The sequence below is a fragment of the Bidens hawaiensis genome, unplaced genomic scaffold (genome assembly GCF_021521415.1).
Source record: "Bidens hawaiensis isolate Kalapana, Puna unplaced genomic scaffold, B.hawaiensis_p1.1 tig00013567_1, whole genome shotgun sequence".
Classification (NCBI taxonomy): domain Eukaryota; kingdom Viridiplantae; phylum Streptophyta; class Magnoliopsida; order Asterales; family Asteraceae; genus Bidens; species Bidens hawaiensis.
The window spans coordinates 243,234-313,329 of record NW_027492151.1 but is presented as its reverse complement, the minus strand read 5'-3'; the positions used below and the strand labels follow the sequence as shown (position 1 = coordinate 313,329).

At 37.2% G+C, this 70,096-nt stretch overlaps 8 protein-coding genes and 1 pseudogene across 9 annotated transcripts; 4 read left to right on the top strand and 5 right to left on the bottom strand.

Annotated features, from left to right (window-relative positions):
• Positions 1-14,079: 14,079 nt before the first annotated feature.
• Positions 14,080-18,533, bottom strand: LOC143544469 (mitochondrial thiamine diphosphate carrier 2-like). Its single transcript, XM_077036573.1, has 7 exons — positions 18,411-18,533; positions 17,407-17,523; positions 16,442-16,553; positions 16,222-16,349; positions 14,612-14,764; positions 14,398-14,541; positions 14,080-14,307 (listed from the first exon to the last, which is right to left on the bottom strand). Exons 1-7 carry the CDS (start codon positions 18,525-18,527, stop codon positions 14,089-14,091), a joined length of 990 nt encoding a protein of 329 aa, XP_076892688.1. The 5' UTR covers positions 18,528-18,533; the 3' UTR covers positions 14,080-14,088.
• Positions 18,534-20,850: 2,317 nt separating this feature from the next.
• Positions 20,851-24,173, top strand: LOC143544442 (uncharacterized). The gene is made up of 5 exons (XM_077036554.1): positions 20,851-21,093; positions 22,465-22,828; positions 23,596-23,666; positions 23,785-23,883; positions 23,958-24,173. The coding sequence occupies exons 1-5, from the start codon at positions 20,851-20,853 to the stop codon at positions 24,051-24,053; spliced, it is 873 nt and encodes a 290-aa protein (XP_076892669.1). The 3' UTR covers positions 24,054-24,173.
• Positions 24,174-25,274: 1,101 nt separating this feature from the next.
• On the bottom strand, positions 25,275-27,723 carry LOC143544441 (E3 ubiquitin-protein ligase ORTHRUS 2-like). Its single transcript, XM_077036553.1, has 8 exons — positions 27,686-27,723; positions 27,466-27,591; positions 27,160-27,259; positions 27,016-27,077; positions 26,812-26,914; positions 26,578-26,722; positions 26,283-26,500; positions 25,275-25,931 (listed from the first exon to the last, which is right to left on the bottom strand). The coding sequence occupies exons 1-8, from the start codon at positions 27,721-27,723 to the stop codon at positions 25,275-25,277; spliced, it is 1,449 nt and encodes a 482-aa protein (XP_076892668.1).
• A 2,883-nt stretch (positions 27,724-30,606) lies between these two features.
• Positions 30,607-32,762, top strand: LOC143544466 (cytochrome b-c1 complex subunit Rieske-4, mitochondrial-like). Its single transcript, XM_077036571.1, has 2 exons — positions 30,607-30,853; positions 31,970-32,762. The coding sequence occupies exons 1-2, from the start codon at positions 30,673-30,675 to the stop codon at positions 32,605-32,607; spliced, it is 819 nt and encodes a 272-aa protein (XP_076892686.1). The 5' UTR covers positions 30,607-30,672; the 3' UTR covers positions 32,608-32,762.
• Positions 32,763-34,064: 1,302 nt separating this feature from the next.
• On the top strand, positions 34,065-37,732 carry LOC143544440 (uncharacterized). Its single transcript, XM_077036551.1, has 6 exons — positions 34,065-34,186; positions 35,421-35,592; positions 35,660-35,709; positions 35,822-36,122; positions 36,210-36,398; positions 37,281-37,732. Exons 1-6 carry the CDS (start codon positions 34,065-34,067, stop codon positions 37,470-37,472), a joined length of 1,026 nt encoding a protein of 341 aa, XP_076892666.1. The 3' UTR covers positions 37,473-37,732.
• Positions 37,552-52,411, top strand: LOC143544439 (peptidyl-prolyl cis-trans isomerase FKBP19, chloroplastic-like). Its single transcript, XM_077036550.1, has 9 exons — positions 37,552-37,756; positions 40,565-40,708; positions 51,211-51,296; positions 51,403-51,453; positions 51,596-51,676; positions 51,758-51,802; positions 52,013-52,068; positions 52,162-52,237; positions 52,304-52,411. Exons 1-9 carry the CDS (start codon positions 37,552-37,554, stop codon positions 52,400-52,402), a joined length of 843 nt encoding a protein of 280 aa, XP_076892665.1. The 3' UTR covers positions 52,403-52,411.
• Positions 52,412-52,511: 100 nt separating this feature from the next.
• LOC143544465 (obtusifoliol 14-alpha demethylase-like) lies at positions 52,512-55,317 on the bottom strand (annotated as a pseudogene). The gene is made up of 2 exons (XR_013137256.1): positions 54,841-55,317; positions 52,512-53,639 (listed from the first exon to the last, which is right to left on the bottom strand). The product of XR_013137256.1 is annotated as an obtusifoliol 14-alpha demethylase-like (transcript).
• A 2,769-nt stretch (positions 55,318-58,086) lies between these two features.
• LOC143544455 (E3 ubiquitin-protein ligase At3g02290-like) lies at positions 58,087-59,852 on the bottom strand. Its single transcript, XM_077036562.1, has 4 exons — positions 59,593-59,852; positions 58,429-58,825; positions 58,230-58,339; positions 58,087-58,145 (listed from the first exon to the last, which is right to left on the bottom strand). The coding sequence occupies exons 1-4, from the start codon at positions 59,704-59,706 to the stop codon at positions 58,119-58,121; spliced, it is 648 nt and encodes a 215-aa protein (XP_076892677.1). The 5' UTR covers positions 59,707-59,852; the 3' UTR covers positions 58,087-58,118.
• Positions 59,853-61,747: 1,895 nt separating this feature from the next.
• LOC143544463 (uncharacterized) lies at positions 61,748-68,712 on the bottom strand. Its single transcript, XM_077036569.1, has 4 exons — positions 67,415-68,712; positions 64,251-64,822; positions 63,951-64,170; positions 61,748-63,287 (listed from the first exon to the last, which is right to left on the bottom strand). Exons 1-4 carry the CDS (start codon positions 68,609-68,611, stop codon positions 61,926-61,928), a joined length of 3,351 nt encoding a protein of 1,116 aa, XP_076892684.1. The 5' UTR covers positions 68,612-68,712; the 3' UTR covers positions 61,748-61,925.
• Between the last annotated feature and the right edge of the window lie 1,384 nt (positions 68,713-70,096).

The window sequence follows — 70,096 nt, the reverse complement described above, 5'->3', positions numbered from 1 at the left end:
TGTATTTGGAATTATGAATCAATAGAGTATGTATATGTTTTGGGGTTGATTGATCACATAAATATGAGATTTTGGGGTGCATATATTATTTAAGCTAGCAAAGCTCCGTCAAGACCATGAAGAATATTCAAGATATAAGTGAAGATATTAATTTCATTGTTTTATATGCAACACTTGTTAGGATCGTTATGAATTTGGTATTTTGTAATTGTTTGGTTATGTTAGTTATGTTTGATTATGCACAAATCTTATAATTTGTTATTTGCATGTACACATATATATAGTTGCTATATATACCATAAGACTATCTCCAACAAGGTTGTTCGTTAAAGCCTTTTGTCCGATGTGAAAGAACGAGAAATGATTAAGGAGGACGTGGAAGAGAGAGAGATTGAGAGAGAGAGAGAGAGAGACTAGCTCAGTAATCTTTATGTAAGAGTGTGCCCGTAAGGAGGACATGAGAAGGGGCTAGCCCAGGTGAGAAGAGGGAGGAGAGAGAGCGGTTAGTCGATGTGGAGGCGGACAGCCTGCCCATGAGGATGATAGCTCTTGGATGCATGGACTAGTTCAAATTGTAAATGACACTGGATATTATCATTTCTATGTTTATAACGTACCTTTGCTATATTATCTAAAACTTTTTATTCTTTTTTGGGAGTATCCTCCTAATTATGCATGTATCACAAGGACTTAAAATCTTGATCGTGTTTTAGGATGAAGTCATCATTGGCAATTGCCAATGACGATCTCTTGAAAACACAAGAGGATTTGGAGAGACTACCATTTTTGCTTGGTATCGATTAGGACGAGGTGGTGTTCCCCTTTGGAGCTTCTATTTTCCTGATCTCCCTTTTCCATCAACATCTATTTTTTTTTCATTGATCGAATTCTTTGTTCTTTGGGATCATCGGCTTCAACAACCCAATCGGGTAAGAACAATGGCGGTACCAGGACATCCTAAGTGGTGTTCTTAGCAATGACGGATCTAGAAGAAAATTTAAAGGATAGCACGGGATAAAAAGCTTGTGTTCAGTAGTAGCTGATACATAAAAAGAAAAATATATTTTTGCACTAAAGATGCGGCACACCAAGAAAGTTAATAGGTAATGCAGGCTAACCCTCAATCAATGCTTGATCCGAGCCCCTAAATTAGAGTAACTAGCGTCATCTTAACTCACAATTTTTTTTAAATAGGTTCACAAGTTCCCAAAATTTGTTGTATCAAAATGGAAGTTTTAAATTTCCATAACTTGCTTAAGTTCAGAATACATTAACTTAAAAGGTTTTATAAAAGAAAATTTTGGCAATTGTTCATACTTGATAGGGGTTTCTTACAATCACCCCCCCCCCCCCCTTTTGCTAAAAGAAACCAACCAATACGTCACGTATAATAATAAAAATAAATAATAATAACAACAATAATAATAATAATAATAATAATATATAGCAGTAATAATAATAATAACAAATAATAAATTAAAAAAAATATTAGAGGCAGCGTATAGGGCTATACGCCCCCTCTGATCTTCAAACAAAAAACATAATAAGACAAATTTAGTAGGTTTTTCTAGAAAAACCCACTAATACGCCGCGTATAGCGTCTCGTATAATGCTATATGCGACGTATTAGTGGGGTGTGAGGGTGTCCCTAACAAGACCCTTGATAGAAATCTTAATTTCCCTCAAAAAGTAATTAATAATTATTGACCAAGATGGGTTGACAGTGATAGCAAGTACACATAATTAGAGAATGGCTTTTGTTACATCAAACTAAAGATATACACACATTAGCCTCCCCACGTGCTTTTCTAAAGTAGTCACTCACTCTAGGGTTTCATATCACTTATTATTGGAGAAAATGGTTAACTAAAATCACTTCTATCAAATCTCAAGTGGTCCATATAGTATCATTCTAACACACTATGGGTTGAGGTTAACTTATACTCAACTTCTTAAGTTTCAGAAACAATAAGGGTTAGGTTCATTATTTGAAAACCGTTTTTTATTAAATAGTTTTAATAATTTTGATACCGATCCAGAAACTTCTGATCACTTTATAGCTAAATGCAACGTTGCCAAGCAGATATGGACTTTCATTTGTTCATGGTGTTGCACGTTGTTACCCGGATTGCTTGTTGGTTTATATGCGCGAGGATTAACGGGGAGGATACTTTAATTGCAAGAACATGTGGGTAAAGAATAGGGCAAATGTTCCCACATCAGACTGGAACAAATAGTGTAAATTCTTTTTTGTTCACTTTCATCATGAAAGTCTCTGCAATCCTTAATTTTAGTTGGTCATATGTTTCGGAGGGACGCCAACAAACGCGCCAAGAAACAAGGACTCAATCGGGTCATTTTGCATTTAAGGGGCTCAAAGTGCGTTCACCTAGAAACCACATGAACATAAACAGGAATTCTCTCTAAAGATTCACAGTCATCGTGCCAAAAAACGTTATTACTTTCTGAAGAGGTAGGTCCCAGCAGAGCCCAGTTGGACCCGCAAGACTCACCTTGAAGAGGGACGTCTGCGCAAAGACCAACTGGTTCCGCAGGACCCACCATGCTCAGAGAGATGAAGACCTTACGCGCATACGCCAGCTGTTCCCGCAGGAAAAGCCTCCCAATGGTGAAGTACCCCCGCCTGTTCCCGCAGCTGCGGATACAAGCCATCAGCGGAGGCTACCCGCACTAATAGTAAGGCTACACGCACAAGGCACTAACTCTCAATAATTCAGTAATGTCACCTGAAGAAGGAATGAGCAAGGCGGGAATACTCCCGCCCAAATGAGCCAGTCCGTACGCTTCTGGAGGATCTTTTGTACTATACCTGCCAAGGTATGGACAAAATAGACAATATCTGACCAAAGCAGCCCATGAACCAATCACAGGGTGACAGCTCACTGACAACAGTACGACGAGCAGCACGCTCTAGTACTTAATGTCACTATCAGCCGCTGCCTACTCACCAACCCTCATCGTGGCACGTACATAGCCTGCAGTTGGTAGAAAAGGAATAGTACACAGCCGGCCATGTCACTATCAGCCGCTGCCTACCCACCAACCACCAGCATGGCACGTGCGTAGCCCACAGTTGGTAGAAAAGGAATATTATACAGCTGGTTGTACCTGCTTGGAAACCTACCTTCGGCTATAAATACTCCAACACCTTGGAACGGTATGATTATCTGATCACATCTTATGACATACTATCTTATACCATCACATATCTTATCTGCTCTAGCTATTTCTCTTAATATACATTTATATTCAGAGCAATCTAGTCTGATTCTCACGCCGGAGGGTGGTCACAAAGAGGTACCCCCCCTTCTCAGTGACGAGCTCACGGTGTCTGTTTTGCAGGTCATCAGAAGAATAAACATCTTTGCCGGACCTAACCCTCGTGGGAAACATCTACTTGACCCTAAGATTATCCGTAATCTGCCGGGGTCACTTAGTGTTTCTTCACTTTCTAAATTTAGATCTCAAAAACAGAACATCTAGATATAGTTTTTAATTTATTAATATTATTTAATAACTATCTAAGTAAGCTTGTTATATTTTAATAAAATCATCAATATCCAATAAAACCGTGATTGAGCTTTAGCTCAACTGGAATTAAAGAGAAAGTGGCTGTAAGTCTCAAGTTCGAAACCAATCTCAAGCGTGTTTTACCTAAGTGGGCTTTCGGGCGACAGATTTTCCTCTACAATTGCAAGTGTATAGATACGCTTTTTTATTATTGGGTTATCCTGTTCATTTGTTAGTTATTAAAAAAAACAAATATTCCACAAAAACGCCATTGGGAAGTGTAGCCCATTGACGTTTTGTACTCAGAAAATCATGATCAGGATCTCGCTTTAGATTCAAACATTGCGGCTGTTGTCCTTTTAGATCCCTTTTGTCTTTCTTTCACTTTCACACTAGTTACCACTCACTCATTCTTGGCATGCTACTTCAACAATGTTTTCAGTTTCTGTAGGGCCTGAATTTATAGTATGAATTAGGGTTTGGATTTAAATTTAAAAAAAAAAGTCGGTTTCAGGTAGGGGCGGGCATGTAGCCATAGCAAGGGTAGTCTATTTTTGTATTTCGCTACTTCTGAAAGAAAATGCTACACTCAATTGTTTAAAGTTCAACCAAATTAAAGTTTCACACCAATTAAAGCCTCAACCAAAGTTTAAAACCCAAACAAATTAAAACCTAATGACCTGTTAACCATATTTGTTTTATGTTTGTTTGTTTAGCTTAAAGTTCAAAATGTATTTATTTTTATTTTATCGTATTTCATACGATAACAAAAATAAAAACACGATACTAATTAAATTTAGGGATTTTTACATATTTCCCCTTCTTAAACCTTTGAAATTACATATTTCCCCAAAATACAAGTTCTTAATGCAAAATGTACGATGCTATTTAAGCATGGTTTGGGGATATATGTAATTTCAAAGTTTAGAAAGAGGAAATATGTAAAAGCCCCTTAAATTTAAACACATAGGATGCAGATTTCTCCTATTCGGTTTTGAAAGCTTGAAATTGAGCCATCACAACCTTCTTTTTTGTTTTTTACTTTATCAAACATTTCTCTTTCACACGTACAAACTAAAGCATTGTCCAAATACTCACCAATTCAATTGCGCAAAACCGTCTTGATAAGCTTCAATTTAGGAAAAACGTCTTTCTAAATTGAATATTCAATAAACCAAAAGAAATGGCGTGCTTTCCGGTTTACCGAATATTGAAGCTAGCGTTAGTTTTACCGGTTGCAACCGCAATTGTTGAAATGTGTTTTTTAAAATGAAGCTTACCAAGACGAAATTGCGCAATCGAATGGATGATGAGTATTTGAACAGTGTTTTAATTTGTGTAGTCGAAAGAGAAACATATAATAATGTAAAAGAAGATTGTATAATAGCTCGATTCCAAGCTTTTAAAAACCGAGGAGGAGAAATATGTAACAAATGTGTTTAAGTATATTATCGTGTTCCTATTTTTGTTTCGTTTACATTATATGAAACACGATAAAAAAAAAATTTTGAACGTTATTCCTGAGATTTTTACAGGCCAAACATGCGAACACATTTTGCTGAATGGTTGTTTGCATTTAACTGGTTTGTTTATTTTTTTAATATTATAAAAAGAATTTACTAACAGGGTCGGTAATTGGTATGACCCTATGACTTGCAGGAGCCGCCCTAGGTGGTTCATATAAGGGTCGCCCGCACCAAATAAATTTTTTGTAATATATATGTGATTTAATCCTAAGCAACTCCAAGAAACTTTCAAACATCACTTTATGAATTTAAAGTGAATGAGAAAAATAGAGATGAAGGAAGTCGTTCTATTAAGAAATCCTAAAATTCCTTAAATGTGCATACTTGTTTAGAGAAACCGATCTCATCAGGAAGGAGAAATCGATCGTCTTGTGTCGTTCCTACAAAACAAAACACTATTAGTCTTGTTGGAAATTTTATGACAAATAATGTTTCTTAGTAATAGATAAATTATTAACGTGTTTAAAGAGTAAAGATAAATGCGATATCGATACTCTAAAGCGTGTCATGCTGAGTTATCGTTACACTACTATATATAGTAAGTGTTGTCACACCAAAAATTCGGATCAGTCACATCACGTATACACACTCGACACGACCACACAACGCCAAACCAGTTCGTATTCTCAATTCCAACCCTCTCTCGATCCTGATCTCTCGTTACAAATAAAGTTCGGGTGCTAGGGTAATCCCGAAAGTACATACTGCTTCGGCTGTTGTACCCTGGGAATCAGACGGGCTCACGGACGTTGCCCGAAATCTGTTTTAACGGACCTCTGTTTAACAGAAATCCTCAGCCACAACAGGGAACCACAGTTTGTTCAGTCTTGCAGCTAGGAAGGTACAGATGGCTTCATGTGATCAAGATGGGTTCACCGAATGAAAAAAGACACGACTCGAAGGTGATGCTCGGGTCTCGGTCAACACAAGCTAGATGATGTAAGAGTTGTTTCAGTCCAATGCAACTCCGGTTTGAGTCTAACTTGCTTGAAGAATTCACTATAGGAGCACAAGTTAATGTCCTCGGTATGAATCAAGTTATGTATATATGTGTCACACCCCGACTAGGGCCTAGGCGTATAACCAATAGTTGGTACCTGTTTTGTAAATATATCAGAGTTACATTCTTTTACCGAAAGTCTTTTAAATAAAAATATCATTATATTGAAATTTCGGGAATTTAATACCCGTTTCGATATTTCAAATACATGTCATTTAAAATATGATTCTTCACAATATTTTAAATAAAATATCTGAGCCATCAGATCACCTCTAATGACTATGTCCCCAATCTTCTAATCTGTCTTGCTTGCCTGTTCTAACATTTACTGTTTCCCTGAAACGTGGGGAAAATACGTCAGCTATGTGCTGGTGAATAACGCTGACTCAATAAAATGTTTTCAAAATTTGTCATAACATAAATCATATACAATATCACCTTCGTTATGATACAACACCAATAGTGTTCAACGACTCAGTGGGCCTCATCCCATCTCATCGGAACTAAAAATACCAATAGACCACATAATCGGACTTCACTCGCCCTAGAGACAGTCACTTGCCTCATGGTCAGTATGTTTGTAGTGTGCCCACTACAAATCATATATGTATAGATCCAGACACATGTGTATTTAGCCTGAGTGTTTAGTACTACCTTGTATCAAAACGTTTTAGAGGATTTGAACCAACCCTCATGCAAATATTTCCATAACTCTTTTACATATGGATAACAGTCCATAGTTTTAAAGAGTAAATATCTTTTCAAAATATACAGCACATAGACGTATTCACGTCATAAAACATTTCACACTATAAAAAGGTTTGGACGTATTCACCTTTTGTGATATCAATGTATCTCACTGACAAATGCCTGTTCTTTATCTCGGACCTATAGTACGAGAATAATATTTCATAAATAACTAGATCTATAATCTTACTTTAGACCCTTAGTCTACTTGCATAATCTTTACCTTGACATTCATTTCTTTTATAAAACATATATATACTACGTTTCTTTATCATGAAGAAACGTATATGTATATCCCATTTCTTTATTTATAAGAAATATCTTTATAATAAAGAATAATACTTCATTCATAACCTTATCTTATGAAAGTTACATTTCACTTATTATCTTATCAAGGTTTAGACTATACAACCGACTAGGGTCTAAGCCATATACAATATAATAAAATAATCGGGCAGAACCCCCTACCTCGTATGGCTTGCTTATATGAAACTCTAAAACTTCACGTGGGCAGTACTCTTACTTGCACGTACTTCTAGACAATTAATGCGTCGGAATTGTCAGGGCTATGGCACGGTTTTCGAGGTAAAGTGTGTGTTTTGGAGGTGTGAGGGATGAATGAGCAACACCCATGGCCGATCTATTTATAGAAAAATTTCTACAACTTCGTGTATCGCGAAGCAGCTTCGCGTATCGCGAAGATGCACTAGCTTCGCTGAGTCACCGCGTAGGCTTGCCACGTGTCACCTAGGCCTGCCACGTGTCACGCATGGTGACACGTGTCCCGTGATGTGTCCTGCAACTTCGCGTATCGCGAAGATGCAGCTTGGATTCTTCGCGTATCGCGAAGATGCAAAACTTCGAATCTGTTCATTTTTAGTCCCTGAACTTTTGGTAACTTGCCATATTTTGATTTCGTCTCAACATCCAAAAATACAAAGGCGGCTCGCGGCGATGCGAAGTGCAAAGTGCGCCATCAAAGCGCCACATTGCGCCCATCGCCCTCCACCCGAGCCCGTGCCCGTCGGGTGCTTCGCACCCTCCGCTAGGACTAGTGAGAGTGGTTAGCCACACAAGAACATAACCATGAAAAATTCCTTCCTTATAAAGTACTTTCATTTTTTTCCTACTTTTCATGTGGGATGGAGTTTCCATACTTATTTTCTTAACATAAACATGCCTTTATTTCTTTACTTTTCCCATTACCTATCTCATAAGCATTTTTAGTCCTTTTACTTTATAAACTTGTCAAATTTGAACCAAAATTTTGTGGGTGTTACATCCTCCCCACCTTGAAATGAATCTCGTCCTCGAGATTCGCTAGAACAAATGTGGATACTTCTTTCTCATTTCCGATTCTAACTCCCAAGTAAACTCTGGTTTTCTTCGGGAGTTCCACCTTATTTTGACTAATTTTAGCTTTCGACGTTTAAGTTTCTTAACTTGGAAATCTTCAACTTGTAGAGGTTGTTCTACAAATTTTAGATTTTTGTTAATTTCAACATCCTTGAAAGGCATAGCTAAAGTTTCATCGGCCAAACACTTGCGTAGATTAGAAACATGAAATACATCATGTATGCCTTTCATTTCTTCAGGCAATCGTAAGCGATAAGCTACAGTACCGATTCGTTCTAATACTTCAAATGGTCCAATAAAACGAGGACTTAACTTTCATTTCTTACTAAATCATACAATACTTTTTCAAAGTGGAATCTTTTAATAAGACTTTATCGTCTACTTGAAATTCTAACGATTTACGGCGAATATCAGCATAATTCTTTTGTCGATCTCTTGCTGTCTCAAGTCGTTCACGGATTCAAAGTATCTTATCCGTGGTTTCTTGGACTATCTTAGGTCCAGGCATTTGATTGTCTCCATTTTCAGACCAATATAAAGATGTTCTACATTTTTGTCCATACAATGTTTCAAATGGTGCGGCCTGAATACTTGTGTGATTAGTATATGAGAATTCCATTAAGAAAATGATTATTCCAACTTACTCCTAGATCAATCACACAAGCTCGGAGCATATCTTCAAACGTTTCATTTTATAAAATGTTTTTGTTCCTTTCCCACTTCCCATGTGGGATGGAGTTTTCCTTATCTCCATAATATGCTTTTGTTTTCTTTATCTCATTTCTTCCTATTACTTATCTCGAAAATATTTCAGGCCAAATAAATAGGGGATCTTTCCGAAATGTTACATTCTCCCCAACTTGAAATAAATCTTAGTCATCGTTGTCTTAGGTGTGGATGTTCTTACGATTAGATTCTTTCTAATCCGATTCTCAAATTTAACTACATAATGATTGAATTGTTTAGGTCTGTTGCTAACTTTACATCTCATATGATGTAATCAGTCAATAGTTCAGAACATCATAAGTGATTTGTAAATTGCTAAACACAGTGATCAGTTGTTTAATCATTTACCTCACATTTTGTATTCTAAACATTTACTGATGTTAGTTGCATTACCTCTTGGATTCAGTTTTCCATTTATGATCCCGATCATTGATTTTTCCTTATATTCCGATAGTACCTTTATACCTTTACTTAATCATATTTGATATACTATCCATCATATATTTTTGAGTTTATTTTTCTTTTGATCGACCATAGCTGATGTCCTATCAGCTGTATTTTCTTACATATCTTATAGTTTGGTAGAAATTTCTTTCAATACTATCCTTGTATATCTTCATATTTCATGACATGAAATTTATCTTTTCCTTTCTCGTTTCCTTCAATATGATAAATTATACTAACATGATATCTACTCTCTTAGTGTCGGAAAATCTTGTCAGATTTAAATACTCAATTATCTTTCTTTTAAAGATATGAGCATTCTCGTTTATTAACATAATCCGTTTGCTAAAATTTTCTTGTTTAACCACGAGTTACAATTATGCACAAGAGTTAACTAATCTATCTAACTTTCCATGTTTATTCTTTTTCCTTGGTTGCTGTTAGATATCTCTAGTTTCTTATGTCACTAATGTCTTGTCATATTTCATTCTTAATTATCCTTTCTTTTCGGGTAATCTTTAAATGACCCGTTTTCTCCATATATGAAACATACTCTTAATTTCTTTCTACATTCTTCTATTTAGTGACCTTCTCTATTGCAATATGTGCATTTATCTATTAGTCAGCATTTTCCGACATGTTTCCTTTCACAAGTTTTGCAAACAATCCTGGAAGTATCTTTTCTATCTTTCTCATCATCTTTCTAAATTTTTAAATTTCTTACCATACTGTTAATTAAATATCTGGCTATTTCCATAGCCGATTCAATAGTTTGTGACATATTGGATCTTTCCAAGTTTCCTATTTCTCTTTTTGTATCCCATACATATATCTAGTTACTTTATCATATTCCGGAGTAACTAGATGTGAAACCAATTAACAATATTCAAGGAAATTAATTCCTTGAAATTTGTACTATAAATTTTGTGATTTTGTAATTGGTTTAAATCCCTTGTATATTTTTCAGGGACGAAAAAGAGATAAGTGTGGGGATATTTGATATAATGCTTAATATATATAAATCCCTTGTATATTTTATTTAATATTTTATTAGTTTATGTTCGGTTTTTATTAAGATTTGTATACTACTAACTTGTTTGAATAATGTAGGTCCCGGGATTTATTCGTGGTTAAAGAGGGCGAAAAACTATCAAAAACAAGCTAAACCGGTGAACCGGAGCATCAGGAAACGAACCGGACCGAATCAGGAGTGAACCAGACCGAACCGGACCAGGCCACCCCCCTAAGCCGTGCTGCCAGGGAGGGGCAGCCCATCGCGCAACGCGGCGGGGTAGTGTCAGCCTAATTTCCAGAATGTTCAGCTCGTTTAACCGTCTTAACGTATTTTTGGACACCTGTTGCCTATATAAAGACCCCTAAACTCACCCTTAATCATACCCTGAAGTTCCAGACGAATTTGGTGAGTTCCAAAGCGTCCGAGATCAGTTTCCGGTAGCTTTGGAGTCAAGGAATCAGCCGGCGAAGTGCTTAATAGTCAAGGACGAAGACCACGGGTTTTATCGCCTTTAATCTTCTGTTCTTATTTATTTTCGTCATGATTTCGTCTATTATTGTTTTGTTTGATTTTAAGATGCTAGGCTAAACATTATAGACTGCCTAGGGTTATGATGAACCTTTGTTGACGTTTGATTTTGACTTGGGATTTATTTATCGCTATGGTTTTTATGAACTGGTTAAAAGGTTTAATTATATTAAATTGATGCATATGGATATTTAGGATTGTTTGATTAATTATTATTATTCCATAGTTGTCTTGATTATTGTTTATCATTATGATAGGTCGCTATTAGGTCAATTACTTTGTGTTCTTGATTATTTTATGATTGATATGCATTAAGATCATAGGAATAATATTAGTTAATCAAATAAACCTAAATAGCGTTAAGGTGCTAGGTTATTGATAGGTCTTTATTGATCAGGATTGCTAGATTTAGTTCTTCGTAAGGAGTTCGTCTAGGTTTTATCGGTTAACTTTGTCTATCGAGTCAATTGAATATATTAGACTGCCTTTGATTTCCGCGCTGTAAGGTAGGATTTCGTATAAAGGAACCAGTTTTAATCAATTAGGTGACCATAAGGAAACTTGATTTTTAATACTGGTGTGCGTTAAAACTTATTAAAAATCCATAGGTGTCTCTTGAGAAGGGTCAGGGGTCCTGTTCGGGTTTTCTCTTAAGCGTCTATTTTATGATCCCAGTTCCATGACTAAGTATTATCCCGGGTTAATTGATAACTGAAATTTAGGGGATTCTAGCCTAGGTAGTTATCTTGTCATTATTTGAATTAAGTCCAGGGTTAAGTCGTTTTTAAGTCTTTAGTTTTATTAATTAGTTTAATTTTAGTTTTTAAGTAAAACCCCCTAATAATAATAGATAAATAGTCGTGTCTGTAGTTAAGTCTAAATTTAGTTAGTTAACGTAATTTAAAGAGTCATGTGGGTTCGATATCCGGACTTACTTAGCTATACTAGAGTTGATCGGTTCACTTGCCGGTTAGTAGTTTAATTAATTTTAAGAGTCTAGAATTTATTACTTAGTGTCTAGATTAGCGTGTTTTTATATAACTACTTTTAGCATATCAATCGTGAAGATGCAAAACTTTGAATCTGTTCTTTTTTAGAACCTGAACTTTTGGTAACTTGCCATATTTTGATTTCGTCTCACGCCATCAAAGCGTCACATTGCGCCCATCGCTCTTCACCCGAGCCCGTGCGCGTCGGGTGCTTCGCACCCTCTGCTAGGACTAGTGAGAGTGGTTAGCCACACAAGAACATTACTATGAAAAATTCCTTCCTTATAAAGTATTTTCATTTTTTTCCTACTTTCCATGTGGGATGGAGTTTCCATACTTATTTCTTTAACATAAACATGTCTTTATTTCTTTACTTTACTTTTCCCATTACTTATTTCATAAATATTTTTAGTCCTTCTACTTTATAAACTTGTCAAATTTGAACCAATATTTTGTGAGTGTTACAATATATATATATATATATATATATATATATATATATATATATATATATATTTCATAAATATTTTTAGTCCTTCTACTTTATAAACTTGTCAAATTTGAACCAATATTTTGTGAGTGTTACAATATATATATATATATATATATATATATATATATATATATATATATGTTATATTTGTTGTTATTCTACGGTATATGTACTACAATTTTCCAAATTGTATAAAGAGATTATTTATTTGTTTTATTAATTTTTTTAATAAAATCATGATCCACATCCTACAAGTCTCCCCAAGAAGGACCTACTGGTTGTCACCGTGGCTAACCTCCTGTGTGACAATAATAAGTATCTATATAGGAAAGGGCTTAAAAGATAAGAGTAACCGGAGAAGATTTAAGTGGTTGAAGGAGGATTGAAAGTCTAAGGAATAGAACTAATATACCTAAAAATGCTTTGGTGAATTTAATGATCTTCATTATGTTGTTTTGGTTGTTTATGCTTCCTTAGAGCATGTCTAGACCATTATTGTTGGTGTATGCCTTATCCGGGGTGGTTTGGGTGTTATCCTTTCAGATAACTAGCGTTATAGAGGATTTTTCTACGCCTAAGATGTCTTAATGGCATATTCATTAAACGTTAGTCGTATTGCATTAATTGTGATGCGCGCTTGGATATGACATGGATGAGTCTTATAATTGAACAATACTTTGTCCCCTATATTAATATCCACGAGAGGTATTGTTAGTATATTTCCAACTAATTAGGTATTATTTTTTATTTTACAAAGTTTTAATTTAAAGTAGTTTTTTTAATATTTATAAATATCCAGAAACGTAACTAAAGTTGTTAATTTAGATCATATATAAAAATAAATTGAAACGGTGTTACTTTTACTAAAATTATTTTAATATTTTTTTATCTTGTATTAATAAATATTGTTTTAATTAAAACGGTAAATAAATGGAAGAGAATGATAGATTATTTTCATGAAGAGAAATTGAGTGATATTTTTATTTTTGTTATATTAAAAGACAGGTGTTTATAAGCGTGCCTCATAGTTATAAATTTGACTCGGTTTTAAAAGGTTAAACTCATAAAAAGCAACTATAGAAATATTGCATTTATATTATAGATTTTTAAAGACAATTCAAGTCTTTTTATCATGCATTTTAAGTTTGATACGGTTTTACTTTTTGTTATGCCCGACACGGATTGAAAATAATTATTATTTAACAATAGACAATGACCCCCCCTCCCCCCCCCCCCCCCCCAAACCTTGGCCCCCATAAAAAGTCATCGGTTCGTCACTGATTTCCTAGCGTTTCACGTGTTAATGTTTTATACAATATATTTTTTTGCATAAACTTTAATGTTCAATAAAAAAAATCAGGTTAAACGAGTTATATTCTATCAACCCATGAATATTCGTTTCGTGTCTAGATTAGCATGCCTAACATGATCTTTGGGCTTTTATAGTGTTCCAACTCATGTCTAAGTTCAACCAACCAGCTCACAAACACAATAAATGTTTATTCCATTTTTTTATTAACTATTCTTCAAAACAATATTGTCAAACTTTTATTCTAAATAGACATCACTTAATAAATGTAGGTGACCCTTCTTTATATTTTTGGTCAACTCCTATTTCATATACACAAGTATAATGTCAAGTAGTTCAAAGCTAAAATTGCAAAGCTTTGGCTTTGATGAAATGAATGCCATTTAAGTTTTATTAAGTTAAATCCTATAAAATAAAAAATAAATCAAGTCAAAATGGACTCCACCCAATCAGATGTATATTCATAAGCAACAAATGTTACAGCACCAGCAGGTGCAGCCTTCACAATAGATGGCACAATCCCCTTATAAAGCCCGGCCCAACCCTCGGTTTGCGCGATACGCTTAAGCGCATCATACATGTTCCTATAAGCACGAGTCTCAACCCGGGCCCCATATCTTGGGTGTCTTTGCAGCCCTTCAATCTGCACACAATTTCATTCCATCAGAACAAACTGAATTAAACAAGATTTGACAACATGAAGATGTAACTATTAAAACTGCAAAAGTTTTACCTGAAACCGCTTCTTCACGACATCAAGTGGATGACAAACCGCCTTTGCACATGATCCAGCAGCAAGCCCACATAACAAAAGCTGAAAACTTGATAAAGATTCTTCAGTCGGTGTTAAATCTGAAGACCAGCGTGCATTCCAAGCCTAAAAGATGTGTAATTTCATAGTCAATCTAAAGCGTGTAGCGGATAAAAAGGGGAAGATAATGTAATACCATGGTCCAGCACTTGAAGGTGTCATAAGTACCAAACTGCAAGCCAGCATAAGGAATAATTTCAACTAGAGTAGGTGATAATCCAGCATATAGCCCGCGAAAACCACGGGTTTTCATAATGTCAACAAATGCAGACCTCATGTTTGGATAAATCTACATGTATAAGATATCTCTGGTAAGAAAAAGATTATAAAAGAACTTCAATATCTTGAGAAAGATGCAACTGCAAAATATATGATAAGATTCAATTAGTTTAGGCTCGTTAACTGAAAGTACGAAAAACATGTTCATTTGATTAAAAGAACGAACATGAACACATGTTTCGTTCATTCATATACATTCCTGAACATTCGTTTATGTTCGTTCATACATGTTCGTTTATGTTCGTTCATACATGTTCGTATGTTTGTGTTCGTTTAACCCATTTAACTATGTAAGTTTAGAACTTTTTTTAAAATAATTAAAAAGATTAGTGACCCTAGCCGCATCTTCCCAGACCTGCGCCCTATTCCAATTGGCAACTTCCATCAACGATTCGAATCAGCTCGCTCGTTCCATCCACGTTCCGAGCTTCATTCAATGGATTAAACCCTAGGTAATAAAACTTCAGCCATAGGTGTATAATCAAACGTATATGTTTTCAAACTGCTACTCTAATTTTGTTCATGAATAGCAGGTGTATAATGATGAATCATGATGTGTTGTTAGTAATTAGCTACTTAGCCATTGACATTATTGGATACTTAGTGTATTAGACTTGTTCGTTTGTGTTCATTGACGTTTGTTCAATAATGTTGATTTAAGTTTGCTTGTGTTCGTTTACGTTCATTAAATGTTCGTTTAAATATTTTACAAATTAACCTGAAAACAAAAATTTGTTCAGTTAATTGTTCGTGATCGTGTTAGTGTACGTGTTCGCGTTTGATTAAGGTTAAATGAACGAACATGAGCATATCACCGTTCGTGTTCGCTCAGTTCGATGCAGGCCTACTTAACCCCCATGGAAATATTTGAACATAAAAAAATACTACAGATGAAGCTGCCTGTATCAACATATATATAATGTTCATGCTTTGAGTTTAAACAAATGTGAATCAAACAAAGATACATTACAAAAGGCTCAAAACTATACTGCATATAACTGGCAACTTATTCTTTAAAGTGAATATATGAATTTACTAAAGTGCATGTCATGCCCATTAATAGTTGGCTAAAACTGACTATTCCACATCCAACCTATATGACCTTTAGCAGTATATAGACTCAAAAATTATATCCACGTGTTTCTTATATGAAGTTCTCATATGTTCTTTAATTAAACACTAAAATCTGAGCAGACATTCTTACATTGCAACACAAGGTTAAACAAAGCATGGAAGTATGCCCTGTTAACTAGTAAAAAGATCAAAATAACATAACAAATAATATAAAGAAATCATTTAGATATTACTAAAAAAAGCATATAATAGTTAATCAATTGCACTCATGAGTTTCTGTCTCGTATGCACCTTGAGCACATTCATTATGCTAATTGATAACAGTAATGAAACATATCATAAAAAGTTTCAGAAGTCGGGCCTGTATGAATAGCAGTATTTCTATGATCATACCTTTGGTTCCCCTTGTGAAGCTAAAATGGTTCGTATTAAGTCAAACGGGTAAGACCCAACCGTAGCAGCACACCCAGCAAGGGCCCCACTCATGAAGGATAAATATGGACTTAAATGAATGTGATCTTCTGCATCACATACAGATCCAAAATTGAGACGTGTGAAAGAAGAAGAGATCTAAAATATGCGCACTATTATAAAGATCCAAATTCATACAGACCCGACTTGGACGACCCGGAAGCAAAAGTCTTCACTTTATGCAAGACCATAAACTGTATAGCTGTGTATGGCATGACCATGAGAAGTGCTGGGACATTACCACGCCAAAAGCCCTAAAATAAAAATTATAATAAACACAAGCAACAAAATCATAAATGAATAACAAAATCTCCCAAAAAAGTAGAACTCATAAATCAACGGCATGAGCTGTGGCTTTCATCTAGCACAACCAAATGAACAAATGGAAGTTATTACGTGTCGTAAATTGATCATATCACACCAAATGGAAATTATTACGTGTCATAAATTGATCATATTGCACCAAACTCCCTAGAAATAAAACTGAACAATTAAGACTATGTCTTTGACAAAAGCATCAAATATTAAAATTCATGGCACTCCTAGCATAACTATACGTTGACGAGCGCAATCTGTAACAAATAATTCGTGAGATGTAAAATGTAACTTAACAAATAAAAAAACTCAAACCCGAATGGAGAGATATTAAATTCAAAAACTAATATTTTTCGGAGTTCCCACCAGATAATAAAGGCCCTAAAAGTGTGATTTTCACAATAAAAAAGAAAGCAGCAGACTCTAAAGCATTGGAGTTAAATAAAAGTATTCAAAATACTAGTAGATGAACTCATGCCGAAAGGCCGCCTTCTCAATTACAAAAATTGCTACTAACATCAGATATCTCCTTTATGTGTGGCTAGCATCTTTGCACCTCAAATACAAGTATATGTCAATTCTCATGTATATTTCAATTATAAGTAATTTTCTAAATGAGCCGTGCCTTCTAAAACAGTAAAACCAAGGTCCCATATTAATGTCCATAACCCCTCTAGCCTCCACACAACCATTAGCACCAACCAAACAAATGGCTCCTTGCTAAGAATCAAGCATAATCAAACTATGCATTTAAGTTAAACAATAAACTTTAGAATACTGGTAGACTCATACCGAAAGGCCTTCTTCTCTAAGAATGTCTTTAGATGCTTGAAACATGCCAGTATACTTTGGGGTGCCATATACATTTTTTGTAAGCAATGCAAACCTAGTAGTCGGTTCCATTTGAACCTGAAAACACAGCCAACAACTTTACGTTCTAACTTCTAAGTTCAACTTCATCTCAAAAATCAACCAAAACTAATATAACACACATTTTTCATAAGGTGTAAAACTCAACCATCAGCATAGATAAAATTAGGACTCGCCAATGGGTCGAGTCAGGCAGGTTCGGGTCCCGGGTCAAAACGGGTTAGGGCTGGAACGAATCAATTCAAAAAGGGGTTAATTTAGTTCGGGTCGAAAGAGGTCAAGTCATAGTTATTTAAAGCCCTCGCTTCTTTCGCCTAGACCCATTTTCCAGGCGAGGCCCAATATGTGCACTTCTAGTTCCTAGGCCTTGGCTTCTAGAAGTTGATGACACCTCTATTGGTATTGATGACGGATAAAGAACGATGATCATTTGAACATTTACTACTTATTACTTTTTGAACTTTTGGTTTTCATGTTTTAACCAGTTTGGCACTTTACATTGAACATTTTGTTATTCAAGTTTTGAAATTGCATTTGAATCTTGACTCTTTCAGAACTTTTAGTACTAATTAGATAATAATATTAAATGTTATATGAAGAATATTATTATTTTTCTAATACATAATATATTTTATTTAATTTTTCATATAAATGCGCTTTTTTTCTTAGGCCCTCACCTTTTTTGCGCCTAGCGCATTTGGTAACTACGGGCCAAATCTAAATGGGTTTCGGGTTAAAACAGGTAAAAACGGGTCGGATAAACAAAACGGCTTTTTAATTATTCTACATTTTAGCTTTGCTTCTGGTTTCCGGCACCGGCTACACGCATTTAGGCGCCGGTTATGCGCCTATTTGCTGCTGCGGATAATATAAACTAATAAAGCAAGGGGCTTTAGAAACAATATAATAAAAAGTTAAAAACTAACCTGGAACCGGATTTTAATAACATCTAAGGGCGACGTGACTGTCCGAGATATAGCTCCGGAGATCAAACCGGCCGTGGCATCAATAACCGCCCGTTTTAGTTGGCCCGGCTCTTCCATCTGTCCAGACAGACAGCACAGCTTATGCTAAGCCCTAAATTTAAAAAATTGATTGACAGGAAAATTAATTAATTAATAGGGTAAACAGCAACGTGTAACGCATGAATCAATTCAATTAGTTGTTAATACGCAATATTATTATGGGAGCAAAAAAAGACTGGAAGTTAAAGTTGTGTGTAAATGCAAAAGAAAAGAATGAAATGAATACCTGAAGACTAATAAGCTGAGCGCCGACATTGATTGATAATTGAAAAGTCGGTGAAAATGGGAGGTTGCCGGTGTGGACGGAAAGGCGTCAATTGGGTGCAGTTTTTTAAGGAAAAAGAGGTCCGATTGGGTTGTCTACCATCGATTTATGAAGGGATTATTATTATTATTATCACATGAAATTACATGAGTAGGATTTTAGTTTTTTTATTTTTATTAAAGTAATTTCGTTTTTATGGTTTGACAAATAATACGAATTTAATCAAAAAAGATTATTTTTTGTATATGGGCCGTCCATGTTTTTCAATTATTGCCAAATCACTAGCCCTGTTAAATTTAATCGCTAAGTCAGGGGTAGACATGTATTTTCACTCTTTCTTTATTATATGAGTTTGGTCACATTAGCGAATTTCGTCCAAAAATATTTTTTTCGCAATTAGACCCTCGATGTTTCCTAACTGTTTCCAATTTCGTCCAAATTGTTAACTCGGTCTAAATTTAACGTTAACTCAGGGATGTTACTATCCTTTTACATGTTCGTTTATTATTAATAATAATAATGTTAACAAGCATGTAAATAACAGTAACACCCATGAGTTAACGTTGAATTTAGACCGAGTTATCAATTTGAACGAAATTGGCAGCGTTGGGAAACATCGAGGTTTTAATCGCGAAAAAATATTTTTGGACAAAATTCGCAAATGTAATCAAACCTAAGGGACGATTTTGACACTTTACTCCATGTAATAAATAAATAGTGAAAATACATGTCTATTCCTGACTTAACGATTGAAATTAACGGGTGAGTGATTTGGATGTAATTGGCAAGAATTAGGAAGCGTGAATTTAACGGGGTTAGTGATTTGTATGCAAAAAATAAATTTTTTAAACTAAATTCATATTATTTGTCAAACTAGAAGGACGAAAATGACACTTTACTCTTTTTTATTTTTATTATGTTGATCATGATTCATAAGTTTCTTTTTATTTAGTTATAAGAGTCAATCTGGTAAAATTACTTTTATTTTTAGGATATGGACTAATTTGAATAAGTAGGTGATATAGCTGTATTTCACCTAACATCTTTTTGTAGAGAATTTTGTGCACAACATATGTTTTTGACTAACATTATTTGGGGAATATACATATACTGTATTTAAAACACATTATTTACAAATGACCCTTTCACATTAGTTTATATATTATCTAGATAACTAACTATTAACAGCATATGTTTACTTCTTATTATTTTGGGCTATCGTTAGCCAGTGGTGTAAAACTCCTAATACATTTGTTTCTTTATTAGGAATATTATGCAGTTTAGTGATGTTTGAAATTCTTTATTTTTACCTCTTATGATTTTTGGGAAAAGTTATAAGTCAATACTATGACTTATCAATTTTCGCTCACACAATAAGTAATCATAACACTATTTCAGCTTTTCAAAAAGTTATAAATTAATAAGTAATATCCAAAACCCCTTTTGGAAAGAAAAAAAAACCCTACTCATTCACGTTATCTTAGAAACAAGGTATATTGATTTTTATTAATCCCAACAATCGTCTTTTGGTCACTACCGGTCCCGACTAACGAATTGTCTGCTAACAGTCTCAACTTTTAATGTATTTGTTCCTAACGGTTCGCAACTAACAGAATCTTATTGTTAGTTTCAGGTCGACGGAAAAACGTTTTTTTGTCGGAAAACTCAAATTTTTTTCCGAAAACCCAACATTTATGTCGCAAACATCTTGGTAACTTTGTATCGGAACTTCAGTAACCTTTTTTCTAGTAAAAGCCCCAATTATTGAGGTCGCCGGAAACCCTAGAACCATCGTCGGAATCGGTTGACGGTGCTTAATTGGTGGTTGTTGGTTGGCGGGGAGTCAATTAGTGGTTGTTGCGGTGTTCAGGTGGTGTTTTCCAACAACAAATCTGACTTTTGCCAACCAAAAACGTTTTTCTAACGACCTGAAACTAACGACGTCGGGTTCTTTTAGCCACAAACGATTAGTAACAAATACACTAAAAGTTTGTACATTCGTCGGTTGAAACCAACCGGACACAACTAGTCATGTTGTTGTTATGTAGTGGGAGCAACTAACGATTGCCAACAACGATGTCTATGGCTATGCTTACACTTACTTCGTCTTCTTCCTCTGTTCTTCTTCTCCAACATTCCAGACTACTTCCTTCATACAACCGAACCCATCTTGTCAAGCTCCCATCATCCACACACAGAAGACCATCTTCATTCAACCTTAAATGTCAAGCCGCCGGAGACGATAGTTTATTACAACCCCCAACAGTTTATCAAGGCGTTTACGGCCCATGGTCTGTTGAGTCCTCCGACATACGTGAGGTATTAATTAATAATTTATAACTTCCCATATTAATAATTAATTTATTACCATTTCTGTGTGCACGGTTCGGTTCGGTTAAGAGCCTCAACCAAATTAAACCATCGGGTTTCAGTTAATCGGTACGGTTTATTCAGTTTGGTTAATTTCAACTAATAACCGACATGAAATATGGATGCATAAATACATGAAATGAATGTATATTCACATGAAATCGAAGTATAAATTGTTAAACCTTAGACAAGTAACGCTCTTGCGTAAAACGTTTATACGACTTTTTTGATTTACTGAAAGAACGAATTACATCAAATTAAAGGAAAACTAATGGGCTTATATTTTACAATTTGATTCCTACTTAGACTGACTCGAATTACGAACACAAATTCAAAATTAAATAAATAAACAGAAGACAAACTTAAACTTTAAATAAAATAATGTGTATTGATAATTAATTTATTATTATCTTGATCTCCTCCAAGCCACCCCATGAGACCAAACCCGAACCACCCTTTTACTTTCCTCATTAGCCATTCGAGTCCTTCAAGTTGGTATTGCACCAAGTTTTACATAAATACATGAAATTGTGGTATAAATATATGTAATACACGAAATGGAGTTGTAAAAGCTAGAAATATACGATCGGTTCAGTTAATTTCGGTTAACCGAGGGTAGAGTTGTCATAACATGTCGGACACGACACGATGACCTGTGGTACTAAACACGAATACGACACGATAACTAATCGTGTCATTTTTTTCCAAACACGAACCTGTTTAGTAACAACATGCAATGAATAATACATGTGTAATGAAACAAAAATTTTCAAAACAAGCATAAAAGTCTTAACTAATACATATTCCATAACATATTTGAAACAAAACCACAATACTTAACATATATGAAACAACAAAACGGCAAATCCATGACATACTTGAAACAAAAAATCATAGAAACTAATCATGACATTCATTAAAAACATAATAGCGGGTTCTGACGGACATGAGTGAAATGTCGTATATAATTATGACTTTAGGTTTAGAAATTTAGGAGTGTATATTTATATTTATTTACTTAAATTAAAAATCTGCATACAGGTTAACAGTTTAACCTGTTAGGACACGAGTTTTAACATGTCTTAAACAGGTCGACCTGTTTAAGACACGAAACCTGTTAAGCTCAAACCCAAACTTGTTGAAACCCGTGTCGTGTCGTGTTAACAGGTCCATGTCATAAATCGACAGCCCTAACCGAGGGTACAAAAAATAACCAATAACCGCTTTTTGGTTTATTTGGTTTTCGGTTAACTTTAGTTTGGTTTCATGAGTTTTCGGTTCGGTTAACGGTTATGTTATTGTTCACCTCTTCTGTTACAGGTTATATTATACAGGTCTGGATTAGTGACAGCTGCAACATCCTTTGTTCTCGCCTCTTCAACAGTTTTCTTGCCTGATGATTTCATATTGACTGAATTATGGAAGCAAAATATCGATATACTGTACTCAATTGGGGCTGCTGGATTAGGTTTATCATTGGTGCTGATTCATATTTATGTGACTGAGATTAAAAGAACCCTTCAAGCACTGTGGCTTCTTGGTGTTGTTGGGTCAGTTGCAGCTAAAATATGTCTGGCTCAACCCGCAGACGCGAGTTTAGTGCAGTATGTTGTGGACAATCCTGTTGCTGTTTGGTTTGTTGGTCCTTTGTTTGCTGCATTAACTGGGCTTGTATTCAAAGAAGGTAATATTAATATAGGGATCTTATATTCAGACACCAGTCTGCCTGAGCCTGTACGATTCGTATGCCTCTACACGAGGTGTATAGGTACTTAGGTGTCAAACCTACTATGTTACCTGCGCGGCTGCGCCTATGCGAAGCAAATAGCCCTATACGAGGCATATAGGCCCCGATGTTTCGTATATAACCTCAGGCCTATACAAGTCGTATAGGGAGAGGACTATATGGCTTGTATAGGTGCCTATGTGACTCGTATAGGCCTATACGAGGCGTATATTTTACTAGTCAACATATCCTGACACATTCTGCCATCTATATGACCCATATATGCTTATACGAGTCGTATAGATGCCAAACGGTGTATGGATCCTAGTGTATGAATATCGCATGTAGGGCTGTTCACGAGTTGAGCCCGAGTCGAGCCAGGGTGGTTTCAAGCTCGGGCTTGAAATTAAACGAGGCAACTTAGCTAGGCTCTAGCTTGATTTTGAAGTTAAACGAGCTTAAGATCGAGCCAACGAGCCGAGCCATGACTCGAGCTGAGCCTGGGTCGATTTTGGATCGGTTACAAAAATGATCCAAATCAGCTCAGGATGTTTAAAATCAACTTTTTATAGCTAATTTTATTCGAGCTTTTATCAAACGAGCCCGGGTTCGAGCCTCGAGCTTTTTGAACCGCCCTAATCGCATGTCTTAATATATTATACATAAAAGCAGTTGAAATGATTACATCAAGATATTCGAATGTTTGCTGGTGGATAATGAAACAGGACTTTGCTATGGCAAGTTGGAAGCTGGTATTTTGACATTTATCATTCCATCGGTTCTTCTCGGGCACCTGGTACATGAGTTTCAATCATTCACTTAAGACAGTGATTATAAAACATTAATCTTTTATCACAGAACAATCATGATAATGTTTTAAACGTTATTAACTTTTAAATTTTCTCGTGGACCAGAGTGGTTTGATGGATGATGGAGCAAAGGTCGGTCTGCTTGGGGCGTGGATGGCACTCTTCGTAATATTTGCAGCAAGAAAGTTTACTCAGCCGATTAAGGTGAGTTTTACTTTTACATTAAATTTGTAATTAAAATGAAGCATTTTTGTGATTAAATTTATATGTCTCTCCAGGATGATATCGGAGACAAATCTGTTTTTATATTCAATGCTTTACCTGAAGAAGAAAAGGCAGCTTTGATACAGAAACTAGAGCAGCAAAAGATGTAGTTTGTGACTGTATATCCTCAAAATTGTTACAAATGCTGTATAGATATATTTGAGCTATAAATGTAGTAAAAGTTATTGCATTTTGTGTTGGCATTTGAGCATGTTTTTATGCGTTTAATTAACGGGTCAGTTGTGTTTTCAATCATAAATCATCTTTGAATAATAAACAAAATCAATTATTATAAATTATAAAAATAGTATTTTTTTTTAAATTAATTAATTATTTATATTTAATGTAAAAATAAATAAATACTATATAAATAAATAAAATTATAAAATTAAAAACATTAAAAAAACATAACATTATACATATTTAAACCATGTCAGCATTAAAGCGACGTCTTCAGCAACATTCTATTTAGTGATTCGTAGTTTTTTTCAATATTTTATGACATTTTGAGTAGAAGTTGGCTTTGATAACTAATCCATGGTTTTAAAAATACAAAAAAGAAATAACAAAAGAAGGGATACTGAAGCAAAATTGGATGTGAAATTATATAGAAGAAAATAAAAACCAGAAGTTTTAACTTCTTTTACGTTTTTCTTGAATAAGTTAAATTTAAAATTTTTTGGATAATTAAATTTATCAAAAAGGATAATTAAATTTATCAAAAAATATTTAAAAAGTAATAATTGACATGTGGTATATTATGATAATATGAGATGATAAAAATAATAACAATTTAAATTACTATAAATTAAAAAACAACTTAAATAATACAAAATAATAGGACCGGTCGTTTGGGATTAAATTGAATCACGTTTTTAATTAAAAATGACTTTTGTCTTTTCACTTCTATAAGATTGAGTGTCATAAGTGTTAAAACTTAAAGCCCACTCCACATCAGGCTATTCACCATCATGACTTAATGCCACAACTTGTTGGTAAGTCATACTAGTAGGTAGCCAGATATAAAATGGGTTTTAAGTTTAACACTCAATTTTATAGAATAGCCAGAAACACAAAGAAGTTCAATAGTTAACCCAAAAGTAGCTACAAACACATAACTAAGTTCATGCATCTGGTTAGGACATAATCATCATATAGTCATAGCAACCATCATATAGCAATGCAATGTATCAAGAGGCACCCAAAAAAGCATCACAAATTCAACACCATATTAAAATATCATATGAAACAGCTTTCCAAAATTGCAGTCATCAGTCTGCAACCAATCAAAACATTCTGAGCCTCAAGTCATCACTGCCACCTAGCTTCAGTTAAGCCTTCCTGCTTCTAGTCCTGGCACCTGCACCTGCAGGTGAAGAGCACTTCCCATCATCTTTCTTCTTCTTTGAACCTTTCTTGCCTATTTTCGCGGCTTCATCAGCCTTCAAATCTTCACTTTCAACCAATCCTGAATTTGCAGTGTCCTTGGTGATTTGATTGTTGTCATTATTAGCCTCTTCATGCAGCTTCTCACCAGGAGCGTTTTCGGTAGCATCTGCAGCCTTCCTTTTCTTGTTAGCTTTAGGCGAAGAGCATTTCCTGTCATCTTTTTTCTTCTTTGAGCCTTTCTTACCTCTTTTCGCCGCTTCATCAGCCTTCAAATCTTCACTTTCAACCAATCCTGAATTTGCATAGTCCTTAGTGATTTGATTGTCATCATTATCAGCGTTTTCGGTGACATCTGCAGCCTTTCTTTTCTTGTTAGCTTTAGGTGAAGTCTTCGCAATAACTTCATCTTCACCACTTTCTTTAATATCTTCATCACCTTCAGAACACACATCTTTAACCTCATTGTCGTCTTTCTCTTCCTCTTTTACATCATTTTTCTCATCTTCATTCGACTTTTCCTCTTCCGAAACTGCATTTTCCTCTGATTCTTTGATCTGTCTCTGAAGTGTTTCGATCACACTCATCAATTCTCTATTAACCTGTCAAGAAACAAACTATGACGCTTATTTAACTAATTAAATCTGCTAATATTAGTTTCAAACAATTGTTTCTGTGTTTACCTGTAGATAGGGCTGTCACTTTTATCCAAAACCCGAAACCCAACCCAAAAAAAACCGTACACAAACCCGAAAAACCCAAACCCGAGAAAAGACGAACCCGAACCGAAGTAATTCGGATTGGTTCTCGGGTTTGATTTATAAGTTTCGGGTCAACCCAAAAAACCCGAATAAACTTTTAGTTTTTGAAATTAAATATATTTTTGGGTTGGGTTCCGGGTTAAGATTTAAAACTTTGAAACCCGAAGAACCCAGCCCGAAGAACACCCCTACCTGTGGATTCAGCAAGTACTCTGAAATGTCATTGGTGCATGAAGGGCATTTCATAACATTCTTTTGTGCCCTTAACGTACGTCTACCTTCACAATTTCTCTCCTTTATAAAAGTTTGACCAGCAAAAGTATCCTGCAAACATGACTTGCAGAAATTGTGTGCACACGGAGTAGTAAGCGGGAGATTCATCACTTTATGGCAGATAAGACAACAGAACGCTGCAACATAAACATCGTATTAGATTCACAGTATGCATTTGAAAAAAAAATCAATCAATTTGCTAAAAAAAACTAACCTTTGAGAAGCCGTTCACTAACTGACATCATTTGTGTCTTACGCCGAACCACCCTTGTTTGGGTACCATCCCCAGCATCTCTTTGGTTAGTTTGTTTTTTGCTTGCCGGTGGAGGAATTTTCCATAACCAACAAGCCTTTTCCTCCTGCAGTCAAAAATTGGATGTTATAGTTTATCAAATGCACTGAATGGTTTCTAAAAAGTTAAATATTATAAGAAGTTGGATAATATTACATCATAATCCCGAGAAGGGGATCCTTTTCTCTCGGTTACATCACTTGCATCTTTCAGCTCTTTAATAGCAGGCAAAGGCCTAGGACAGTCTCCAATTTCATCACTGCAAAATTAAAATAAAACATAAATTAATAAACAATGAAAAATCCATTTTACAGATTTCAGATGCTAGAAAATGTAACGGTTATGAGAGCAATGGCATACCTTGTCCAAGGAGCAGGGTCATTATCGCAACGAACAAACAGATACCGACACACCTTGTAACCCTATTATGAGTAAAACTATTAGTCAACAAACACTTAAAAAAAAGTTAAACCATATATCATGTCAAAACTGATAATAGCATACTTGAATTCCAGGTTTCCTCCAGCATTTCTCAATTCTATATACACCATCATATCTGACTCCTTGCTCGGGTGCATAGGCCGATCGCTTTTCCTTGTGAGACCTACCCAAAGTAAAGATGAATTACACAAACATGACCATTTATCTTGACTAATAAACGCCTTTCAAATAGGCTGTATGTGATCATTTCATTAAAGTCAAATATAATTAAGCACACAATCATGTAGTAAGATTGTATGCCTATTATCTAGAAAGAACTTGTAAATAGTAACAATAAGCTAATCATGTATAAATGTCATAAGAGCATACCTCACAACACGAACTGGATAGCCCTTTTTACAGCTAACCCTTAAAGCTTCATTAGATTTGTCAAACTTCTGATCAAAAGACTGTGTCTTGTTAGTCCTTTTGTTTCCACTCAAGTCCCTCCCGCCACTGTTCATATAAAAAGATACAAATAATACCGTCAAACAAAATGTTCAAAAAAAAAACAATTTTTAACTTTCAATCAAAAATCCACATAGCATACTGCATACGAAGTTGCTGACTGGTTGTGTTATTATTCATTGGTAACTGACACGCGTGTTTGTTTATTGATGGTGGATGTGTCACGTGATTGTTTGTTTGTCGGATAATGTTGTTATTGACTTTGGTTATTTTAATAGTTGTGAAAATCTATATAAGCACCGACTAAACCCCTATTAATCATTGTTTGGTCAAGATTGGTCAAAATAAAATGTTTTGTATATAAAAGTTGGTGCGTGTGTGTGTGAAAAATTACATATTAATTTCAATCTGATTAATCCATATTAATCGCTAGTTCATATTTTATATCCCGATTAGCACCTAACAATTTCTATAACGCTTCAACTTATTTATAGGATGCCTCGTTATGCGTGAAAGTTGTTGATTATCATATATTAAGCCATGTAATCCTGATTTGATTGTTAGTGTGTTACTACAAAGTACAAACATTATAAGGCCTTGTAACATTACTTGTTAGAGCATCTGTAACATCGAACCCCGCAAACTATCACTTCAATTGACACCATCATATTTGAAACATCTTTCAAGAACACTAGTTTCTCTCGTATCACTATAAAATTTCAAACACATTCGACTCTATTAAAAAGTTATGAAATTTTAATATATGTGAGATATGGATCCCACCCTTTACGTCCGCTGCAACGTTTATAGTTCCACCCCCCCCCCCCCCCCCTCTCTCAACTTCCATTCAAGTATGCCCTGCAACACACTCAGTCACTTTATTGTGATTTGAACATTGCGAACGGTGCATCATCACATGCATCATGGATCTCTTAAGTGTGAAAGTGATATTGTTGGGAAAACAAAGGTTTAAACTTAAGTTAACTAGTTCGGTTTTGATGACGACTAATTACCAAATGTAACTTGAAACATTACTAGTTCACTAATAATTATAATATGTCACATAATGTCCTCAAACAGTTGACTAGTCATCTTAAGTCACAACAATCAACAACATCGAGTATGACAACCAATGTGATAATCCAAGTCTACAAATAATCAACAAATGCCACAGTTGTTTATTACAAAGCAAGATTCAGATAGTATTACCAAAGTATATTATGGAGAACAGGGATCCGGTTTGAAACAACAAAGTATAATATGGGAATCAATGCAAAACCAATATACACCCAAAAATGATTTAGGCTTTGGTGTGAAGATTGAAAAATATCCAACAAGAAGTCGACACGAACAATCAAAACAACAAGAGACAACGTCATCAAAGCCTAAAATGCTAGAAGGTATAAAAGTATAATTTTAAGAAATTAATCAAGATTGCCATACCATGGATGTGATGTGAATCAGTGAAGATTAAATAACTCAGCATATCAAAGTTTTAAACTTGAAATGTTTTTATAAAAAATTTATTTAATAAAATGATTTAATCTTATATTATTTGAAATTCAAATAAGTATTGGAAGGATATTTTTATTTAGAACATCTCTTCCATTCAAATCCTACATAGAAGACCGAAAATGGTGGAGACAAAACCAACGAAGGAGTGTATAGTGATTTGTAAGGGTGTTCTTCGGGTTCGTTTTTCGGATTTTTTGGTCGGGTTATTCGGGTTTCAAAGTTTTTAATCTTAACCCGAAACCCAACCAAAATCTCTCACGGGTTTTTCGGGTTCGGGTTGAGTTAATCGGGTTTCGAGTATCCTAGAAAATGAAACAAAAAAAAATTAAAACTTCAATGCTAAAATTAAAACAACATATTATTCTTTGCTCATAACGCAAATAATCAAATAATAAACCAACATAACTTGATAAAGTCATAAAAACAATTCAAAAAAAGAGTAAAATTAAATAACTAACTCGAACCATAATCATCTTCAATCATACGTGATTTGGCTGTTCGATTACGGTTGCTATTATTAATAAACGGAAAACATAAATTAACAGTAAACAATCAATCCATAATAGTTGAAATGACAACAATCAATTGCGCTCATATTCTGATAACTTTAGTGGCTAAGACTAAGCCTATTATACCTAAAAATATATTTAATTTCAAAACTAAAAGTTTACTTGGGTTTTTCGGGTTGACCCGAAACTTATAAATCAAACCCGAGAACCAACCCGAATTACTTCGGTTCGGGTTAGTATCTTCTCTTACCAGGTTCGGGTTTTTCGGATCGGGTTAGTTCATGTACGGATTTTTCGGGTAAAAATGTTAGCCCTAGTGATTTGGGATGAATAAATTATAAAAAAAAACTAGCCCATCTTGGGTGTGAATACTTGAAAGACAGTGCAAGGCCAAAGGCTAAGAATATAGGCATATTTAGACATTAGATTCACTGCAAATAAAGTGAAAAAATGCAAACGTTTAAAACACAAAGAGTTGTAAGAGTTATGTTCAACCTTGTTTTTAAATACCAAGCCCACTCCACACTTTGAAGGTGACCCTTTTGCTCTAGTAAATCACACAAAGAGACACACACATACAAAGATTATCTCTCTTGATCCTAACATCATTCAAGTATCAAGTTAAATAAGATAAACTCTTCGGTTCGGTACCGGTACCGGCATTTGGTGCAAAATTCCAACCCTGATACCGATCCCGAAAATTCCAACCCTGAGATTCGGGAATATTGGTACCGGTATCGGTACCGAAATATTCGGTTCGGTACCGATACCGGCATTTGGTGCAAAATTCGGAAAATACCCATAACGATATCAAAAACTCAAAATTTGGTACCGATTCGGTAACGACAGTACCAAATTGATAGCGAATTCGATACCGACATCGAAAACTCTCATCCCTATTTTCAACTTTTCATATACCGTATAAAAAACGAGCTCATTGCAAAAATTATGGAAGCCGTTTTAACTGTTTAACCGGTAAACCTAAAATTAGTTAAATAAAAATAAAAGGCATCTAAATAATAATCAGACGACTTCCTCTTTCATTTCATTTCATTTCATCTCCGAAACCCTAAATCGGGACCATAACGAAGCTCTGAAATCAATCATGCTGCGAGTCGCCGGGAGAAGATGCTCGTCGTGGTGGTCGTCTACACCGGCATCATCGGCCATCGTTTCTCGCAATCCAATCAATGGACACGGCGTCGTTTCGTCATCTGATGATTCCAGATCCGGTTTTGATTCGAACCCGTCGTACCTCAATTCCATGGTTCTGCAACATATCAGAGGTCAGCCGGTTCAACGCTGTTTGTTATATTGTTATTAGTTATTATTAATTATCGATTTGATTGAGAATTTGCTTAGATGCGTGTAGAGATTAGAGAACGTAGATTTCGTTGACATTTTGACCTAAATATTTAACGTGTTATTTAACTTATTTGTTAATTTGGTGATTTAAATTCATTTGAGCTAGAAATTGTATACCGATGGCTTGTTGCGGTTTTGTCGCGGTTAATGATGGAAGTTTGCGAGTTTCGGTTGATCCGAACAAGTATTTTGTCTGTGTTAGGATTGTTTTTTTGAATTTTCTTACACACAGTTTATGATGTTTTTGGACATTCTACTATTTTAGATGCTGGTGTTGCTTGTAAACAGATGTATTCGATATTCGTTTGTTTATCTGTTTTTATGATGTGTTTTTGAGTTTGATTTGATGAGGGAAATGAAAGGAATTGGGAGGAAGCCGGAAAAAATCATGGTTTTATAGTTTTTTTAGGGAAAGAAATGTAGAGAAAAGAAGGAAAATTGGTGTTTATTTTCATTTTTCGAAATTGGTGAAATTTGGAGAGAAGGATTCTGAACACAAAATTTTTACTTCTCTTTTCATTTCGCTCGAGCTCAGGAACGCGGTAGTTAATTAGACCTTTCCTTTCAACCTCCCTTTCTTTTCTCTCGTTAACTCCCTTTTTCTTCTATCTTTCATTTATTAAACTCAAGAAAACAAAGCGTTTAGTGGCATTTGAAGGTGTAACATGACTGAAAGAAGATGAATTAAATACGTGTCAAATATTCAATTTGTCATGCCATTTTTAATTTTCTTGTGTTTATATGAGCTACTGATTAGCCTAAGTTTGTCTGGATATTAGTACAAATCCATGTTGATGTTAGTTCAAGTGGTCACCACAAATTCGATTTTTGGCGAATTTAGATGCTCTAGATTGTGTAAGCTAGTGCAGGGTTGATATGCTGTTTCTTGTGAATCATTTGGTTGATTATTCTATTTATCAACATTGATTGCCCGTCAACAAAATGCTGGCTAAATAATTTTCATGCTTTCTGTTGATACCTCATGTTTAGGTTCACAAGCCAAACACATTATATGGCTTAATATTCTTTTACTACAGGTCTATCTACTGGTTCAGTTACTCCATCACAAGACCTAGGTTTTCAAGTCCCTGCTACTGTTGCCGCCATTCAGAACCCAACATCCAAGATCACTTATGACGAGTACAACCATGAACGTTTTCCACCTGGCGACCCCAGCAAACGTGCATTTGCATACTTTGTGTTGACCGGTGGGCGGTTCGTTTATGCATCACTAATTCGCCTATTGGTACTCAAGTTTGTTCTAAGCATGTCTGCAAGTAAAGATGTTCTCGCCCTTGCTTCCCTTGAAGTTGACCTCTCAAGCATCGAACCTGGGACCACGGTCACAGTCAAGTGGCGTGGGAAACCAGTCTTCATCAGGCGTAGAACTGATGATGACATCAAGTTAGCCAACAGTGTTGATGTGAACTCCCTCAGGGACCCACAGGAGGATGCAGTTAGGGTTAAAGACCCCGAGTGGCTCATAGTTGTTGGGGTGTGTACTCATCTGGGTTGCATTCCGTTGCCAAATGCAGGTGACTTTGGTGGCTGGTTCTGCCCATGCCATGGTTCTCATTATGATATTTCTGGAAGAATCCGAAAGGGTCCGGCTCCTTATAACCTGGAAGTGCCTACTTATAGCTTCTTGGGTGACAATAAGTTGCTGATAGGGTGAGCGTGTCATGAACAAGGTCTAGTATAAAGACTGCAAGAAAGCAGGTACTACTGGTTTAATTTTGATTTCATTTCATTTTGTATCAGAATGTTTGTATGTGCTGCTGCATTTGAGATTTGAATAAGGCAGCATTATTTGTTTGGAATAACTAATACATGTTGTGATTTCTAAGTTATGGGAAACTTGTCTGACGTTCGGTCTGACCGGCTGTTGTTTTCCGTTACATGTGCTTTTGCGATTTCAAGGTTTCGGATTTGTTTGCTTGTTGACATTTTTATTGCCAAAATGATTCTTTTTTGGGGCTTCAACATAAAAATGATTAGTATAGTAATATTACAAGTTCTATAACAAATTAAATTTAGATAGGTATAAATAATCTCTATAGACGAAAAATACGTGATGTGTATTACATGCATACCAAATGAACCATTTTGGCTATATATATTTGGCGGAATGATTTATTGAATTTCTCAGAATTCTCATAAATGACATAATGATTCATGTCGATCGTCTGATACAATTTAAAATAATATGTTTACATAATTTCGATTAGTTACATACACATAATAATGTGTGTAGATTTTTTAAAAATATAACCGAACCATCGATTTCTCAATTAATTTGACTACTCGATTCTTCTGCACACCCCTATCTTTACTCATATTATTCTAATAAGAGACTAGGAGTTGCACCTAGCATATTCTTTTAACTATACATTACATAGTTATAAATACCATTACAACAAACCATGCCGATTAAGAATAATATAATTCATAAAAAACTCAACTATTTACAAACAACACTATGTATCTTTGAGCTTGAGCTGTTGTTTACTGAGAGTCAATGGTTCAAGATATGTAATTCACAAAAGGACGACGAATTGGTTGGCCAACCTTACCTACTTGGAAACCCATGATTAGAATCCTGATATAAATCCAAATGATTGAAGACAAATTAAACAAGAACGTCTGGATAACATAGTAGTTAAACTTATTCTTTCGGCAAAGGTATAAAGCAGACACCATAAAATAGTCCACATGACAATATCCATGCATGATGTTTGCATGAACACATTGTAGGTAAATCATTCATAAATTTATAAACAAAATGCAATATAAAATGAAAAATTAGCGAACAGATTAGAACAATTGTATATTTGTGTATAATTTGTATATTTCATTAGTAGTACACTAATTATAGTTAATTGTAGAATGATCTTTATAAAGCTTTATATCATACATGCAACGTACAAAAGGTTTTTAATCAAAACTAACAAATCCTCATTTGTGCTACGACCTTCGTTTTCATCGTAAGATGATGGGTGCGCTAAAATACTAGAACACGAAATCACCCATATATATGTGTGTGTGTGTGATATATCTCTACATTCTTTAGATATCACTCCTACAAAAAACATACTCACAAAACTCCACCAACTTAATCAAGTCCATATGTCCATGGCTTCCATCTCCAATCTAATTTCTTCTCCCGCCACACTTCCAAAATCTTCCCGTTTTCTTCCACCACCCACCACCGCCTTCCTTCCGTCCACCACCCCTCTAGCCGCCTCCTTGCTTATGTAAGTCTTATGTATGTTTTCTTCTTAATTATTTCAACCCTCCAAATCAATTGTCATTTTCAATTCATGCATTGTGGTGTTAAATCTTGATCAAATATATTTTGATATGCGCGAGGTTAGAATGTTGATCATCAAACACCCCGGCCTAAACCGGCCAATTACCTTTAGATCACTCATTTTGTAGATGACTTAACCGGTCGAAGCCATCAATTTCGTTCGGTTTTAATTACATACAAAACTGCAACCAAACTTTTGGTTTATGCCACCTAGGTAGAGTGATGCCACTTGTTACAAGTCATTGGGTTGAAGCTTTTTATTACTTAAATAAAAGATATTGTATGTAACTTAATAAGTGTATATATTATATTGTATTTAACATATTGTATGTATAAGTATGTAAAAATAACTAAATAATATGCATATGTATACATAGGTGTATGAATAAGATAAATAATAAACGAGTCTAATTCTAGCATCCTTAAAATGCTTGGGGTATTCACGGTTCGTTTAAACCATTAATTTTTGATGAAAATTCCGAGCCGAACAGTAGAATACGGTTTTGAGAAATGACAAATCAAACTAGTTGAGTAGCTAGAATAGTAGTCTACTCAAAGAGTACCCGGACATGGTAAATATAGAGAAAATTATTTTTTTGATATTATATATATATATATACATGTCAAATATCATAAGTTTACCAATATATTTTTTTGGGTTGAGGTTGACCACCTTTGGTCGATTCTTAGTAGCTATGCGGAGTTAAAGAAACTCGCCTCGACAACATACCTTGTAGCGAGCACTCGACCTTGTAAACCTACTTTTACAACATTGTCCGAAGTATGGTCTATATGGATATATAATTTGTTTTTGTTTTTCTTTTTTTTTCACTTGCCACCCTTCTAAAGCAAATGACTTACACTAATAGGTCTTTTTAATTTGATTTGATTTTTATTTAAGCTAAGGTTTAGTATGGTGATTTACCAGAAGCATTTGTTTATTTATGCCCGATAGTATAATCTTTTAAATATGTAAATTGCAGGCATTATATGCAAGAGTCATATATTCCTTTTATTTATTATTACTAGGTTAAAAACACGTATATTACACGAGTTGAATAAAAGAAATATAAAATAAAGGAATTATTCTTTAATATTTTAGCAATAATCATAACAGAAGTTCGGGTACGTAAACGTGTGACATACACACTTTTGCTGACTAAATTCTGTTTTAAAAGTGTGAAATGCAGCCAAAATGGTGAAAATGGAAGCCATGTTAAAAGAACAACTCTTCATGATCTTTATGAAATGCAAGGACAAAGCCCATGGTATGATAACATATGCCGCCCTGTTACCGATCTTGTTCCCCTTATCGAATGTGGCGTTAGAGGCGTTACAAGCAACCCAACGGTAACTAATCTTTTATTTTGTGCTAATTTATGATAATTATAATGAGATGTTTTATATTTAATAACAGATATTTCAGAAAGCTATATCTACCTCAAATGCTTACAATCACCAGTTCAGGTATCCTCTTGCTTTCTTAAATAATCAGAATGCCAAAAATATAATTTAGCGCGGTGTCTTATCACTTATTAGTTATTACAAAAAAAAATAATAATTGATAATGTGATGACAGAGAACTTTTAGAGGGAGGAAAAGACATTGAAAGTGCATACTGGGAACTTGTAGTGAAAGATATTCAAGACGCTTGCAGACTGTTCGAGCCACTTTATTACAAAACAGATGGTGCTGACGGTTATGTTTCGGTTGAGGTTTCACCTTGGCTCGCAGATGATACCCAAGGGACCGTTGACGCTGCAAAATGGCTGCATAAAGTGGTTGATCGCCCAAATGTTCACATCAAAATTCCTGCAACGTTAGCGTGTGTTCCTTCGGTTAAACAAGTTATTTCTTTGGGAATAAGTGTTAATGCAACTGTAAGCTCATTCTTTACATTTTACATCCTTGGTTACTTTATACATATGTTAGCTACTAATTTTTTTTTTTTTCATGATTTATCACAGCTCATATTTTCTCTATCTAGATATAAGGCAGTTATTGATGCATATTTAGACGGCTTAGAGGCTTCAAGTCTAGATGACTTATCTAAGGTTACAAGCGTCGCCTCTCTCTATGTTAGTCGAGTTGACACACGTATCGACAGTATGCTAGAGAAAATTGGAACGCCGGAGGCACTTGACCTTCGAGGCAAGGTAAAAAAATCAATCAATCAATCAATCAATCATGCCCAGTAAAATCCCACCGACAACAAAGCTATAAGTAGGGTCTGGGGAGGGTGGGATGTAGGCACACCGAACCTCTATCCAAAGGAATAGAGAGGTGGCTTCCAGAGAGACCCTCGGCTCTAAGCAGGGACGGATTTATTCCAATGAGTACCGGGTCAAGCGAACCAGGTGTTTTTCGAACCGTAGTGGAGCATTTAATAGCGACTTTTTTAGCGAACCAGGTGTTTTTCGAACCGTAGTGGAGCATTTACTTGACCCGAACCGTTAAACCAATCCGAATCGTCAACCCGACCCAATTTTTTTATACGCGTTCTTATATATTTAGAGCATCTTAAAATAGCGAACCAGATAAAAAAAAATTCTAAATCCGTCACTGGCTCTAAGTACATGTGAATGAAGCAAAATAAAGGAAATCAAAGTTTAACAGTTATATAAAAACTACTACTAATTATAATAATATTAATAATAAGATCACAGTTTAACAGCTATATAAAAGCTAATAATAATTATAATAATAATATATGTAAGGGAAATACCATATATATAACTGTTATATAGGGCCAACCCCAAGAGCTTAATAGTATTTGTGGGCCTTGCACGAATTATAAATATGGGCCTCAAAATATTTTGAAAGAAATAAAGAACCCACCCATATAATATATAAAATATATTCAAAGAAACTAAAAAATTATGGGCCTCAAACCTCAATGTGCCTTGCACAATTGCCTAGCTTGCACATGCTCTAAGCCGGCCCTGTAATAGTAAAGAAATAAAAGTTTTACACTTTTACCTATAAAACATTTGTTTTTATTTATTTTTATTTTTTAAACATTATGATCAACTTTACAGGCTGCAAATGCTCAAGCAGCTCTAGCTTTCCAGCTTTACCAAAAGAAGTTTTCGGGCCCGAGATGGGAGGCCCTTGTGGCCAAAGGAGCTAAGAAGCAGCGGTTGTTATGGGCTTCAGTTAATGTCAAGAATCCAGCCTACCCTGACACCCTTTATGTGGCCCCACTTGTTGAACCCGACACGGTTAGTTAGCCATATGAACCATTTTTTGTAAGATGGTCACACCAAACGTTAACGGGCTTGCTTTGATCTTTTTGTTTAGGTGTCAATGATGCCTGATGAAGCCCTGCAGGCGTTTATCGACCATGGGACAGTTGGACGAACGATTGATTCAAATGTACCCGAGGCCGAAGGAATATACAATGCACTAGAGAACTTGGGAATTGACTGGAGTTATGTAGGGTCCCAGTTGGAGGTTGAAGGATTAGTTTCTTTCAAGGAAAGCTTTGACAGCCTGCTTGATAACTTGCAAGAGGGCTAATTTTATGAAGTTAGTGAGCCTGTTAACTTAAATATTTGTTTGCAGTATTTGACTTACATCAACAGACTTAATAAAGATTGTGTAATGAGAGATATTAAGTGAAATGCTTAATGGTGTGATTAGGGGCAGCAATTGTGACCCATGGGTATAATAAAATGTATATAATGGGTCAAACTAAAAAAAGAAATGATTGAAACGGGTCAAAACGGGTTGACATTTTTTGGGTCTTTTTTTATGGAACGAGAAAAACGGAGGAAACTTTTTAGTTTTTTTAATTTTTTAAATTTTGATTTGTATTTCAAGTTATGATTTTCTAATTATTTTTTTTTTTGAACTTTTTAATGAGGGGTTTTTGAAATGGGTTGAGATTTCAGAAACCTCTCACTAAAATATTCAAAAATAATAATAAAAAAAATCATAACTCGAAATATAAATTAAAAACTAAAAAAGTAAAAAAACTAAAAAGTTTTCTCCGTTTTTCTCATTCCAAAAAGAAAAAAAAAACAACCCAAGAAATGTCAACCCGTAGTGAACTCGAGAACATGGTGTAAAGGTTATATGAAGTCCACCTAAATGTCAAAACAGACCGTCAAAGTATCCATTTGGTTTTGATTTGTACCAATTAAAACCAAAGCTTGGTGGACTAGCAAAAATGTAAAATATAAAGATACAATTACCTTGATGATGTGTTTTTAACAAAATATTATAGGTTAAAATTGGTTTTGAAAAACTTTTTAATTTATCTGAAGCCCATTATAACTATTACAAGTTTCTACACGAATTTGACTAGTGTTTGCAAAAGTACCAATAGAATGGTTCCAACTTAGAGGAATTTTTACAAAAATTTCCTAGTATTTTTTTTAAATATAATTTAATACAAAATAGTTTATATAAGCATTAAATACTTTACATCAACATTTATAAACATAAATTTATTTTATAAAAATAAAGTACTAGTGAATAAATGCATTAATCAACAAAGTTCACTTATTTTCGAACTACATTATTGACCCTTAAAAACAAGATCCTACAAAAGTCAAAATTATTATTCGTTATCTTTCCCTCATAACCCTTGTAGCATTTTTTGTCTATGAACCCGATGATGCTCAAGCGAGATGACTGTTACGATACAAAATATAATCGAGCTAAAGAATTGTAGAAGAAGAAGAATCACAAAAGAAGGAGATTAAACTCACAAATCAATAGCTACCGTTCTCATTCACGTCTCCAGATTATGTATATCAACCTTTTACAATTATAACCCTAATCTATTCAACATGTACACTATAGTCCTTCTACTATATAATACCTAACAATGACGACAGTGGTGTCATGTAGTGGTGGAGATAATGGTGGTGCCAATAAATTTTTCATCGCAAATGATGACAACCATATAACACAGAGAGAGACTACAATGGAGAATGAGAATACCTGCAAAGCGTAATGTACAACTTGCAAAGGCCATTGACCTTACAAGTTGCAAAGATAAAGAAGAGGTACATGAAAGAAAGACAATAAGCCACCACACAAAAAGACCACATGTGCGCAAACTTGACCACCTGTGGAAGACGGTAACAAACCTAAAAATCAACGGTACAACTTAGTTAAGCAGGACATGAATGAATAGTGAAATTTGTGAGACAACCATAAGGTGCAAATTAATATATAGATATAATTTTTTCCTACCTTTTTTAATATAAATTAATCCAAATTAAGTTACTTAAGCATCCAATATTTTACATAAAAAAAATAAACATAAATTTATGTTAATTAAAAAAGGTATATTGGTTTTTATTAATCCCAGCTATCGTCATTTGGTCACTACCGGTCCCAACTAACAAATTGGTTGCTGACGGTTCCAACTTTTAACGTATTTATTTCTAATGTTCCGCGACTAACAGAATCCTAACTTCGTTAGTTTCAGGTCGCCAGAAAAACGTTTTTGACCAGAAAACTCAAGTTTTTCCCGAAAACTCAACAATTTCATCCCTAACATCTTGACAACTTTGTATCGGACCTTTAGGAACTTTTTTCTAGTAAAAGCCTCAATTATTGAGGTCGCCGGAAACCCTAGAACCATCGTCAGAATTGGTTGATGGTGTTCAAGTGGTGGTAGTTTGTTGGCGGTGAGTCAATTGGTGGTGGTTGCGGTGTTCCGGTGGTGTTGGTGTTTTCCGACAACAAATTTGTCTTTTCTAATAAAAAACGTTTTTCCGACGACATGAAACTAACTGCGTTAGAATTCTGTTAGTCCCGGACCATTAGGAACAAATACGTTAAAAGTTGGAACCCGTCAGTAGTCAGTTCATTAGTTGGGACCGATAGTAACCAAAATGCAATAGTTGAGATTAATAAAAACCAATATACCATTAAAAAGTTAAAAAATAAAGAAATTTGACCCAAAAAAGTCAAAATGATTGAATAGTTTTTGACCCTTGAAAAAAATGTATGGTGGGAGAGATGGGGATAGGCTGGTAAATCGGTTAAAGCCGTTAGTTATCTGAAGTGTAACGGAAAACTGTTGCAGAAATGGTGTTGGCAGCCATATCAATTCCTTCATTCTTAACCCCTAAATCCAAATCTTCATCGGTACTCTAAATTATTATTATTATTATTATTATTATTATTATCATCACCTGATTTTGCAGCAATGGGTGCACAAGCAAACTAAATCATACCGAATACTACAATCCACCGGTGTATCAGCTTCTTTAACCGGTTGGTAACTTGGATTCAGTGTTCAAATTGTTGGTTGATAAACGTTAACCTGCTGCTGATGTAATTGATTATTTGATTGATGCAGATGGAAGGGATTCGTTGGAAGGCACTGAATCGGCTAAAATCGATCGAAGAAAATGGCTGCTGTCGTCTGTCGGGTTATTAGCAGTGACATTGGGAAGTAATAATTTAGGAGATGGAGTTGCTTTGGCATCTAATTTTGCTGACAGTAATATTCTTTTACCTTTTATTAAGTGAAAATATTGTTATCTGCATTGTGGTTTTATACTTTTTGGATGCAAATTTGTGTTGGAATATGCATATATTTTGTGTTTGAAGCAATGTACAATAAATGGCACTTTGCGCTAGGGGTGCAAACGAGCCGAGCTCGGCTCGTGAAGAAACACTAATTGACCCCGGGCAGATTACGGATAATCTGGGGGTTAAATAGATGTTTCCCACGATGGGTTAGATCCGGCAAAGATGGTTCTTCTGATGACCTGCAAAACAGACACCGTGAGCTCGTCACTGAGAAGGGGTGGTACCTCCTTGTGACCACCCTCTGGCGTGAGAATCAGACTAGATTGCTCTTGAATATAAGTGTATATTAAGAGATTGCTAGAGAAGATAAGATAATGAGATATCAGATAATGTAAGATAATGTAATGTGTTCATACCATTCCAAGGTGTTGGAGTATTTATAGCCGAAGGTAGGTTTCCAAGAAGGTACAGCCGGCTGAATAGTATTCCTGTTCTGCCAACTGTGGGCTACGCACATGCCATGCTGGTAGTTGGTGGGTAGGCAGCGGCTGATAGTGACCAGGCCGGCTGTGTACTATTCTTTTCCACCAACTGCAGGCTATGCACGTGCTACGACAGGTTGGTGAGTAGGCAGCGGCTAATAGTGACAGGGGTTGGTGAGTAGGCAGCGGCTGATAGTGACCAGGCCGGCTGTGTACTATTCCTTTGTCACAGTGAGTTGTCGCTGCTTTGGTCAGACCTTTTGTCCATACCTCGTCAAGTACAGTACAAAAGGTCCTCCAGTAGCGTACGGACTGGCTCATTTGGGCGGGAGTATTCCCGGCTTTGGGCGGGAGTGTTCCCGGCTTGCTCACTCCTTCTTCAGGTGACATTACTGAATTATTTAAGAGTTAAGTGCCTTGTGCGTGTAGCCTTGCTGCGCGGGTAGCCTTCCCTGATGGCTAGTATCCGTTACTGCGGGAACAGGCGGAGTACGTCGACCATTGGGAGGCTTTTCCTGCGGGAACAGCTTGCGTACTGCGCGTAAGGACGTCACGTCTCTGAGCATGGTGGATCCTGCGGATCCAGTTGGTTTCTGCGCAGACGTCTCTCTTCAAGGTGAGTCTTGCGAGTTTAGCCTTTGCGCAGACGTCCCTGTTGAAGGTGAGTCTTGCGGTTTCAACTGCGCAGACGTCCCACTTTGAAGTGAGTCTTGCGGGTCCAACTGGGCTCTGCTGGGACCTACCTCTTCAAGTCCCCCCAGTCCAATGTTCTTCTCATGAATTGTTAATAAGTGAGGTGAACTTTTGGACTTAAGCAAAGGGTTTTGAAAAGGGGTTTAGTTTTAAGGTTTTCCATGGGGATTCTTCCCGCGGAAGTCCTAATGTCACATGCAGAAATTCCCGACTTTTCTGCTTGATCTTTGGGTATGATGCGGGTAGGTCTGTAACCTCCTCGCAAGTCAGGAGCGTTGAGTTCCACTTGTGTAGATTCTCCATGAGGTTTTGGTAGTTTTGAACATAGTGATCAATTATGTTTAAACAACCAATTCCATCTTGGAGCTTCAAACAATCTAGTTCTCGACGTTCCCGCTATGCGGGGATGTTATTCCCGTTTCCGCAAGCATGGCCCAGAAGATCCTTCTTGGTTTCAATTCCCTGCGGAGTGCTAGGTATGTGAAGGGTTTCGCCTTGACACTGTACCCGCACTCGTCTTATAGTTACTTTACTTCCAAGGTATTCCTGGCTTCAATTCCCTGCGGGTGCTAAGTATGTGAAGGGTTTTGCCTTGACACTATACCCGCACCCGTCTTATAGTTACTTGGTTGCCGAGGTATTCTTGGCTTCAATTCCCTGCAGGTGCTAAGTATGTGAAGGGTTTTGCCTTAACACTGTACTCGCACCTGTCTTATAGTTACTTGGTTGCCAAGGTAAGGGGTATAGTCCCGCTTACTTTTGAATCTTTTTTGAATCTTTTTGAATCTTTTTGAAATTTGAAGAGTTGGTGAAAGGATAAGAACAGTCCAAACTGTTGAAACGTCGTCCGACGGTTTCTTCTGACAGTGTCAGGACGTGCAGGTAGTTATGGCGACGTGACAGTATATGGTCATTCCAGACGCTTTTTCAGGCGCGTGGGCGCGAGTTTTCGGGCGCGTGGCCGCGAAGTTAACGGCACGCGTCCTATCAACAGTTGTTGCCAGCTTGCATATTCCACGTGTCATAGTTTCATTGCACCTGCGTTTTCCTCTCTCTTCCGCATTAAATTCATCGCATTCATTGCGATGAGTATATAAAGGGAGGAGAGGTTGCATCTCAACTCACAGTTTCACCTCTCTTCTTCTTCTAAACGATTTCCGGCGAATACTCTAACTTTTCTGTCGAGCATTCTCCTGAAATCATTCTTTTCATTCAAAACATGTCTTCCGTTCATGATCTTGAGGCTACCGCCGAGGAGTCTGACGTGTATGCCGAGAATCCGTCGTCTACTTCTGATAAGGACGATAAGAGTACTGCTGGTGAGTGCCAGTGTGCTCTTACCGTCGACCTGTACCAGTACATTGTTAGGAAGTTCATGCTCGAGCCTTTCGAGCCTGAGTTTCCTAAGCCTCATCAGACGGTGTACGATGCCCCCAAGGGCAAGATAGGGGTGTATGCCGCATTCTTCGTTTATGGGAATCTCAGGTTCCCATTGACGAAGTTTGTGTACCGTGTTTTGGAGAGACACGGTGTACATCTGACGGAGGTACACCCAATGACGATCGCCAAGATTCGCCATTTTGAATGGGTGTGCCTCATTCTGGGCGTGGAGCCCCATGTCGATCGCCTGATGACCTTCTATTCCTGGAGGTGCATCCAGGGGTGGTATACCTTGGTCACTCGGATCAAGGGTTTGAAGATATGCGCTACCGAGCGCAGTCTTCGGTCTTGGAAGCGGGAGTTCTTCTATATCTCCGCTCGCGTCGTCCCCATAGCGATGACGTTCAAGAACGGGAGAGCTCTCCCGAACCTTCACGCCTCCAACTACCAGGAGGCGGAATGGTTCTCCAAGATTTCCCGGGTCCAATCTCCGGTTTACCGCTTTGCGGAGTCCGGGATGGTGATGCTCGGGATGAGCCGGGTGTGGAAGGATGCTGGGGCGGAGGCGCCACAGATTCCCATCGTCCTTGAATACGGTTTGAACTATATCCCTTACGGTATGTTCTGTCTTCTTTGCTGATTTAGGGTTTTTCTTCTAACTGTTTCTCTTTTTGTTTCAGAGGGAAACGACCTACAATCGCTCCTGCATCCGCGGGAAGCTGGTGGTCCCGCTCGGATGGGTACCCGTGCACTTGATGAGAACGAGTTGCCCATCTTGGAGCAAACGGCGGATCGGTTTGTGGAGGTCTACCCGCCAGGCCACGAGATTTTGAGTGCCACGCGGCCAGGTAAGGAACTTTTTAACCCCCGCCCTCTCCATGCTCAAACCTCTGCTGGAGTTCCTCTAATCTTGTCATCTTCTGATGAGGAATCCGTAGATGGTCCTTTCTTGGTGAGGAAGAAGGCTGCTGGCGCGAAGGGCAAGGCGAAGGTTGCCTCTACTGCCGATCCGGTGAATCGGTCTGACTCAGAGACCGAAAGCGAGGAGGTGGCGGGGAAACCTGGTGGTGGTGAGACAACAGTCTCGGAGGTTGAGACAGCTGCCACTGCCGCGCGATCAAGTTCTACGACGGTGACCGGCGTGAAGAGGCCGGCTCCGTCGGGTTCGTCCCCGCCGGTCAGAACCTTCAAGTTGAAGAGAACTCGTAAGTATAAATTAATCTTACCCGCAATTTCTTTCCGCCATTGTTTTTAATATCTTGTCTTCATGCAGGCGTGGATGCTACCGCATTCCAAGGTGACGCGGGGAGGAGCAGCTCTGGACCCATGACGGTAGGTTTGGTCAACCTACCCGAGGCGATGACCCAGGCTGCTGCGCCTGTTTGCAGCATTGGTTCAGTTGCTCATCCGGTTGAGGCAACTGTTCCAATTGTGACGTCTCCGCCGGCTGTCAGTGCCATATTCACTGCGTCCTTTACTGAGCCGGCGGTGAGTTCTTCTGCGGGTTCCTCCGCAGCGGCGGCCACGGTTGTGATTTCACCTCCAGTGAGTTCACCACCGGTGGTCTCTACCGCGGCGGCTTCAACCGTGCCTCCGGCACCGGCGACTACTTCGCCCCCGGGCGGTTCAGCAGGTATGTTTGGGGCTTCTAGCCAATCTCTGCCTCCTTCCCATCTGCCTGACCTCTTGGATGGATATCCGTTAGGTTCAGGTGATGGGTTCGGCGGCTACCGGCCTGTTGTCGACCCTACAGGTGCGTAGGGTGAATTTGGCCTTTTTATATTATTTTTTTTTTATTTTTTTTATCATCTTTTCCTAACTGCTTTTTGTTTTTGCAGTGTCGGATTCGAATGAGGTGTATGTTCCACGGTGGAACATCCGCCGGGGAACAACCCTTCGGACGGCTGTGGACTGCGTCTAGTGGGCGCGTCACGCGGCCCCCGGTGGTGCACTGGGAGAAGCTATGTCAAGCTACCAGGAGGGTAGGCTGACAAACGAGCTTCGAATTCTCCTTGCCCGGATGCAGCCGCGTGTCGAGCTGCTTTGTCGTGAAAACGACAAGTTAAAGGCGGCTCGTATCCAAGAAGTAGCTCAGGCGCGGGCTATCCGGGAAGAGAACAGGAGACTCTCCGCCGTTGCTGCGGAGAAGGAGAAGGCCTTCAAGGCCCTCGAGGTTGAAGTTCAGGCCCGTCTCGAGGCCCGTTCCAAGGCTACCCAAGCTGTTAATGAACAGCTTCGGTTGGCTAAGGAAACTGCACGGAACGCAACTGAGAGGGCCACCAAGGCTGAAGCTGTTGCTGAGCCTCTACGCACTGAGAATGAGGAGCTCAAAGCCAAATTAGAGAGGCTCCAGCAGGCTCATGATGCCTTGGCCATGGAAGATGCCAAGAAGCTCCAAGAGATCTTGGACCAGAGGGGGGTGCTTGACCACACTGAGCTTAAGCTAAAGGGCGTCGAAGAGGCTGCAGCCAAAGATGTGTTGCTTGCCAACCTTACAAAGAACGAAGCCGAACGCGCCCGTAATGAAGCTCAAGCTGCCCTCCAGGAGGCTCTGGTTACCAAGAAATGGCTTCTACGAGAAGCGTTGTCGCAGGTATGCATAGCTTCATAATATCTTTACGCTTTTCTTTGTACTTAGAAAAGGTTTTGATACTTGTATTTTTGTTTTGTAGGTTGTGCATCGGGTCTTCACGGACACATCATATGACGATGCCATGAGCGCAGCCCTCAACGCTTCTCATGAGGATGGGGAAAAGGCTGGCTTCCTGCTTGGTCTAGGGTTCGTTGAGAAGGGCATCCCGCCTTCCAACTTCCCTTTATATGATGTGGATACTGAAGCTGTATATGACCAAGCAGTGAACCAGTATGCCGCCTTCCCGCACCCGGTGGTGGAGAAGGTGAACGAAGTTGCTGTTGCTGATGATGGGCTAACCATTCTCAAGACCTTCCTTGAACCGCCACAGCCAACTGATGGTGCGGGGACAAGTGGGTTTGGAGGGAGTGGCCCTGAAGCTTGATCTTTTAAATCCTTTCCCACTGTTAGGATAGATTTACGTCTTTGTATAGATTTATATTCTTGTAGGCGGGTAGATACCCGGCCATTCTTGTAACAGTTGAATTTTTATGGAATATAAATCTTTTGTGCGGGTAGGACCGTCACTCTTGCTTTATAAACGTTATACGACTTGCTCCTGCATATTATAGTTTAATTTGGCACTTGTTTTGCCGCATAAACAATATATGATTCGCTTGTGCATACTTTAGTTTAACTTAGCAATTTCTTAAGTACTTTGGATAAGTTAACCTTTCAACGTGGCAGATAATAGGTTAAACTTTTGCTTCCTCTTTCGTGATTGTGCGGGTAAGACCGTCACTTTCACTTAGGAGGATGGCTAAACTTTACCTATATCTGACCTGCGTGGAGGTTTTCCTCATTTTTTCCTTAAAGAGATTTTCTAAGTGTTCTGAATAAGTTAACTTTTCGACGCGCGGTTGTCAATAGGTTAATGTTCAGTTTCCTCTATCATGATTGTGCGGGTAAGACCGTCACTTGCATTTAGTAGGATGACCAAACTTTACCTATGACTGACCTGCGTGAAGGTTTTCCTCATCTTTTCCTTAGAAATTCTTGCCGTTTTTTGTGTTTATGCGGGTTTTGCCGCCTTCCACACGCAACGATTTCTTTTCACACTTATTTATGCGGTGAATACCGGCATATCAGTGTTTTGGATAAGTTAACCGTTCGACGCGCGGTTGTCAATAGGTTAACGTTCAGTTTCCTCTATGATGATTGTGCGGGTAGGACCGGCACTTTCATTTAGTGGGATGACCGAACTTCACCTATGACTGACCTGCGTGAAGGTTTGCCGTTTTTTGTGTTTATGCGGGTTTTGCCGCCTTCCACACGCAACGACTTCTTCACACTTATTTATGCGGTGAATACCGGCATATCAGTGGTTTGAATAAATTAACCGTTCGACGCGCGGTTGTCAATAGGTTAGTTCGGTTTCCTCTATCATGATTTGTGCGGGTAGGACCAGCACTTTCATTTAGTGGGATGACCCAACTTTACCTATAACTGACCTGCGTGAAGGTTGGCCGTTTTTTGTGTTTATGCGGGTGGGTTTTGCCGCCTTCCACACGCAACGACTTACTTCCCCACTTATGTATGCGGTGAAGACCGACATATCAGTGTGGAAAGTTCATAAGTATAAATGTAAGATTATCAGCGTCAATGTGATAAGGAGAATCATTTCCATTAGAAGTGGCTCTGGGCCTTTTCTTTTACAAGTTTGGAATTGATCTACATGCACTGTGTAATTGAGCTCCCTTCCATGTTGTTTGGATGGGAGTGCCATCGAGCCGATATGCACTTGGTTCGGAATCTCGTTGTTTACGCAGTATGTAGTCTCCAACATTGTAGCTGTAGTTTCGTGTTTTTCCCAACTGGGGTTCTACACGCGTTGGCCTGCTCAGCATCCTTTACGCCACGAGGTGTGCGAGTTCTCCATCTCTGACGAATGTCTCGATGATGTCTTTCAAGTCTATGCATTCGTCGGTGTTGTGGCCTTTTGTCCTGTGGGTCACAGAATTTGCTCTGATCAGCGTTGTGACGCTCTCGGATTATTGGAGCCTTTGGCCATGGGAGCCTCTCGGTGTCGAAAATCTCGGTGACGCTTTTGGTGAGCGGCGTCCACCGGGGGTTCCGGTTCGACGACTGCCTGTTGTCCTTTCCGCCTAACCGAGGGTGCGAGCCGGATGAGGTGTCGAAGTTTACCCTTGACTGCCAAATACCTAGCTTCCTCTTTTTGTTTAGTCGGGCGGTAAGGACGTTATTTTCTCTTGTTTTCTGGGTGTAGAGGTTTGTGCTTTGGGGAAGATCTCTACCCAGTTGCTTTTCCGTTTCCGCGAAGCGTTTAGCTGCTGTCATGATGGCATCCCATGTGGATGGCATGCCATCTTTACCCGTTAAGGTGCGGATGAGCTCTGGGTCTTTCGCGCCCTGGATGAAAGCAGCGCGAACAAGATCTTCGCTAATACTGCCCAGACTTAGCTTCTTTGAATTGAAGCGCGTGATGAAGTCTAGTAAAGACTCATCTTCCTCTCGGATGCAGTTGAGGATTGTCCATTGCTCTTCAGTGTACTTTCTTTGTTGACTGAAGTGTTGGCTGAACTTCTGTTGGAAGTCTGCCCAATCGTAGATGTGGTGGACCGGTAGACGGTCGAACCACGCTCTGGCTGCTCCAACCAACGTCATCTGGAACATATAACACCACGTGGGTTCCGTCCAGTTGCTGACGGTTGCCCCCGCTATGAATCTGTTCAAATGATCGTCTGGGTCGGATATACCATCATAGGTGCCGATGTTGGACATCTGTTTGGCACTTCTTGGGGCGATTGCTTCCGCAATGTCCCTTGCAAACTTGGAGGTTCCCGCATTTGCAGCGGTTGGTCTGAAGGTTTTAGAGAAGTCACGTGGGTTTCCACCCGCGTTTTTTGGTTTGAAGGTTTCTCCAAAATTCCTCCTTGGTTGGAAGTCCGTTTCCTTACGCTTCTCTTTCGCCTTATGGCGAGGGTTTACGTCGGTGTCGGATTCCTCTGAATCATCGTCCAAGTACTCGCACTCATTGCTCATGTTGAGCTGTTGTCGAGTGCTTCCGAATTCGTCAGCCTGTTGGAGTGAACGTAAGCGTTCATCCAACTCAGCTTGGAATTCCCTTTGACGTTTTTCCGCCCACGCTTTAACTTGTTCAAGTGTTTGGCGGGGGGGCCTCGTCTGTTGTCTTTCCACCTGGGTATTAATGAATCCCAGGGGAGGATTGTTTACTGCACTTGCCCCGGCTCGGGTAACCGGGGTAGTGTTCGTAAAATGTGTGTATTCGCCGGTGTTCCCCCCAGTAGCTGGGGTTGTGGTTACCGGGGTTTCTTGGTTACTCCCTGGCCTGGGGACCGGAGTAACGTTAACCATTTTTTCGGAGGTTTTGAAAAAACTGAGAGAATTAGTTCTAGCTTTTATGCACGGATGGCGCCAATGAAGAAACACTAATTGACCCCGGGCAGATTACGGATAATCTGGGGGTTAAATAGATGTTTCCCACGAGGGGTTAGATCCGGCAAAGATGGTTCTTCTGATGACCTGCAAAACAGACACCGTGAGCTCGTCACTGAGAAGGGGGGGGGGGGTACCTCCTTGTGACCACCCTCTAGCGTGAGAATCAGACTAGATTGCTCTTGAATATAAGTGTATATTAAGAGATTGATAGAGAAGATAAGATAATGTAAGATAATGTAATGTGTTCATACCATTCCAAGGTGTTGGAGTATTTATAGCCGAAGGTAGGTTTCCAAGAAGGTACAGCCGGCTGAATAGTATTCCTGTTCTGCCAACTGTGGGCTACGCACATGCCATGCTGGTAGTTGGTGGGTAGGCAGCGGCTGATAGTGACCAGGCCGGCTGTGTACTATTCTTTTCCACCAACTGCAGGCTATGCACGTGCTACGACAGGTTGGTGAGTAGGCAGCGGCTAATAGTGACAGGGGTTGGTGAGTAGGCAGCGGCTGATAGTGACCAGGCCGGCTGTGTACTATTCCTTTGTCACAGTGAGTTGTCGCTGCTTTGGTCAGACCTTTTGTCCATACCTCGTCAGGTACAGTACAAAAGGTCCTCCAGTAGCGTACGGACTGGCTCATTTGGGCGGGAGTATTCCCGGCTTTGGGCGGGAGTGTTCCCGGCTTGCTCACTCCTTCTTCAGGTGACATTACTGAATTATTTAAGAGTTAAGTGCCTTGTGCGTGTAGCCTTGCTGCGCGGGTAGCCTTCCCTGATGGCTAGTATCCGTTACTGCGGGAACAGGCGGAGTACGTCGACCATTGGGAGGCTTTTCCTGCGGGAACAGCTTGCGTACTGCGCGTAAGGACGTCACGTCTCTGAGCATGGTGGGTCCTGCGGATCCAGTTGGTTTCTGCGCAGACGTCTCTCTTCAAGGTGAGTCTTGCGAGTTTAGCCTTTGCGCAGACGTCCCTGTTGAAGGTGAGTCTTGCGGTTTCAACTGCGCAGACGTCCCACTTTGAAGTGAGTCTTGCGGGTCCAACTGGGCTCTGCTGGGACCTACCTCTTCAGCTCGTTTAACTTACATAGAGCTCGAGCTCAGCTCATGCATGGATTTTGAAGCTCGAGCTCGGCTCGTTTGCTATTGATCATTTATTTTTTATATAATTATAATTATTTTTATATACTTTTTCTATTATAAATTTATGTATAAAATAATATATATTATTTAGTTATTTTTATTTATTTTTTATAACATTATATATATTAATTAATAATTATTAAATATATATTAAAAAAATATATATAAATGGTAGGCTCGTTTAGGCTAGCGAGCCAGCTCGAGCTCGATAAGTGAAGCTCAGGCTCGGGCTTGTTTATTAAACGAGCTTATTTTTAGGCTCGAGCTCGAGCTCGGGCTTGATTAAGCTCGGCTCGATCGAGCTTTTTAACGAGCCGATCTCGAGTAGCTCGCGAGCAGCTAGGCTCATTTGCATCCCTACTTTGCGCTATTTTAATACTTCTTAATTGTCGTCAATCGGGTTCAACAAAGTCGATTCTGATTATCTGACATTGTATGTGCAAATCATTACATAATCAGAATATGCCAAATACTTAAAAGCCTGAATTGGTTATCACTGCTTTAAACAATAAAAGCATATCCAAGCATCATCCCTTGCAGCCCGTTTTTGTTACAACGGTCATGTGATTGTGATGTATTCGGTATATAAATTTGATATGCACTGCACGGTTGTTAGAAAATTATTTAACATGATTATAACTTTTACACGTGAGCGAATGCTTTCTTGATTTATAAATTATAGAAATTGAGTTTGTGTGTGTGTGTGTATTTTCTTTTTGTTGCAGTGCCAGCGTTAAAGGGAAAGGATTATGGAAAATCAAAGATGAAGTATCCGGATTATGCTGAGACAAGCTCGGGACTCCAATATAAGGTTGTTTAAAGAAATGATATTCGTAGTCTCTTTGGTTTTTCTATTTTGTTTGGCACGTTTTGATTAATATTTTTATAATTATAATTAAAAAATTGAAAATAAGCAGGACTTGCGGGTAGGAAATGGTATAACGCCAAAGAAGGGAGACACTGTAGTGGTATGCGAGTCTTTTTGTACGTCCCTGCTTATGTTTTATGTAAATCATTTTAACATGTAAACGCAATGAAAGAAAATAGAGATTGTTAGAAAAAAGCAAAGTGAAATGTGGGAAGAAAGTTTTGATGTAGTGAATGCATTAGGTTGATTGGGATGGCTACACAATTGGATATTACGGGCGAATATTTGAAGCTAGAAACAAGACCAAGGGTGGTTCTTTTGAGGTATATCATACGTATCGTTGTAAATATGCAATATTGTTTTTCTCTATTGTAGACTTGCATTACCGTTTTACTATTTTGCAGGGAGACGATAAGTCCTTTTACAGATTCCGATTAGGTTCCCATGAGGTATTTTCGTTTCTTGCTTTTGTTTTTAGTAATAAATTGTGAAGACCATAGAAGATTGTGTTTAGGCATGCTTATGCTGTAACAATTGAATGTTTTAGTGTTTGACAAGTTATAATTCTTTAAAAAATTGCTAGATATAAGTCTCAAATTAGTTTTGCAGCAAGTGTGATCTGTTTATCCAAATATTTAAAATAAAATGATCATTTGCAGGTGATACCAGCTTTTGAAGAAGCTGTTGCAGGCATGTCTTTGGGTGGCATTAGAAGGTAAAATTTCAGCTCATGATGATTAATTCATCTATACAAAACAATTTATGAAGTAAAATTGTTTGCTTCATGCATTCGAACCGTTTTGTTTAGGATCATCGTGCCCCCAGATCTTGGATACCCAGAAAACGATTACAACAAGAGCGGCCCAAAACCTACAACATTCTCGGTAACATCATCGCTTTCTTTAACCTGACAAACATGTCTAATACTCTTTTAACATCATTTTTCACAGGGTCAAAGAGCACTGGATTTTGTTCTGAAGAATCAAGGATTGATCGACAAAACGCTTTTGTTTGACATCGAGCTTTTAAACATCATACCCAACAACTGAAGAATCTTTTTGGGGGGTTTTTTTACTGTATTACATTATAAAGATCACAACTTTAACCTCTGTTAAAACAATTTTCATATCCATACAGTTGATTGCAAAACATAACCAATTCATTAAGCATTCCCATAATTAAAGTTCCCAAAATTCAAATTCTAAACAATGCATAAATCAATTCAAAGAGGTTAACATCAACACCCTTAGCACACAAGAATCAAACCAACAAAACGAGCGCTAAACCTACTAGCATTGCAACACTTTTCGCTTATAACGAACCATAACTTTCCCTTTGACACCAACCACCATAGCATTCCAATCCGTCTCGGGAAAGGGGTGAAATCAATTCCAACTCAAAGTTCCTCAACAAATGGCTCCAAATTGCCTTAATTTGAAGATAAGCAAATGGCTCACCTAAACAGCCATGTCTTCCACCACCAAACGAAATGTACGAAAATGCCCCTGCAGTCTTGTCTTCCTCTCTACCGGGCCCAAATCTATCCGGGTCATACGTGTCCGGATCTTTGAACACATGTGGCAGCCGGTTGGCGAATGCAGGTGACGTGGCAACAATGTGTCCCTTTGGGATGTCGTAATCCTTACCTTCCTTTGTAGTCACGGTGAAATCACAGTGCGAGCTGCGTAACAACATGATTAGCGGCGGGTGAAGCCTCAATGCTTCTTTAATACATCTGTATAAAACATTCATTTCTGATAAAATATCATGATCCACCTTGTCACCATGGTTTTTCAATATGTCCTTTTGCTCATCGATCACGGCCACCATGTACTTCGGGTTGCAGAGGAGGTAGGCCCCGGTCCACGTAGAGGTTATAGAGCTGGTGTGTTGACCGGCAAACAGGGCCGCAATGAGAAGTCCAGTGACCTCAGATTCGGTGGTGGGACGGCCATTTTTGTACTTAGAATCGATAAAGCATTGCAACATGTCGTTTTCAGTTTTACCGCTTTGCTTACGGGAATTTATGATGCTGGCAAAAATGTCAGCTAGTTTCTTGCGGGCTTGGTCACGGCGACGGTGGGCGGGGATCGGAAGGTATGGGAATATGACACTGATGGGCTGCATGCCATTGTCAAGATCATGGAACAAAGCTGACACATCATCAAACAGCTTGTTGCGAACTTCTTCACCGAGTAGACATCTACTTGCTGTAAGAATGATTAATCTTTCTAGTTCATATTTTAGGTCCACTTCACCACTGTCACCCCATTTGGAGAAGTATTCCTGCACATTTCATATCATAATATAATGAAACTAATGATCATAAAGATCCTGCCATTTGATAAAAGGCCTACTATACAAACACCATCCTTATTGGTGTATAGAAGTGTGCATAAAACCGAATAAACAAAACCAAAATGACCAAACCGAAACAAAAGGTGACACAATGACAGTTGGGTTTTATGTTTTCATAAAAACCGAACTTTCGGTTCAGTTTTGGCTTTGCTTGTAACAATGCAACTAAAACCGAAAAATCTGAACCGAACCAAACCGAAGTTGCAGATTTTCATTTTTAACATAGAATTTGAAGTTATTTATCACAATTTAATATACATTGTAACCCATATATTTTATTCCAAATGTATAATTAACACAATGACAGTTGGGTTTTATGTTTTCATAAAAACCGAACTTTCGGTTCAGTTTTGGCTTTGCTTGTAACAATGCAACTAAAACCGAAAAATCTGAACCGAACCAAACCGAAGTTGCAGATTTTCATTTTAACATAGAATTTGAAGTTATTTATCACAATTTAATATACATTGTAACCCATATATTTTATTCCAAATGTATAATAATAAAATAATTATTAAATAACAAACAAATCTAAGCCCAAATTCATTCATTTTCACCAACTTTATTTTTGGCCTACGCTTTCTAGCCTAAATGACAAAACCCAAAAAACCAAAACCGAACTGAACCGACCCATGCACACCCCTAATACCAGGGGCTTACCCGGGCCCCCTTCTTTTTTGCGCAGTGGTGCAAGTTGACCTGTTTTCTCGCCTGACAATTTTTTTACATCGTGTAAATTTACCCGTTTTCGACTTAAAATTTGAGCCCGCCCCTGCATTTATGAATTTTTTAATGCATTTTGAGCCCCCCCCCCCAACCCCCCAAACTTCTTTTAAAATTCATAAAGTTAATAAGTACTCCTAACAAAAAGTCCTTTTTCACTTAAATAAGCAATCCCAAACACACCCTTTTTTAAAAAACTCAAAAACCAAACTGAACTGACCCACACACACCCCTAATATCATACACCAATACACCAGTGTCAGTGTGCATGTCACATCTTAATAACCGTACAATGTTACACAAGCTGTATGATGTCACAATGTCACATCTTAATATTGTACAACTGAAATAACCACTTTGCAAAAAAATAAAAAAACCCAAAAATAAATTTAATTAAAAATTTTACCTGCGCCTCAAACACCATCTGATCCACATACCCTTTAAGCTTATTAACCCTAAGCGCCTCCGTAAAAAACCTAAACTGCTCCTGCCTCACCGAATAATCCACATCAAACACCACACCCGGCCCAAACGTCGGCACATTAAACTGGTACACCTCCTGCTGGCTCAGATCCGACTCCGACGCCTTAAAGAAATGGGCCGACACTTCCGGCCCAATCAAGAACGTGATGTTCTTGTTCAACAGGTTGAGTGTGAACACACTGCCGAGTTTCGGGTACTCTTGTTTCAGCATTACAATCGGACCCTTTAAGAACCGGACGAGTCCGCCGATGACCGGGAAGGTGGTGACGAGGGGTGGCAGGCGTTTATGGGATCTGGGGATTAGGAAGGTGGCGATGAATTTGGCGGCGGCGATGGTGGCGATGAGGAGGGTGACGACGTTCAGGAGGTTTGGATCTGAGTCCATGGTGGCGGACGGAGAGAGTGATGTGGGTGTGTTTAGTGTTGGAGTGTGAGTGTGAGTGTGATGGTGTAGTTTTATATATAGGAATAGTTACCAGACCCGTTTAATGGTATTCTCGGGATTTGTTGCTATCGGTTATTTAAAGTTATGTTTTTAAAGTTCGAGCTCGACTAGTTAGTAGATTTTCAAGCTCGAACTTGCCTTGTGTAATATTTTGTTAATTATGAATATGTATATTTAGAATTATTTTTATATATTTTTTCAATTATAGGTTTATGCATAAAATAATATCTTATTTAGTTATTTTTATTTTTTTTCTCATAACATCATATATATATGCTAATTAATAATTATTAAATAATTAATTTAAAAAATTATATAAATATTCTCAGGATCCGTTCCATCAAGTTGTTTAAAACTCTATTTTTAAAGGTCCAGCTCGGCTCGCGAGTAGATCTTTAAACTCGAGTTTGACTCGTATACTATTTATTAATTATGTTTATAATTATTTTTTTATATTTTTTTCAATTATAATTTTATGTATAAAAATAATATATTATTTAATTATTATTTATTTATTTTTTCATAACATCATATATATGCTACTTAATAATTATTGAATATTTATTTTAAAAAATTATATAAATGACATGTTCGCAAAAGCAACTCGATAAGTGACACTCAGGCTCGTGCTTGTTTATTAAACGAGCTTATTTTTATGATCGAGTTTGGGCTCGGGCTCGATTAAGCTCGGCTCATCAAGGTTTTTAACGAGCCGATCTCGCGATCACGAGAAGCTCATCTCATTTGCACCCCTAACGTAAATAGCTGGGTTTGATTGGTTCGGGTCTCGTGGGTTTTATCCTGTTTATGTAAAAAAATGATCAGACCTGTGAGACCCGACCCAAGCTAGACCCGTTTAGTGACGTTATTGAGACATGGAAACCAAACCTGCTGTAGATAGCCGGGTCTGATCAGGATCGAGTCTTACCTGGTTAATGTTTTTCCCCTAGTTTTATAAAAGGTTAATTTCTATGGGCTAAAGATGGGAACAGGTGAAAGGTGGATTTAGATTTGTTAATCACATGTTATTGGGATGCATACATGTGATTCCAGCTTGTTTTCTTTTGGATTTTAGCTTCACCCTTTGTGTGGTGCTCTAAATACAAGCTTCACTCTTTGTGGCTTTGTGTGGTGCTATAAATTTAAGTACAAGTGTACCCTATGTTTATCTACTATAAATACAAGTGATTATATTTTAATGTTTTGTTGAATACAGATCAAACAATGATCACAAGTTGAAAACAGTTAAACAAACTTGGATCATAAAATATGTTAAAAAAAAATCTTATAAATCTCTCATGACTTGCTATTAGGGGTGCAAATGAGACGAGCAGAGCCAAAAAAAAAAAATAGGCTCGAGCTCGGCTCGTTTAGCTTACACAGAGCTCGATCTCGAGCTCGGCTAGTTTCAAGCTCTATTTGCAAAGCTCGAGCTCGACTCGTGAGTAGATTTTCAAGCTCGAGCTCGGCTCGTTTACTATATATCAACTATTTTTTATATAATTATAATTATTTTTATATATTTTTTTCTATTATAATTTATCTATCAAATAATATATATTATTTAGTTATTTTTATTTATTTTTTCATAACATTATATATATTAATTAATAATTATTAAATATATATTTTAAAAAATTATATAAATGACAAAGCTCGTTTAGGCTCGTGAGCCGGCTCGAGCTCGATAGGTGAAGCTCGGGCTCGGGCTTGTTTATTAAATGAGCTTATTTTTAGGCTTGAGCTCGAGCTCGGGCTCGATTAAGCTCGGCTCGATCGAGCTGATCTCGAGTAGCTCGGCTCATTTGCATCCCTACTTACTATGCTAGAGAAAGTCTAAAGTAGTTGATGATTTTAGTGTTATCGAAACACTTATTTAATCAGGACTTATGAGATTGACTGGTATTGATGAGAATTTTACTCCACTAAAAGAAATAATATATGTTTTTCTTTTTAAACTGACGATATGTATAAAGAAAAAATCGCAAACTGAAAGCTAAACTAAAGAGAAACATATAACACCAACAACCCCATAGGAATTTTCCCAAACCAAATCAACAAGAAGCATATGACATTATTGGCTAAGATCTGATTTCATCTGTTAACACCAGTGTAGAGAATTTTACATTGTTAAACAACCATTGATTCCTAGCTTTCCAAATAAACCTTAGTTAATGAAATACTACTGGAAGTTTGCTTCGAATTTGTATAACTGATAAAAAGAAATTTGCATGAAAACCGGTCATCAGTTGTAACTGATTATCAGTGATAATCATCAATAGGACAATAGCATGTTACTACTGATGAAGTTTGTCCATATAATGAAGGTCTTTGGTCTAAGTTCAGTACATGTTTTCAGAACAAAACTTACATATTCGCTCTTTTTCTCTACCGAGTTGAACTTTCAATAACTACCATCAAAATATTTTGATCTGAAGGCGACTGGTACGCGACTCAAAAGGATATCTAGTTCTATTCAATTTCTATAAAACCTACAGGTGACAGCATAGTCTACACTTTTGTACTACTGCATCACTCATCTGCATAGCAACAGCAACATCATAACACTTTTAACCCAAACAAATAATAACACATCAAAGAGAAAAGGGACACATTCTATTAATCATCGCACGTAACATGAACAGATGTTGAAAATATAGATACCGTAAGATTAGGCAAACATTGTTCTCAGCACAACCTATAATAACTTGATTTTCATTATTGACTGTAACCACTTTTACTTTATAACCGAATGACTATGGACTCTCACAAAACTCCATCACCTGAAAAACAACCCAAAAAACGCAAAAATATTAAAAATAAGGCAACAGAAAAACTGAAAACCGAGATTATGTTACCAGCAGTACCTTGCCACACATTGGACATGTGTCGCTTCTTTCCATCCATTCATATATACAACCAAGGTGAAAATGATGAGAGCATTGTGTTACTATTTTAGGATTCTCCAAAGTATACTCTGCAATTATCATAACTTTGTTATACAAACAATTTACCATTTAACAAACAGTGTAGAACTTTAGATGAATATTATATTAAAGAATTTACCATCAAGACATGTAGGGCAGACATCTTCATTATCTGAAGATTGCTCATACAGCAACCCTTCTGAGGTTTTGACTTTCAAAGACTTCTCTAAAGATTCTAAGTTACCACTTTTAGTTTCTTCATCAGAAGAATCAATACCAGATTTTCGCTTTGCAAACTCCATACCAGATTGCGAATCTTCTTGAAAATGAGTCATTATTTTCTCACGTCTAGAAACCAGGCCACGTGATAAATGTGTGAATCTATGGTCAGAATCATAAGGGATGGATCTTGTAGGCGAATGAATTTCATCATTTAAAGATGTTGGTAGTGGAAAACCAACACCCGAAGATGAAGCAGTTCCTTGAGTAGGTGATGATATGGGTAGTCCTTCAATCCTCTGAAATAATGCGCCATACTGTATATTGTACAATAGCCAAATTAAGAATCATTAGCTACACAACAAGTGAGTTAATTACATAAAAATGATAACTTTCTACCCTATATAAAACAAGCGTTTTTGAAAGTTTGTACCTTGATCGAAGAGAGATTGGGGTGTACATGAGCCGAACTATGCATCAAGGCTCGAGCTCGGCATGTTTGACTTACGAGAGCTCGAGCTCAGCTCGCTTCAAACTCTTTTTTCCTAAACCTCAAGCTCAGCTCGTGTGCCGTTTTTCAAGCTCGGCTCATTTATTATTTATTAAATACTTATATACATTTTTAATTATTTTTGTACACTAAGAAAAAAAACCTTAACGAGCCTAAGCTCGGCTTGAGCTCGTGTGTATTACCTTAAGCGACCCAAAGCTCGGCTCAAGCTAGGCATTGCAGTGTGAAACGAATGCATAGAAGCCCCAAAAGGTTAAAACTTAAAAATACACTAACTTAAAACTTAAGAATGCACTAGGCTCATTAAGGCTCGACAAGCCTAAACGATTTTCACATACAAGGCTTGAGCTCGGGCTCGATAACTAAACAAGCTTTATTTGAGGCTCGGGCTCAATTAATTCCGAGTTGTATATCATTCCGGTCTCAATTAGCTTGCGAGTGACTCGGCTCGTTTGCACCCCCCAAGAGAGATAAATCGATAATAAGGTGTTATTCTATAAACTTGATAAAAACTTCACCTTTTATCCCCATCAAGAACTATGATAACTTAAAGCTTGTGAAAATTACGCTTACCCCGGAAAACAATTGGTGGAAGAAGAATCTTAAGCAGATGCAGTGTCTATATAAAGCATTAGTTGGAAACTCTTCAAAATCATCATCACATTGACAGCAGCAAATAGCATTCATCTTTTAATTATGAATCACACTATCAAATACTAAACACTAAATCCTCTTTGTGCAATCAGGTAATTAGAAACTGTAATTAAACACCAAATACAACACAATTATAAATATCATAAATTCATCAACCAATAAACTAAGACTGGGAGTGAGCAATAACTGAAGCATTAACCAAAACCAAACCGAAATTAACCAAATTAACCGAAAATCCGTTCAGTTTTATTTATTTATTTTTTTTGTACCCTATGCAGTCAATCTCGGTGGTATATCGGTGGTATCTCGGTTATCGGTCCTCATGTGAAATATTGGTCAAAATATCAGTACCAATAATATCGGCGATATTGACCGATATATCACCGATATTCCCGATATCAGCATTTTAAGTCTTAATTTTCAACTTTTAATGTTTAATGTTGGCGTTTCGAGTATTAATCAGTTCCTACTTGCTACAATTGTTAGTGTTGCAAAAGGTTAATTTGTTAATAGGAGGAGAACATACTGAGTTGTTAGTATTAAACTGCTATATATATATATATAAATTATGCATGATACTAAAATTACCGATATCCCACGGATATCTCACCACGATAACCGATATCTCAAATATCGGTCCTCGGCCGATATCCGATACTTTTCCGCATTAACTGCTTAGTTTGTACCCTTGGTTAAGCGAAACAAAGCATTCATATTATCATATACTTCTAACTTTTACACCTCCATGTCATGTATTTCATGTTTTATACCTACATTTCATGTATTTATATCATTTCATGTAACTCTAAGCAAAAAATTTAGCTCAGGTTTGGTTTTGGTTATTAACCGAAACTAACCGAACCAAACCGACAAACTAACAGTATAAACCGAAAACCGACTGGTTAAAACTCGATTAACCGATGACTTTGGTTTAGACTAATAACCTAACCGAGCAGTGCACAGCCCTAATTCTAATTAAGACAACTATAAGCATCTATTTAAAGCCAATTTCATCATATGATCATAAAACAACATGTTTAATTCGATTTACCCTAAATGCAATATAATAATAATAACAATAATAATAATAATAATACGTAAATGATGGTTGAAAAGAGACGGTTCAACTAACAATTAAAATTACGAAAACTAAAACGACGACGTTAGAGTTTGAGTAAAGTTACCGGATCGGCGACGGCGTATGTTAGAATTGGATATTGAATGTGTGTTATAGTTAGTTAAATAATAAAGAGCGGAAGATTCTGGAGATGAATGAATGGGTCATGTCATGTTATTGTAAATGCAATCAAGCTTATTATTATTACTGTTCTAGTTGTAATGCCGATGGGTTTTGTTGGTGAAAACTAGGAAAAGACTCTTTTGCCCTTGCTATTTAAATAAATAAATAAAATAATATTTACTTTTGATTAAATATTAATTATTATGAGAACATTTTTTTAAGATACTAATATGTTGAATAATGTGTATGTATTAAGTATGTGTAGGTTAATGATAAGCGTAAGGTGGACGTGTTATTGTAATGGGTTAGGCTTATCGTTGTAATGGGAGAATGTGTTGATATAATTTCAAAACTTACCAAAGAATTATACTTGAATTATGAAAATTATTACGATGGTAAGGTAACTTGGACATGAGATTTTGAGCACTAGTATGGTAATAGGCAACATTATAATCAGGTTTTAGAGACAGATTTCTTGATTATAATAAACAAGTTTGGGTGTTAGCCACTTACCATGCTTACCAATTCATAACTTGATTCATTTATAATATAAGGAACGTAATCTGTGCAGGGCATACATTTAACAGGATCTAAGTCTCTCTAGCGAGATATCAAGTAATTACATGAGCTAAACTAGATACACGACTAAAGATTTGTGTGCATATGAGATGTTCCTGTTACTTAGAGCTAAAATAATACGAGAAGCGCGGAAAAAGGAAAAAATTTACAGTCCTTTACTTAATCATAACTTAGTTATCTACAAACCTAACCTTAGTGGCTTGATAGTTGATACAACCATTATATGAGAGTTTTACTTATGTGTGTGAAACTAAGAAAGTAATTATAACTCATTATAAAGCCTTCTTCACTCTCAAAATTCAAAACAAAAATCCTATGATTACACTTTAACAAACTTGCAGAACAAAGAGAGAAAACACCACTTTACTTGCCTGAATCCGAAAAACATTAATTGTACAAATGTTCCTTAACCTTTTCTTTTATATCCTAACCTCTAGATATACTTCAATCCTGACATATATTGCTGTCTGGATATTAGATACTGAGCCAAGGAATATATAATCCCCAACAACCCTAATATCCTTACCTTCACTACATCACTGATTAATGACGGAGGCAAATTAAGCGGTATTGTAAGCAACGGGGCAGAATCGTTCCTCTTTTTGTAACTCCACACAAACTGATTAAACAAGATATGGCTCGGAAATGTTAAGATCAATAACGCCAAATTTTTAACCGCAAAAAACCAATTGGGCCCACCAATTTGCATCCCCCAACCGACATTCCCTTGCCAAACCTCTTCCCATATGCTGTAAAGCGAAGTCAAAACTAAATAACCGGATATCACAATTGTAACGGGAAAATATCTCTGTTTGTCACCAAAACCCGCTACAAAATCTGAATCTTGATTAAGCAGCAAAAGTATAGGCGCCAAAAAGAATATTGCACGGTTTGACCCACCTGTGAGATTAACGTTCAAAATAAGACATATTGCAAAACACATAATGGTCGCCACGTTACCGACAGCTGGCATCCACGCGCCCTCTGCAGCCATCCGTTTGATTGTGAAAGCGGGTACAGTAGACACGCGACGTTGCTGCAAGAACCTTGTCTTGGGTGGGAAGGTAGAACTAGAATTGCTGGTCTGACCAGATTGACTATGTCTAATACCGCCACCGCCCTTCTCACTGACTTTTTCCCGCATGAGTGATGCCAGTTCAAACTTAATCTCGAGTGCTATCAGCATAAAGATTGCAGCATACAACCCTAAAAGAGACGTCCGTGCACCCTTGACCGCCAGCAAGGCAGTTAGCTTACTGTCTTCTTCATCCAAATCACCAACCCCACTTTCAGCTAAGATGGTCTTAACCCGGACCTGACCCTCTAACAAATATGTGACTGGAAATAGAGCGACAAGTAAAGCAAACACCCATGGTAGAAACTTTGTGCTAGAAGCAGATGGTAGGTGTGTAAAGACCACAAATACAGAACTGCAAACCATGGTTGTGACTATAAGGATGTGTAAAACGGTTGCTTGAAAGAAATATTCTGCTGATATGTAAACACCGAGAGCAATTCCCATTGCGATTGAGAAAATTGTTCTTAATTCAACTATGTATTTGATGGGAATAATGGAGGTGACTGCTGCAAGTGAGAGAAGGATTGCTGAAAGCAGCAGCCATGATGGCCATGTAGGCTTTGATGTGATGAAACCATATATTGAGATGTCATCTGATGATTGGCGGGCAGCTTTGATAAGTTCAGAATGGTATGTCCATGAAGATGGAACTGGCGGTTGCATAGCTATAAAAAGGATTCCCGTTGCTATAATTAGTACCAAGCTTCTTTTTGCAGACTGTATATAAAAAACAATTAATGAAAAGTCAGCATAAGAGTTAAGAACATTAAACAGCTTTGAAAAAGCATTTAAAGAAAGACTAATTCCAAATATCTCTTTCAAAATTTCTTAAATGACTGATTACCTTTTGGAAATACTAAAAATATCAAATTTCTTACAATAAACTGTTCTGCTGAATAAGTATACAAAACAGCGTTATTACTGTTAATATTTTCAGCGTGTAATGTTATTTCCATTTATTTAGTGAAACATGATATCATATTTATGACTAACTGTTAAATTTTAGTGTTTTAGAATGATAAATATGAGAGTATGAAACTTAAAAGGACATCAGGACATATATGAAATATTGAGCTTTAAAGAGATATACAAATGCCCCTTAGAAAAGAGGCCAAGAACAGAAAGTCGGGTGGTTATTTCTACCAATTTATTTATGAATGGGTTGTAAACTTCTAACGGGTCAAGTATGTTACTTTTATTGCTTACAGCCTCGTAAAATTGTTTTATTCAAAAAATAGCTATCATTGTAATAAAATAGTTGTAAACTGATTCTAACAAATGGACAAAATGGTAAAAAAAACAGTTTGTGGGTCAACCCAACCCCGTTATTACTTCATATTGCCACCTAGATATGTGAAAGAATAGGAAAATTTTATTTACCATGACATGGGAAAAGTGAAGAACAACAATGGGAACGCAAGCCAATCCTGTTAACAGTATACAAAATCCCAAAAGTAACCCGCCAGATGGTGATCTACCATTCCACCATTGCAAAGCTTCGAAGATTGTTTCACGACAAAACCAGACAGACAAAGCAAAAATCGCAGCATGTGAATATCCTTGCCATGGTTTCATCTTTGAGGCTGTTCTTGATCGATCCCTGCAAATTATAATAAGTTTAAGGAATGTAAACTGATTAAATGACATGTAAAATTATGGAGAATAAGGTGGAGCAAATACTTGTATAGAAGCAATGGTGGAGAAACAGCCAATAAAAGAATGGCGGATGTCCACAAAGCAGCTTTTGATGTCATAAACAACAAGATCAGCTTTGATGAATACAAGCAAGTTAGCACCCAAACGGCTTTTGGTCCAATTCGGTGGTCAACAGAAAGCCTTCTCACAAGAGCCAATCCCAAAAAAGTTGTTAGAACAACCATGTAGCTTGGGTACATGACCTCATCATCAAAGCTATAGTAATAAATGCCAGAATACGTATAAAAACGATTCTCTATGTAGCATAGAAGTAAGGCATGACCAATCAAACCAACTTCTGTTAAATAATGCAGCTTTTGTGGAAGAAGAGCTAAACCGGGAACAGCCATTGCTAATATGACATCAGCAACTATAAGTTTACAGAAGGATTTTAATGACATGCCTGCCAACCAAATATTGAGATCCCAGAAGTTATGCACTACAAACCATGTAACCATTAAGCTTCCAAGCCCAACAAATGCAAAATATGATGAGAGGTTTTTCTTTGTGAAAAAACGAGCCAAATAAAATCCAGCTATTGCAGGGACAGGAGTGAACTGCAACAGGGTGAATGAAAACCAATATTAAAATAATACCTTTTTAAACTAAAAAAATTTCTCAAGCACTATCAAATTTGGGTTTCATTTTCAAACAGTGACCACATAACTATTTAAACAAATGGCTTATTAATGAACTGTATCTGACACTCTAACAGGATCTACGAGTATGTGTAAACTACCTGATTCAACATAAATAACATATATATGTATGCGTGTATATACTACATGTAGTCTCAAAGTGAACCAAACAACCAATAAAAATAATAAGTTCTTACACAGTTCATATTATGTAAAAGAAATATTGCAAGTAGCAGACGGTTAGAATAAAGAATTACACACATCATTTATATAGTCAAATGAAATAAGTCCAATCTAAAAAAAATACGCAATCTATGATAAGAAAACGGGGAATAAGCTACACTGCCTCATACTCATTTCTGCACACACACACACACACACACTTTTGGAAGATACAGAGTCTAAAACAACCAAAATATAACCCAGGTCAAGTTGTATTGCAATCGTCAAATCTGTAAATCCATACTTTATGTAACAAATAATATCCAAAACTTAAAAAGTTTTAAAATAAAAGTTTCTAAAGTGGTTTCCCATACAAGGATTGTTAAGGCTTAAGGCTTGATGAGCCTATTTCAAACAGTTGCAGAACAAAATTAGGTTTTCAGTGTGCATTATGGTCTTCCTTTCCTTCCACCAACTTCCTTATTCTTTCTGCAGTTAATAATGGGTGTTTTAAATTTCGATGTATCAAATTAAAGGTATGAGATTTGATGGCATATCAATTGTAAATTTGTAATATGTAGGTACTGAAGTTTTGCCTAGCTTTTTAACTAGAAAATTTTGATGACATATCAATTGTAATCTGTAGGTACTGAAGTTATGTCTAGTTTTTTTAACCAGAAAAAACAAATTGTAGGTGATCAAACAAGATTCTTGACCCCCCCCCTCAAGTTACAACTATTGTACACTCTTTTCATGTTTGATATTGATAGATTGCCATCCACACGAGACTTCTATTCAAATCTAATCAGGCCATAAATGAAATTAAATAGATCATAAGCGGAGAACACAAAACAACCATAAAAGAGGTTAAACCCTCTTTAGACACACAACTAATATTCATCCACACACACTCATGTCAACTTTTAGACAAGGAATTGAGCCATCTATCTTTAATAGTTAGTATAAACATTTTACCATGCGAACGATTTTCAGTGTTAAAAAGTAAAAATGTGAACTTTATAACTGGTAGTGAAATAGATAAAAAAAATATACTTGGTTACTTATTTACATCAACAAAGTTTTAACTGAAAAATAAAATGTTTAAGATTGGACACTCCATACTCCTTTGAGGTTTGAAGTTAATACATTTTGTTTGGTGGGTAGAATTGACAATTCACGATCAATATTATAATAAACTATTAAAATAAAACACTGTATTATGACATGTTTCGTGCAACCATCTACACTAAGTATGGGCTTGATAGAACTAAACAAATTGAAAAGAATACATCAACCCTAGAAAAAGGGATCTCCAACAATTTAAAAGAATCATTTACTACTTCTAAAAAGTCTACAATCTTTAAACTTCTACACAAAAACTAAGCTTCATGAACTAATAGCAACACTTAACTTCGCAAAATCCATGCAGGTCCTTCATTGTAGAGCATTTGCTAAAATAAAATAGCAAGCATCACCACTAATTCCTAGATTGGTGAAAATTACACATGTATTTATATTTTTTGAGATAATGGAACTATCTCCACTAGAAGGCATCACATGGAATATAGCCGTTTATAAACAAGAAAAGGTAGTAGCAATGACTAAGCCATGCAAGAGCAACAAAATAAAATAACTTGAATAACCATGAACTACTAGACCAAAATCCGTCTCGTGTCACTGATATTATGTCTAGCAAACTGCCCGTTGCAATCAGATAATATTACTTTACCGCTGTTAATCTTATAAAAAACCTGACAATTGAGTGCCAGTTGCTATCAGATAATATTACTTTGCCGCTGTTAATCTTATGAAAAACCCGACAATTGAGTAGCATTTTTATATAACAAATTATTGTACCACGGTTTCCTAGGTAACCTATTTTAAGTTGCACACTTGCACTAGGGAAAAACATTAACATTCAGAAAGCTAATTGAAGAAAACTGGTTGGGCTATTGCTAGTTAGGCTTAGATTTGTCCCTTGGCCGTAAATTAAGAAGGGTAGAAAAAAAAGTTGTTTAGATGTTTAGTTCACTTAGCAACTTAAATAGCAAACAGGTTTCAGTCCCCTTTATTCCATCAGGCTTAAATTCATTAATCCCACTCCATCACTAATCAACATGGTTGAACACTTATGACTTACTAGCTAATTAGAAGAAAATTGGAAAGACTAGTGGCTCAAGTATTCAATTAAACAATACACATTATTGGGAGAGAAAGAAAGATCGCAACGCAATTACATTATTTTTCATAATCTAGTTGATGAACAATGCGGTTGATGGCAGAGCTATGTGACCAAAAGAAATATAACCCCAGAGACTAAAAAACTTTCATTGGTTAAAAAAGACATACCACCACAGGAAATCCCACGACAATTGCTCCGGCAGCGCTCACAAAGACAGCCAAACCAGTAAAAGCCAGTGAACTAGAAGCATCAGTGATCATACCCATTTCATATGCCGCAGCACCAGCAGCCCCTCCTAACATTGTGGCTGTGACCAAAACATAATTTAACGGCCACGGAACCTGAATGTACCGAGCAAACGAATGGAACACAATTCTGACCTCCAAGCAAATAACAACCATAACCAAAGCAACCGCACCATTCACAACTCGAATACTCCTCAACTGATGCTCATTCTTAGTAACCCACCAAAGCGCCCCACGGGTCGACGCGTACAATTGAAACAAAAACGGAACGAAAAAGAGCAAAAACATGTCACAAACTGTCGAAGGCGACGAAAAGATAATCGAAGAGTGCGATGCAACATGAAACATCAGCGGAAAGAACAGCAAATTCATAGTATGCAAACAGCTCTCGAGCTGCCCAAGTATTAAATTATCATCCGGAACCTCTCCCCCATGGTAACTAACCTCCTGCTTCATTTTAAACGACGAAACCCTTGGAACAGAATACAACCAGTAAAAAACACAATTAAACAACATATGATAATAAGCCGCATTCACCATCCCAACCGCCGAAACCGTCGCCCAAGTAAACAACACCGAAGCAATAAACGGAGTACACGCAAACAAAATCCGTTCAAGCGCAAGCACGATAACCGGATACTCGATCTGAATCCACTTAAACTGTAACGACGCCCACACACCTATCAAAAAGTTACCTAAACCACACACACAACAACCTAGTAGCCCTAGAGTAACCGAATTAAACGCGGTGAACAAATTCGAACTAAACACAAACGCCACCTGTGCGAAAATCAACGAAAACCATACGGCGAAGAACGAACCGGATTTAAAGCTCAACGAGTCGAGAATGTAAGCGATCATAAGCCCTAGGGTTAGCACGGCAACTACCGGAGTGCCGCCGAGGTCTAGAAGGAAGGCGGCGGACGGCACCAGTGCGATTGCAATACGGCCGTTGTGAAGGAATGTTGACGGAGAGAACCTAGGGTTTTTAAGCGTGCCGTTGGTGTAACCAGGGCTAGGGTTTCGGTGGTTGAATGAGGTGGTTGGGAAGTTAGGGGTGCTGATGGAGGGAGATATGTAAGGGCGGTAGGAACGAGGTTGGAGCTCCGGCGGAAGCATGGTGGCCGGTGAGGGTAATTTGGGAAATGGGATCTGAGTGTGGGTTTGTGACGAGAGCGAAAAGAGTGGTGGGTTTGATTTGATCTGAGAGGGTTGAGTGACGTGGTTGGGAGGATTACCACCGTTGGATTGGAATTGTTTTCATAGTGTTGACTATTATTTATTTTCTTAATTATGATTGAATGCAGGAAGGGACTCTTTCGCAGACTTTTTGGTAAGTCACAAAACGTCGTTACTAGGGGGATTCTTCGGGTTTGTTTTTCAGGTTTTGGGTTGTTCGAGTTTCAAAATTTTAAATCTTTACCCGAAACCCAACCAAAATCTCTCACGTGTTTTTCGGGTTCGGGTAATTCAGGTTCGGGTTTTTTAGGGTTGGATTAATCGAGTTTCGAGTATCCTAGAAAAAAAAAGACAAAACAAAAACAAAAAAAATTTAAAAACTACAATGCTAAAAGTAAAATAACAAATAATCAAATAACAAACCAACATGACTTGATAAAACACTTCAAAAGAAGAGTAAAACTAACTCGAACCATAATCGTATTAAATTGGGCGTGATTTGGTTGTTCGATTGCTATTAGTAATAAATGAAAAACATAAATTAATAAACAATCGATATATAATAGTTAGAATGACAACAGTCGATTAGAGCCAGATTTGATGACTTTAGTGGTTAAAACGTAGTATATTTAATTTCAAAACTAAAAAGTTTATTTGTGTTTTTTGGGTTAACCCGAAATAAATCAAACCCGAGAACCAACCCGAGTTACTTCATTTGTTCGTCTATAACATTTGAGATTGTCTTATGTAAGATTTGACTAAGGTGCTACAATTATGATGTGTTAACAAGACATGTAGGTTGAAACTATAGTGTTTTATGACACCCAAAATAAGTTACTCATGTTAAAAAGCATTCAGCGTTAAATTAACTTCATTCGCGAGGCGAGTTTTCCAAACCTTCCATGTTATCAAAATGATCCCAAAGACTTTGGTGTTATGGAAGACAAGGTATAGCCTTAATGCTGTATAGGAGATGTTAAAAAAAATGTCACACTAATTAAGGCACAAGTTCTTGTGGCATGTCTAAAATCCTAGCTCCTCGCACCAAAATAAATAAGAACTATAGAACATGTGTGGTCAACTTTATTATCAATAAGATTGCATTAGGTACAAGTTTCCATTAATCGCTTGGATAACTCAATGGAAATATATGTTCGAATCAATGTTGTTATCCAAGATGGACATGAGAAACGTATGCCACCATATCCAAACCAAACATGGTGATTAATGGGAAGACAATGTTCAAGATGGACGGGTCGTATCATGACATTTGGCCTATCACATACACGTAACACCTTTCATGCGCTTGATGACTCGAATACGCCGTTGAAGGATTACTTGTAGACAATAACAAGATCCCAAAATAGCCTTTCCAAAAAGCATTGTTTGAGGTTTATAGCTTTCAATGGTTGGCTTCATTATACA

Coding starts and splice junctions, on each gene's coding strand:
- LOC143544466 (XM_077036571.1), top strand. CDS start 30,673: ATGCTGCGAGTCGCCGGGAGAAGATGCTCGTCGTGGTGGTCGTCTACA. Junction 30,854..31,969: donor GGTTCTGCAACATATCAGAG/GTCAGCCGGTTC, acceptor CTTTTACTACAG/GTCTATCTACTGGTTCAGTT.
- LOC143544441 (XM_077036553.1), bottom strand. CDS start 27,723: ATGAATAATAACACAACCAGTCAGCAACTTCGTATGCA. Junction 27,078..27,159: donor GGAGGAAACCTGGAATTCAA/GTATGCTATTAT, acceptor TACTCATAATAG/GGTTACAAGGTGTGTCGGTA. Junction 25,932..26,282: donor AGTACTTGCTGAATCCACAG/GTAGGGGTGTTC, acceptor GTTTCTTGACAG/GTTAATAGAGAATTGATGAG.
- LOC143544442 (XM_077036554.1), top strand. CDS start 20,851: ATGTCTATGGCTATGCTTACACTTACTTCGTCTTCTTCCTCTGTTCTT. Junction 21,094..22,464: donor AGTCCTCCGACATACGTGAG/GTATTAATTAAT, acceptor CTTCTGTTACAG/GTTATATTATACAGGTCTGG. Junction 23,884..23,957: donor AGTTTACTCAGCCGATTAAG/GTGAGTTTTACT, acceptor ATGTCTCTCCAG/GATGATATCGGAGACAAATC.
- LOC143544469 (XM_077036573.1), bottom strand. CDS start 18,527: ATGGAAGAGCCGGGCCAACTAAAACGGGCGGTTATTGATGCCACGGCC. Junction 17,524..18,410: donor TTATTAAAATCCGGTTCCAG/GTTAGTTTTTAA, acceptor CTGTGTTTTCAG/GTTCAAATGGAACCGACTAC. Junction 16,554..17,406: donor TTAGAGAAGAAGGCCTTTCG/GTATGAGTCTAC, acceptor TTTTTATTTTAG/GGCTTTTGGCGTGGTAATGT.
- LOC143544440 (XM_077036551.1), top strand. CDS start 34,065: ATGGCTTCCATCTCCAATCTAATTTCTTCTCCCGCCACACTTCCAAAA. Junction 34,187..35,420: donor CTAGCCGCCTCCTTGCTTAT/GTAAGTCTTATG, acceptor CTGTTTTAAAAG/TGTGAAATGCAGCCAAAATG. Junction 36,399..37,280: donor CACTTGACCTTCGAGGCAAG/GTAAAAAAATCA, acceptor TCAACTTTACAG/GCTGCAAATGCTCAAGCAGC.
- LOC143544439 (XM_077036550.1), top strand. CDS start 37,552: ATGCCTGATGAAGCCCTGCAGGCGTTTATCGACCATGGGACAGTTGGA. Junction 40,709..51,210: donor GGCATCTAATTTTGCTGACA/GTAATATTCTTT, acceptor TTTTTGTTGCAG/TGCCAGCGTTAAAGGGAAAG. Junction 51,454..51,595: donor AGAAGGGAGACACTGTAGTG/GTATGCGAGTCT, acceptor TGAATGCATTAG/GTTGATTGGGATGGCTACAC.
- LOC143544455 (XM_077036562.1), bottom strand. CDS start 59,706: ATGAATGCTATTTGCTGCTGTCAATGTGATGATGATTTTGAAGAGTTT. Junction 58,340..58,428: donor CTGCCCTACATGTCTTGATG/GTAAATTCTTTA, acceptor TGATAATTGCAG/AGTATACTTTGGAGAATCCT. Junction 58,146..58,229: donor CATGTCCAATGTGTGGCAAG/GTACTGCTGGTA, acceptor GTTGTTTTTCAG/GTGATGGAGTTTTGTGAGAG.
- LOC143544463 (XM_077036569.1), bottom strand. CDS start 68,611: ATGCTTCCGCCGGAGCTCCAACCTCGTTCCTACCGCCCTTACATATCT. Junction 64,823..67,414: donor TCGTGGGATTTCCTGTGGTG/GTATGTCTTTTT, acceptor ACCCTGTTGCAG/TTCACTCCTGTCCCTGCAAT. Junction 63,288..63,950: donor TTCACTTTTCCCATGTCATG/GTAAATAAAATT, acceptor TTTTATATACAG/TCTGCAAAAAGAAGCTTGGT.